General features: G+C 39.8%; 5 protein-coding genes across 5 annotated transcripts; 3 read left to right on the forward strand and 2 right to left on the reverse strand.

Moving 5' to 3' along the window:
* The first annotated feature begins 7,192 nt into the window (after positions 1 to 7,192).
* LOC143532626 (zinc finger BED domain-containing protein RICESLEEPER 3-like) lies at positions 7,193 to 20,360 on the forward strand. Its single transcript, XM_077027628.1, has 3 exons — positions 7,193 to 7,592; positions 19,681 to 20,085; positions 20,170 to 20,360. Exons 1-3 carry the CDS (start codon positions 7,193 to 7,195, stop codon positions 20,358 to 20,360), a joined length of 996 nt encoding a protein of 331 aa, XP_076883743.1.
* Positions 20,361 to 25,035: 4,675 nt separating this feature from the next.
* On the forward strand, positions 25,036 to 25,935 carry LOC143532628 (uncharacterized). The gene has a single exon (XM_077027629.1). It carries the CDS (start codon positions 25,036 to 25,038, stop codon positions 25,933 to 25,935), a length of 900 nt encoding a protein of 299 aa, XP_076883744.1.
* Positions 25,936 to 36,545: 10,610 nt separating this feature from the next.
* Positions 36,546 to 41,238, reverse strand: LOC143532614 (protein YIP4b-like). Its single transcript, XM_077027619.1, has 3 exons — positions 40,756 to 41,238; positions 37,412 to 37,486; positions 36,546 to 36,891 (listed from the first exon to the last, which is right to left on the reverse strand). The coding sequence occupies exons 1-3, from the start codon at positions 41,236 to 41,238 to the stop codon at positions 36,631 to 36,633; spliced, it is 819 nt and encodes a 272-aa protein (XP_076883734.1). The 3' UTR covers positions 36,546 to 36,630.
* Positions 41,239 to 48,508: 7,270 nt separating this feature from the next.
* LOC143532629 (uncharacterized) lies at positions 48,509 to 48,946 on the forward strand. Its single transcript, XM_077027630.1, has one exon. It carries the CDS (start codon positions 48,509 to 48,511, stop codon positions 48,944 to 48,946), a length of 438 nt encoding a protein of 145 aa, XP_076883745.1.
* Positions 48,947 to 51,991: 3,045 nt separating this feature from the next.
* On the reverse strand, positions 51,992 to 54,349 carry LOC143532615 (xyloglucan endotransglucosylase protein 1-like). The gene is made up of 3 exons (XM_077027620.1): positions 54,062 to 54,349; positions 52,513 to 52,706; positions 51,992 to 52,336 (listed from the first exon to the last, which is right to left on the reverse strand). The coding sequence occupies exons 1-3, from the start codon at positions 54,347 to 54,349 to the stop codon at positions 52,006 to 52,008; spliced, it is 813 nt and encodes a 270-aa protein (XP_076883735.1). The 3' UTR covers positions 51,992 to 52,005.
* Between the last annotated feature and the right edge of the window lie 17,740 nt (positions 54,350 to 72,089).

A 72,089-nucleotide genomic window follows, 5' to 3' on the forward strand; every position in this document is an offset into this window, starting at 1 on the left:
AGGGTCATTTGTTTCATCTTCTGGACCCATTGGTCCTTTTTGTTTCGCGCCGGCAAGATTTTGTAACGTGAGATCGTCTGGAGGAGTTTCAGTCTGGCCATGAGGAGTTGTGATGAAGGGACGGTTACTGGTGGTGCGCGTAGAATCACGCGGCATCCTCAAAAACTGCTGTCCCTCATTAACATCCTCACGTTCAATATCCTCCAGAACTTGATCAACGTTACGAACGCCAGAAACCATGGTGAAAAAAAAAATTTTTTTTTATAGATCTGATGAGATCTTGTTGCCGTTGTAACAGCGGATGGCGCCAATGAAGAAGCGTGGATCGACTCACTGGTAGACGATCTACTTTCCTCGGGTGTGATTATGCTATTTCACCGATGGTTCTCTTGGATCTGGGTTCTTCCACCTACAAAATGAACAGCACCGTAAACTTACCCCTCAGAAAGGGACAGAGGGGTCCTCTTTGGGGTAACCCTCCGGTGTGAGAATAAGTGTTTGTAGGAGAAGATAATGATATGAGAGTAAGGAAATGGAATGTATTGCTTAATAGCTGAATACTCTGTAATTGGATGTGATTGTGTGTGTTACTGACTGTAACTGTCTGTGATTGAATGTAATTGAATGTCCTTTCCTTGTGGAGTTGATGTGGTATTTATAGTGCTAGGGTTTCCACTGATTGGGCTCAGCCTTGTTGGCCTCCTCCAATTGATTTGCGCCACGTGTCCTTGGGGACACCTGGTGCTTTTTCATTGGTTATAATCACGTGGTAGCACATGGGTTATGCTGAGTTGTCCACCTTTCATTTGGCAGCTGTCAACATCAGCATATTCTTATTCCTTAAAAAGATACCTTCTGGAAGGTCGTCTGACGTGCACAATCAAGGTTGCCCTAATCCTGATTTGGATAAGGACGAGGTTGATTATGTGCATGTGTGATACGCGCCTATCCTGAGGATGCGCGAGGTCTTCTCTTTATTCTCACGCGCAGATGTTTCATGCGCAGATGTGATATGCACAAGCATGTGATATGCGCCACGCGCGGATGCGCCACGCGCAGATGTGATATGCGTGAGCATATGTGATGCCTGAGCATATGTGATATGCGTGAGCATATGTGATGCCTGAGCATGTGATATGCGTGAGCATATGTGATGCCTGAGCATGTGATGCATGAGCATATGTTATATGCGCCATGCGCATAGGTTTTGGCTTTGTGCCTTCATAATGTCTTGATTTCAAGACTCTTGTCTATATCTTGTGGGTTGACCCGCCTCGCTCGGTGTTGAGGCGGGTACATACCTCTTCACTACCCTAACCACCAAAACCATACAAAGTACGTCCTTGTCGCTTCAAAGCATAAAGCACATCCATAGCCGTAACAGTTTTCCTTCGAGCATGCTTTGTGTACGTAACCGCCCATCTCGTATAACATTTTCTAGAAAGATCTTAAGCACGCCACGTGTCTCCTCGTAAATAAGCCCGCTGATACGCTTAACGCTGCCACTTTAGTTAAACATATTGAAGTTAAAACAATAAATGAATTAGTCACTATTAATAGTTTTTATAAAATTATAGAAACCTCAATATTTATTAGTGGTAAACAAAGAGCATGGCATTGACAACGTGTCCATGTGGCAACTTCTCTTCTCTCCCACTTGCATAACGCAATTTTAGCCGTTCTTTAATAAGAGTCTCTCCGATAAAGGTGTTTTGCTAATATTTTAGTGTCATGAAAGAGAGAGAAGAGGGTTAGTTCTTATATAAGCATAAGAACATAAAAAACTGGCATATTTGGCAAATGCTGCGTAGCAAACCCATAAACACCTACAAACACATATATTGACCATGCTCTAAAAACTTCTCCACCCTCTCTCAATCCACCTCACCCACTCTTTACTCACCTCACACTCTGCTATAAGAATACTCAAAATTTAACAATTAAAGATAATCTAAGTAAAATAATTTGCCATGTTCCAAAGGAGTACTCAATCCACCTCAACAACTATCTAGTCAACTCACACTCTCTCTTATCAGAATACCCAAAATTTAACCACCAAAGATAATTTTAGTAAAATAATTGGCCATAGTTAAAAGACTCAAAACTAAGGAGTACTGATTAACTTATGAAGACTTATTAACTCTGGTAATGTAATACATATACCCCACACGCTGCACGCCCTGCAGCCCCATGGATGGGGCATGATGTTCTCACAACCCAATCAGAAAGACTAAATATGTTTCATACCACTTAGTTCCGGTCTAGACATGATACGACCAGTGCGATATGACCATATATATACTCATTCGGCATTAAATCTATCAAGTAATGTTGAATCAGGGCTTAATTAAGGTTGGTTTTTAATTATTGACTTGGTCACTTGGCAATTAAAAAACATGTGCATATGTTGTTGTGAAGTGATATGTTCATAACTAAGCAATCAATGATAGAAGAAGACGATAATTTCCATTCAATATTCAGAACCGATTAACAAAACACTAGATAAGGGAGATGGGAAATCAGAAACTTAGAGTCGAGGAGGAGGCACCATTCATTATATTCGTTATTCTTTGTATCGTTTCTCGCTCGCTTATATTATGATCATTCATGGTTTGAACACTAACCAGGCCTGCTGGGCTTCTTGAATTGGGCTGTTGGGTTGGGTCCAAAATATTCATAATATTACCCCCCCCCCCCCCCCTTCAATTTTAAACACACCTTGTCCTCAAGGTGTAAAGTCGTAAAGAAAATGACACGGTTAAGCAATTTAACTACATGCATTACACTCATTCGGGCTAGGAATAGAACTTTAGTTCGCTCCAACAACTGGGCTTCCAAAAGTTCAAGTGGCTTATGTCCATATAAGGCTGCAAATGGTGTTAGTGCGTGAACCATACATTCACTATCAATTCGAAGAACCACTCTTGGTTCCCACATGGCTTGTGTTACCCAACTTGTATCGTGTAAAATATTTTGTTTTTTCTTCCTTTTCAAATATGAGTTATCTACATCAACATCATTTCCGATCGAGTAAACAGCACTACTAGCATGACTAGCTCGTCGTAGAGTAGTTGACCAAGTACGAATTCCAAAAATACCACATCGAATGATCATCCCCTGGTGTTGACTATTATTTTTATTAAAAGTTGGAATGCTCATAAAATCTAATAATGAGTCCACTATTTGAAAAATTTGCACCATGAATTCTTGGTTCTTGAAATTATCCCTCACCACTCTGGAAGAATGAAATACCATCAGGTTATGGTTACGTGCAACTGCCACTATCAGTTCATCACCGATTGCAAAATGTTGAATGAAAGTGATGCAAGAGCATCCGGTCCATTATGTCAGCCCGGCCCGGCCCAATGCTTGTTTTTATTTATAAATAGAGTTGTTAAGCCTTTTGTTTAGTCAGTTGATTGTTTTTTGAATAAAGAATTTGTAAGCTTTGTTAACTGAATCATTCGCTTCAAATCGGTTGAATGAAATCATTGTGTTATTGAGCCATTTGATTACTAGTCAAAATGCATCAGTTGGTATCAGAGCTTTTGGTTCTCAAATGGCTCGACGTGAAGGTCAATACTTGTTTGCTCGTAGATTCGCCGATAGAGGCAATAGCACGAGTGTTTTCTATTTACGTGCTCGTGGAGAAGATCGACGCCTGACTCGCAGATCCGCCGACCGAGGCAGCGATGGAGTCTATGCTGACCCACTAGATCTCGAAGATATCAAACGACTGATGTTCGGTTTATTTGTACATATATTAGTATGTTAACTTAGTCGTTTTACTCGTTTAGTTTAGGAACTTTGGTACTTCATACGTGTTTATTGTGTTTCAGGTCACAGGTGCTTAATGCGCTTAATTTGGACCTGTACGAGCATGGAATGAAGACCCGGGATGTCCAGCACGCTTACCAAGGCAGTTATTTGGAGTTGCTGAGGGAAGCCACCCATCGCGTAGCGCGATGGGCGTGGAAGACAGGGCATCGCGCTACGCACGCGATGCCCTACAATTATTGATATGTTGACTTTTGGTCCATCGCGTAGCGCGATGGACTAGAGTAGGGGACCATCGCGCTACACGATGGTCCGCACAAACGAGAAATTTATGGTTTTATGTTATATTACGTTTTGATGACCCTAGACGCCATTATTCACTATCCAGACGATTATTAGAGCAGCAAGGAGGAGAACCATTGATCCCAATCATCTCAAGGACCCGTACATGATCTTATCCATCATAACCGAAGCCCGAGAGATGCCGAGACGCGGCTAGACCCTTCGAGTCATACCCGGGATGTATAGTTTGTAATCTTTCAGTTATTTTCTCATCTACTAGAACGATTGATAGTAATTATCTTGATGTTAATATATGAGTATTGATGTCTAGTATTATTGTGCACAACGTCAGTTTAGGTTTAATTCGATCAGAACGATTAGTGTGCCAGTTGCTATGATAATTGTTTATAGGATTGTTCTGACCTGTTAATTGTGAGAAAGCATATGTTTGCCCTTAGTTGAGTCTCACTGGCAGGGACCGTTTGATAACCAGTGCCATGTGTTAGCGAGCATGGATGCCTAAGGTTTAACCGGTTAGTCAGTCCGTAGTTGACACAGGATAGTTTATCTGTTATGTGCATGAGTTGATGTTAGTTTGCTTACTTGAATTTCCGGGTGTGATTTGTCTTTGTTAATCAATTGAATACGTGATTACTTGTTTGCTTATTATAAAATATAAACTGTTCGCTAGTGTGATCAGCACTTTAATTGAACTACTTCATAATGTTAGGAATTGATTTCACTTTACACTGACCACATACTCCTCGTGGTTCGACACCCTACTTACCCTGACTAGCTTAAGGTGATTAAGACACTAGATTTAATTGATTTTAACTAGATAGCGACAGTCTAGCATCAAAATGGCGCCGTTTCCGGGGAGTTAGTGCGCTTAGTGTTTTTGTGTTAATTGATTTTTTAGATTAAATTAGTTTAATTTAGTTGTTATTTTTATTTTTAGTTTAGTTTTGTTTTACCATTTTACGCGGGATGTGTTATTTGTGCAGGTAACAGGTTTATGCACCCTCGCCACTCAGGAAGAAATTCTCCGCTGATTTACAAGCCAGAAATCGAACTTTTAGCTCGGCAGTACTGAGCTCAGATCAGACAGTCAGACATGGAAGGTCAGAACCAGAATCAGAATCAAAACCAAAACCCATCGCCTGAGATCAATGTTTTCCAACCCGAACCGAATCCACCAAATAATCAAAATCCACCAAATAATGACCTACCACCACCAATAAACACCAACCAACAACCCCAAAATTCAGCCCGACAATCCAAAAACCAAACCGAAACTTTGACAGACCCGAGCATCAGTCCAGAACAATACCCCTTGTCACCGACAGCCGATTATTCAAGCTTATGACCATGTCAGTATTCACACTAAAGACGAAGAAGAAGGAGATGAGGAGGAACAGGAACCGAGGAATGATGGTAGTAACGGGGATGATTGGAGAGTTAGAGGGAATGACGGGTTTGAGCCGAGAAATAATGATGCGGGTTTGCGTGTTGAAGAGATTGAAGAGGTAGATGAACTGGTTAGGGTGAGAGGTAACAGGTGGAGGAACAGAAATCCTGATCGAGGAGGTATTGGAAGATATCGAGAGGAACGAAGACAGCCGACCCAGGTTAACCGAGGAGGTTTTGAGGAACCGAGGGCCAGACGAAGGAATTATGTGCTCCCGGCTCAGGGTGTTAACAGTCGGTTCAGACAGGCTATTTCAGATGGTGCCTCACCGATTGTCACACAGGTTCATGTACAGGGACAACCGACATTTAAATCCCGTCCGTCCTACATCAACATAGTTCCCCATTTTCACGGACTGGGATTTGAAGACCCGTATTCACCCTTGTCAGATTTTTTAGCTGTTTGCGGGTCTATCGGTGACGGTACGTATGATCAGGATGAGGTTCGGTTGCGGTTGTTCCAGATTTCACTAAAAGACAAAGCCAAACACTGGTTCAACTCGCTACCGATGCACAATATTGAGAACTGGGGTGAGATGCAGCAGGTGTTCCTTAACGAGTATTATTCACAGTCGAAGACCATCGAGGCCCGAATAGAGATTAAACATTTTTCAGAGCTACCGGATGAGTTATTCCATGAGGCCTTTACTCGTTACAAGGAAATGATTCGGAAGTGCCCGCACCATCAGATTTAGTTGTGGGAGTTGGTTAAGTGTTTCGTTGACGGGTTAACAGAAATCTGTTTGTCACTACTTTGAAAGATCCAACGACGACGACGGGAACGTAAAAGGTAAGTGCAACCACTGCTCTCAAGTGCATGACACAGACCCGAGTGTTGGTGGAACATCAACAAAAAAACACTCAAAGGCATGCATGCAAAACCCAAATAATTCGAAAGATGGTAATGATGATATGGAAGAAATTATGCAACATTTAAGGAACTCGGTAACGACAATGATATTATACGACACACTTCCTTTCTCATTTTTGAAAGCGAGGGATTTCAACGGTTTATTATAGCTCTTACTGGTGCCAAGGATGGTAGTTTGAAACCGGATACAACAAAAGTAAGAAAAGCCTTAGCGAAACTGATAATCATCAACGAACTTCGTTTCTCGTTTGTTAACAACATGGGATTTAAAGAGTTAGTGGAAGCTTCGCTCCGTGATTTTAGCATGCCTTCACCGTCTGCAGTAGCAAAGGATTGCTGTGATTACTTTTTGAAAAAGAAGATGAAGTTAAGAAAGTTGTTTAAGAACAATAAGCAAAAAGTTTGTCTTGCCACTAATATATGGACTTCAGAGGAAATGGTCGATTACATGTGTTTAACAGCACAGTATATCGACAATGATTGGACTTTGCAAAATAAAATAATCAACTTCAGGGGTCTTTTTAGTGGTGACGGTGAGGATATCGGAAGCACAATTGTTGAATGTTTGGAAGAATGGGGAGTTGAGAACGTTGTGACGATAACTATGGATAAAGCATCGTATAGTGACGAAGCAGTTTCGTATTTGAAGAGTAATTTGCCAAACTTTATGTCTAATGGTAAATATCTTCCTATTAGGTGTATGACGAGTGTTATAGGTTCGGTTGTGAAAGAGGGGTTCAAATCACTAAATGTTTCAATTGAGCGTGTTCGTAGTGTAGTTAGATATGTTAGATAATGTATCCCGACAGGTTCAAATCTTGCGTTGTTGAGAAAAAACTGGAGCCGAAAAGAGTGTTTCTTGATTTCCCTTTTAGATGGGACACAACATATGATATGTTGAAAATGGCACCCGAATTTGAGGAGGCGTTTGATTTATGTGAAACTAAAGATCCAGATTTCAAAGAAGTTTGTGAAAATGGTGTTCCAAGTCGTATCAATTGGGTTTACGCAAGAAAATTGGCGTCGTTGTTGGAATTCTTTAAATGTAAAACTATGGAAATGTCTAGTACTACATACGTGGTAGCTAATCAGTTTTTCAGTGAAGATATGGATGTCGATACTCATTTACATGAACTGAAAGATGAACTCGGCCCACGCTTTAAGCTTATGACAAATACAATGGCAGAAATGTTTGGTAAGAGTTGGGATGATCGAAAGAAGAACAATACTGAAGAAACACTAAGTGACCCGGGGCAGATTACGGATAATCTGGGGGTTAAGTAATGTTTCCCACGAGGATGAGGTCCAGCAGAGAAGGTTTGTTCTTCAAGGGACCTGCAAAACAGACACCGTAAGCTCGTCACTGAGAAGGGGGGGTTCCTCCTTGTGACCACCCTCCGGCGTGAGAATCAGACTAGATTGCTCTGAATATAAGTGTATATTAAGAGATTGCTAGATAAGATTGAGATATCAGATGATGTCCTTACCATTCCAAGGTGTTGGAGTATTTATAGCCGAAGGTAGGTTTCCTAGAAGGTACAGCCGGCTGAATAGTATTCCTGTTCCACCAACAGTGGACTACGCATAGGCCATGCTGGTTGGTGGATAGGCTACGGCCAACAGTAAAGGTCGGCTGTACACTGTTCCTTTACTGCCGGCTACGCACTGTTCCACCAACTGTAGGCTGCGCACGTCCCATCGTAAGGGTTGGTGAGTAGGCAGCGGCTAATAGTGACAAACAGTACTAGAGGGTGCTCCTCCTCGTATTGTTGTCGGTGAGCTGTCACCCTGTGATTGGTTCATGGGCTGTTCTGGTCAAATTGTCTGTTCCGCCCATACCTTAGTAGGTATAGTACGAAAGATCTTCCAGAAGCATACGGACTGGCTCATTTAGGCGGGAGTATTCCTGCCTTGCTCATTCCTTCATGTGACTACTGAAGTAGCTAATGCCTTATGCGTGTAGCCTTGCTGTTAGTGCGGGTAGCCTTCCCTGATGGCTTGTATCCGCAGCTGCGGGAACAGGCGGGGTACTTCACCATTGGGAGGCTTTCCCTGCGGGTACAGCTGGCGTACTGCGCGTAAGGCTCTCTGAGCATGGTGGGTCCTGCTGGAGCAGTTGGTCGTTGCGCAGACGTCCCTGTTCAAGGTGAGTCTTGCGGGTCCAACTGGGCTCTGCTGGGACCTACCTCTTCAAGTCCCCCCAGTCCAATGTTCTTCTCATGAATTATTAATAAGTGAGGTGAACTTTTGGACTTAGCAAGGGGTTTTAAAAAGGGTTTAGTTTTTAGGTTTTCCGTGGTGATTCTTCCCGCGGTTTTCCTGGTGTCACGCAGAAATTCCCGACTTTTCTGCTTGATCTTAGGGTATGAAGCGGGTAGGTTTGTAACCTTCTCGCAAGTCAGGAGCGTTGAGTCCCACTTGTGTGGATTCTCCATGGGGTTTTGATAGTTTTCAACATAGTGATCAATTATGCTAAAACCACCAATTCCATCTTGGAGTTTCAAACAATATAGTTCTCGACGTTCCCGTCATGCGGGGATGTTATTCCCGTTTCCGCAAGCATGGCCCAGAAGATCCTTCTTGGTTTGAATTCCCTGCAGAGTGCTAAGTATGTGAAGGGTTTTGCCTTGACACTGTACCCGCACTCGTCTTACGGTTACTTTATTCCCAAGGTATTCCTGGTGTCAATTCCCTGCGGGTGCTAAGTATGTGAAGGGTTTTGCCTTGACACTGTACCCGCACCCGTCTTATGGTTACTTGGTTACCAAGGTAAGGGGTATTTTCCCGCCTACTTTTGAATCTTTTTTTGAATTTTTTTGAAATTCGAAGAGTTGGTGAAAGGATAAGAACAGTCCAAACCTCTGAAACGTCGTGCGACGGTTTCTTCTGACTGTGTCAGGACGTGCAGGAAGTTATGGTGACGTGACAGTACATGGTCATTCCAGACGCTTTTTCAGGCGCGTGGGCGCGATTTTTCGGGCGCGTGGCCGCGAAATTAATGGTACGCGTCCTTTCAACAGCTGTTGCCAGCTTGCTTTTTGCCACGTGTCATAGTTTCATTGCACCTTCGATTTCTCTCTCCTCCGCATTAAATTCATCGCATTAATTGCGATTAGTATATAAAGGGGGAGAGGGTTCTTTGTAATTCACACTTTCACTTTTCTCTTCATCTTCAGAACGATTTCCGGTGAATACTCAACTTTTCAGTCGAGCCTTTTCTCGAAATCGTTTTCTTTCATCTGCAAGATGTCGTCTCGTGATCTCGAATCTACAGCCGACGACAAGAGTACTGCTGGTGAGTGCCAGTGTGCTTTGCCTGTCGATCTGTACCAGTACGTCGTCAGGAAGTTCATGCTCGAGTCTCTCGAGCCTGAGTTTCCTGAACCCCATCAGACAGTGTACGATGCCCCCAGAGACAAGATCGGGGTATATGCTGCATTCTTTGATTATGGGAATCTTAGGTTCCCATTGACAAAGTTTGTGTACCGTGTCCTGGAGAGGCACGGTGTGCACCTGACCGAGGTGCATCCGATGGCGATTGCCAAGATCCGGCACTTCGAGTGGGTGTGCCGGATTCTGGGCATTGAGCCCTATGTTGACCGCCTGATGACCTTCTACTCCTGGAGGTGCATCCAGGGGTGGTATACGTTGATAACCCGGATTAAGGGTTTGAAGATTTGCGCAACCGAGCGCAGTCTTCGCTTGTGGAAGCGGGAGTTCTTCTACATCTCCGCTCGCGCCATCCCCCTTGCCATGAAGTTCAAAAATGGGCAAGCACTTCCCAGCCTTCACGCCTCCAACTACGAGGAGGCGGAATGGTTTTCGAAGATATCCCGGGTCCAATCTCCGGTTTACCGGTTTGCGGAGTCCGGGATGGTAATGCTCGGGATGAGCCGGGTGTGGAAGAATGCGGATGCGCGAAAGATCCCGATCGTCCTCGAATACGGTTCGAACTCTGTTCCTTACGGTATGCTTTGTTTCTTTTTGTTGATTTAGAATCTCTTATAACTTTTTTCCTGTTTATTTCAGAGGGGAACGACTTGCAGTCGCTCCTGCATCCGCGGGAGGCTGACAGTCCCGCTCGGATGGGTACTCGCGCTCTAGACGAGAACGAGTTGCCCATCCTAGAACAAACGGCGGATCGGTTCGTGGAGGTCTACCCGCTAGGCCACGAGATCCTGAGCGCCAGGCGGCCAGGTAAGGCGCTATTCGACCCTCGACCCCTCAATGTTGAAACCTCTGCTGGAATTCCTCTAATCTTATGTTCTGATGAGGAATCCGCAGATGGTCCTCCGTTGGTGCAGAAGAAGAAGGCTGCCGGCGGGAAGGGGAAGGAGAAGGTGGCCTCCACTGCCGATCCGGTGCCTCGGTCTGACTCCGAGGCCGAGAGCGAAGAGGTGGCGGGGAACCCCGGTGGTGAGAAGACCACCGCTCCGGAGGCTGTGACGACTGTCACCTCCGGAGAGCCCCGGATGACGACGGTGAGCGGCGCAAAGAGGCCGGCTCCATCGGGTTCATCCCCGCCTGTCCGTACTTTCAGGCTCAAGAAAACCCGTGAGTACAAACTTCCTTTAACTTTAACTTCATAGTTTTTCCATCTTTAATACTTATCTTCTTTTTGCAGGCGTGGATGTTGACGCATTCCAGGGTGGAGCGCAGAGGAGTACCTCCCCGCCAATGACGGTAGGCTTGGTCAGCCTACCTGAGGCGACGACCCAGGCGCCTGCGCCTGCTTCCGCTGGTTCAGTTGCTCACTCCTTTGAGCCGACTGTTCCAGCTGTGATGACGTCACCGCCGGCTGTGAGTGCTATTTTTACAGCATCTTTCACAGAGCCGGCGGTTACTTTTGCTGCGGACTCCGCAACGGCGACCGCGGCGGCTGTTACCATGCCGCCTCCGTCATCGGCCACGACGGCCGATCCTTCAGGTATGCCCGGGGCTTATCGCCAACCTCTGCCTCCTTCCATCTGCCTGACCTCTTGGATGGATTTCCGTTGGGTTCAGGTGATGGGTTTGGCGGCTATCGGCCTGTTATTGACCCTACAGGTGCGTAGGGTTCTTTTGGCCTATTTTATATATTTTTATCATCTTTTCCTAACTGCCTTATGTTTTTTTTTGCAGTGTCGGATTCCAATGAAGTGTATGTTCCACGCTGGAACATCCGCCGAGGAACAACCCTTCGCACACCTATGGAGTGCGTGGAGTGGGCTCGTCACGCTGCTCCCAGTGGTGCGTTGGGGGAAGCCATGGCTAGCTACCAGGAGGGTAGGCTAAGCAATGAGCTTCGGGTTCTCCTGGCCAGGATGCAGCCGCACGTCGAGCTGCTTTGTCGTGAAAACGACAAGTTAAAAGCAGCTCGCCTTCAGGAAGTAGCTCAGGCGCGGGCTGTCCGGGAGGAGAATAGGAGGCTTTCCGCCGCGGCGGCGGAGAAGGAGAAGGCGTTCAAGGCCCTTGAAGTTGAGGTTCAGGCCCGTCTCGAGGCTCGCTCCAAGGCTACCCAAGCTGTTAATGAACAGCTTCGGCTGGCTAAGGAAACTGCCAGGAACGCAACTGAAAGGGCCACCAAGGCTGAAGCTGTTGCTGAGCCTCTACGCGTGGAGAATGAATAGCTTAAAGCCAAATTAGAGGCTCTCCAGCAGGCTCATGATGCCTTGGCGATGGAGGATGCGAAGAAGCTCCAAGAGATCCTGGACCAGAGGGGCGTGCTTGACCACGCTGAGCGGAAGCTAAAGGGCGTCGAAGAGGCTGCTGCAAAGGAAGTGTTGCTTGCCAACCTTAATAAAAGTGAAGCCGAACGCGCCTGTACCCAAGCTCAAGCCGCCCTCCAAGAAGCTCTGGTTGCCAAGGAATGGCTTCTTCGAGAAGCGTTGTCTCAGGTAAGCTTTTCATGTCTTTACGCTTTTCTTTGTAAATAGAAAAGGTTCTGATACTTGTATTTTTTCTTTGTAGGTTGTGCATCGGGTCTTCTCAGAGACGTCTTATGACGATGCTATGAGCGCAGCCCTCAACGCTTCTCATGAGGATGGGGAAAAGGCCGGCTTCCTGCTTGGTCTAGGGTTCGTTGAGAACGGCATCCCGCCTTCCAACTTCCCTTTGTACAATGTTGATACTGAAGCTATTTACGACCAAGCAGTGAATCAGTATGCCGCCTTCCCGCATCCGGTGGTGGAGAAGGTGAACGAAGTCGCTGCTGCTGATGATGGGCTAGCTATCCTTAAAGCTTTCCTTGAACCACCACGCTCTACTGATGGAGCGGGTCCAAGTGGAAGTGGTCCTGAAGCTTGATTCTGAAGATCCCTTTCCACCATTAGCGTAGATTTTTGCTTTTGTATAGCTATCTTTGTAATATTTGAATTTGATGGAATAAAGATTGTGTTAGTTCTTTGCCTTGTTTATTTTACGCCTGTTTTGATCTAACTTAGCAACTTCTTTAGTACTTAGATAAGTTAACTTTTTAACGTGGTAAATTATAAGTTTGTTTCGCTTCCTCTTTTATGATTGTGCGGGTATGACCGTCACTTACACTTAGTAGGATGGCTTAACTTTACTTATATCTGACCTGCGTGGAAGTTTTCCTCATCTTTTCCTTTGAAATTTTCTAAGTGTTCAGAATAAGTTAACCTTTGAACGTGGTAGATGATAGGTTGAAGTTTTGCTTCCTTGTTCGTGATTGTGCGGGTAAGACCGTCACTTGCACTTACAAGGATGGCTAAACTTTACTTACATCTGACCTGCGTGTAGGTTTTCCTTAAAACTTGAGATTTTTAGCGTTGTGTTTATGCGGGTTTTGCCGCCTTCCACACGTAACGACTTACTTCTTCCCCCATTTATGCGGTGAATACCGGCACATCAGTGTGGGAAGTTCATAAGTATAAAGGTAAGGCTATCAACACATTGTGAAAGGAGAATCATTTCCATTAGAAGTGGCTCTAGGCCTTTTCTTTACAAGTTTGGAATTGATCTACATATAACATTTGCGTAATTGAGCTCCATTCCATGTTCTTGGGATGGGAGTGCCATCGAGCCTTTCGAGCCGGTATGCGCCCTTTCCCAGGACTTCTTTGATAATGTATGGCCCTTCCCAGACCGGGGCCAGCTTTCCTGGGCGTTCTTGGTTCGAAGCCTCGTTGTTACGCAGTATGTAGTCTCCTACATTGAAGTTGCAGAGTTTTACCCGCGTGTTGTAGTACTTTTGCATTTGTCGCTTGTAGTTCTCTTCACGCACTGCGGCTAAGTCTCTGCGTTCCTCGGTTAGCATAAGGTCCAACCGTCTTTCCGCATCATTGTCTTCTGGCTGAATCAAGACTCTTGGTGAGGGTAAACCAATTTCGACCGGGACCATGGCCTCAGTGCCATAAGTGAGGCTGAACGGGGTTTCTCCCGTACTGGCCTTCTTCAGTGTTCTGTTTGCCCAAAGGACGTGCGGAAGCTCGTCCACCCAGCTGGATCTGTGTTCCAAGAGTCTTTTCTTTATGCCTTCGACGATGCTCTTATTTGCTCTTTCCACCTCACCATTACCTTGCGGGTGTGCCACTGAGGTAAAGGTGTGGGTGATTTGAAGTTCTTTCAGCCACTGTTGTAGCTTCTTGTCAGCAAAGTTGGTGCCGTTATCGCTCACCAAATTCTGTGGAAGTCCAAAACGACAAATAATAAATTCCCAAATAAATTTTTTGATATGTTTCGCGGTTGTTTGGGCTAAGGGTTTTGCTTCTATCCACTTGGTGAAGTAGTCGATGGCTACCACTAGGAACTGAACATTTCCTGCTGCTGTAGGAAATGGGCCTGTCACATCGATGGCCCACTTCTGAAATGGCCATGAAGAGGTGACTGGAACAAGTTCATTCTTCGGGCGGTGCGTGTTGGGTGCGTAAAGCTGGCAAGACCTGCATTTTCTGATGTATGCCAGCGCATCCGTATGCATCCCCGGCCAAAAGTATCCCGCGTTGTTTAGCTTAGCTACAACAGCGCGGGGACCTGCGTGTACTCCACAGATGCCTTCGTGTACTTCCCTTAAGAGGTAGTCAGCATCTTGGTTGTCCACGCATCTTAAGAGTGGGCCAAGAAAGTTACGTCTGTAAAGGATGTCATCGATGAGTTGATAATTTAGTGCTTTACAGCGTAGTTTTCTTGCCTGTGTTTTTGACTCTGGTAGTGTACCTGCCGCAAGGTATTTTATTATTGGTGTCATCCATGTTTCTGTACCGGTTTGGATGACACAAATTTCCTTGTGCGGGACCGAAGGTGTCTCGAGGAGTTCAATGCGGATATCCTTTCCTAAGTGGGTGAAGGCTAATGATGCAAGCTTGCTTAACGCATCCGCAGATTTGTTTTCACTTCGCTTGACGTGTATGACTTTGCAGTCGTTGAAATCGCGCATAAGGGATTTTGCTTGTGCGAGGTACAGGGCCATTGTGTCGTTCACGGCCGTGTACGTCCCGTTGATTTGATTGGCTACTAACATGGAATCCACGTGGGCTTCCAAGTTTTTCACTCCCATCTTACGCGCAATTCTCAACCCAGCCAAGAATGCCTCATACTCGGCTTCGTTATTCGTACTTGGAAAGTACAGTCGAATAGCGTAAGTGCATTCTTGGCCTGCTGGGTTGGTTAGTTTCAGCCCTGCGCCTGAACCCTCGTTACTGGCTGCTCCATCAGTGTAGAGTCGCCAGACATCATTGATGTCTTGTGCTGGAGAGGGTTGAGCCTCTTCCTGGCACTCTTTTTCCCGCGATGCAGGCACTTCTGCAATAAAGTCGGCCAAAACCTGGCCTTTTATGGCTGGTCTTGGCTTATACTTTATCGCGTACTCCCCTAACTCAATTGCCCATTTGGCTAGGCGTCCCGATAACTCGGGTTTGCCTAGAACGTTTGCAAGTTTGAAGTTGGAGAGAATGGTGATTGGGTGACCCTGGAAATATCGTCTTAACCTGCGTGAAGCGTGTATAAGTGCTAAGACTAATTTTTCGAGGGTAGAGTACCGGGTTTCTATGTCTGTTAAGATACGACTGACATAATAGATTGGCATCTGGATGCCTTTTCGCTCTACTAGCAGGACTGCCCCGGTTGCTCTATCTGTTGCGGAAAGGTATAGGATTAACTCCTCTCCCGCTTTTGGTGCTGTGAGCGTTGGGAGTTCGATCAAGCGTGACCGAATCTCCTGAAAAGCTGCTTCAGCTTCTGGTGTCCAGCGGAAGTGCGTTTTCTTTAAACAGTTTCTCAACGTTGACACGAAGGGAAACGACTTATCCGCGTGGTTTGCCAAAAAGCGATTAAGTGCCACTAGTCGTCCATTCAGTGTCTGAGCCTGTTTGATGGTAGTAGGTGATTCCATTTTGATAATGGCTTCGACCTTTTCAGGGTTCGCTCTGAAGCCATCTTTAGTGACGATGACCCCCAAGAACTTCCCTTCTTCCATTCCAAAGGCACACTTGCTCGGGTTGAGCTTCATGTTTATCTTCCTGAGCGTGTTGAAAGTTTCTTCGATGTCTTTCAACATCGCTTCTGGGTCAGGGCTTTTGATGACCAAGTCATCCATGTAGACTTCCAAGTTCCTCCCAATTTGGGCATGAAACTGGTTGTCCATCAGGCGTTGGTATGTGGACCCGGCATTCTTAAGTCCGAATGGCATCATTTGATAACAAAATGTGCCATCGGGCGTCCGAAAAGCGGTTTTGTCCTGATCATCAACGGCCATGTGGATTTGATGGTACCCCTTATACTCGTCCAGGAAGCATTTAAGGCGGAACGGTGCCAACGAATCCACCTTAAGATCAATTTCAGGTAACGGATAACAATCTTTGGGGCATGCTTTGTTCAAGTCCTTGAAATCTATGCACATGCGCCATTGTTTGTTATTCTTCGGTACCATAACGGGATTTGCAACCCAAGTTTGATATCTACTAACGCGTACGATGCCTGCGTCAAGGAGTTCCTTGACTTGGGTTCTACACGCGTTAGTTTGTTCTGGCCCCATTACTCTGCGCTTTTGTACGATTGGCGTAACAGCCGGATCGCATTTGAGCTTATGCTCTGCCTTACTTCGGGGTACACCAGTCATGTCAGCTGGTGTCCACGCGAAGATGTCAGCGTTTTTCTGTAATAAGCGCTTGAGTAAGGTGCGTGTGGGATCAACAACTGTTGGGCCAATGGAAACGGCCTGGTCAGGGTACTTGCCGTTGAAGGCCCATCTTTCTGGCTCGGTGATGGTTGGTTTAGCCATCTTTGGTTTGGGTTTAGATGAGACAGATGCGATGCATACCTGGGGAATGCCGGTGATCATCGCTACACCCTCAGCTGTTGGCCATCCCATCATGCCGTGGACTGAGGATACCACGGCGTTGAATCTTGCCATCCCGTCTCTTCCGAAGAGAATGTCGTATGTGTGGTGTGGCTTCCTCATTACGACAAAATCCACGTCTTCTGTGCGTGAGTGATTCCCGTCCGTAAGAGTGACGGGGAAAGATAGGATGCCCAGGGGGGTGTTTGTGCTGCCATCGAACCCTTCCATCGAGGCGCAGATCGTTTCCAGGCGCTCTTTGTCTTCGTCATCTAGCTTGTCGAAGAACTGCCTGTACATCACCGTTGACGAGGCGCCGTTGTCAGCAAGAGTGCGAGAAGTGATGTAGTGTCCCAGCTGGCTTTTGATGACGATAGGGCCTTCTTTGCTGGGTCCTCCTGGCACTCGCGGGAAGCGCACCTCAGCTTCCTTCCACGCACATGGTTCTGTCGTTCGCCTTTTTCTTCCTCTGATCTTGCCATGAACCATGTTGATGCTGATGTCAACGGGCTTTCGTCCGTTGCCTCGGTACCGGTTGTCGTTCCTTCCTCTCTTCTTGATTGATGCCACCAGGTGTGCCAGTCTTCCATCCTTGACGAATGCTTCAACAATATCCTTCAAGGATGTACACTCTTCCGTACTATGACCTTTGGTCCTGTGGAAGTCACAGGATTTGCTCTGATCCGCATTAGGACGCTGCCGGATCATTGGAGCTTTTGGCCATGGTAGCTTTTCAGTGGCAAATATCTCCGTGACGCTTTTGGTGAGTGGCGTCCACCGGTGTTTTTGGCTTGAAGGGTGTGTGTGATTTCTTCCGCCAACAAGAGGGTGAGAGCTGGATGAGGTGTCAAAGTTTACCCTTGACTGCCAGATACCTAGCTTCCTCTTTTTGTTCTGCCGGGCGATCCGAACATTGTTTTCTCTAGTCCTCTGCGTGTAGAGGTGTGTACTCTGGGGAAGATCCCTTCCCAGCTGCTTCTCCGTCTCGGCAAAGCGCTTGGCCGCCGTCATGATGGCATCCCATGTTGATGGCATGCCATCCTTACCCGTCAATGTGCGGATAAGCTCTGGGTATTCGGCGCCCTGGATGAAAGCGGCGCGAACAAGATCTTCACTTATGTTGCCGAGACTTAGCTTTTTGGAGTTGAAGCGAGTGATGAAGCCTAGTAAAGATTCATCCTCCTCTCTAACGCAGTTGAGGATCGTCCACTGTTCTTCAGTATATTTCCTCTGCTGGCTGAAGTGCTGGCTGAACTTGTTCTGAAAGTCCGCCCAATCATAAATGTGGTGGACCGGTAAACGGTCGAACCATGCCCTGGCCGCTCCAACCAGAGTCATCTGGAACATATAACACCACGTGGGTTCCGTCCAGTTACTGACGGTTGCCCCCGCAATGAATCTGTTCAAGTGGTCGTCTGGGTCGGATAGACCATCGTAAGTGCCAATGTTGGACATTTGTTTGGCACTTCTCGGGGCGATTGCTTCCGCAATGTCCCTTGCGAACTTCGACTTTCCTGCATTTGTAGCAGTTGGTCTAAAGGTTTTGGAGAAGTCACGCGGGTTTCTCTCCGCATTCGTTGGTTTAAAGGCTTCCCCAAAATTCCTTTTTGGTTGGAAGTCCGTTTCCTTACGCTTCCCTTTCGCCTTATAGCGAGGGTTTGCGTCGGTATCGGATTCTTCCCTCTCATCGTCTGAGTACTCGCACTCACTGTTCATATTGAGATGTTGGCGAGTACTGCCGAATTCGTCAGCCTGTTGAACTGAACGCAAGCGTTCATCCAATTCAGCTTGGAACTCTTTCTAACGTGCCTCGGCCCACGCCTTAACTTGATCTAGTGTTTGGCGAGGGACCCTCGTTCGTTTTTCCAACTGGGCATCAGTGAACCCCAGTGGAATATTTACTGCACTTGCCCCGGCTTGGGTAACCGGGGTAGTGTTCGTAAGATTTGTATAACCGCCGGTGTTCTCCCCAGTTGCTGGGGTTGTGGTTACCGGGGTTTCTTGGTCGATTACTGGCCTTTGGACCGGAGTAACGTTAACCATTTCTTCAGAAATTTTGAAAAAACTAAGGATTAGTTCTAGCTTTTATGCACGGATGGCGCCAATGAAGAAACACTAAGTGACCCGGGGCAGATTACGGATAATCTGGGGGTTAAGTAATGTTTCCCACGAGGATGAGGTCCAGCAGAGAAGGTTTGTTCTTCAGGGGACCTGCAAAACAGACACCGTAAGCTCGTCACTGAGAAGGGGGGGTTCCTCCTTGTGACCACCCTCCGGCGTGAGAATCAGACTAGATTGCTCTGAATATAAGTGTATATTAAGAGATTGCTATATAAGATTGAGATATCAGATGATGTCCTTACCAATCCAAGGTGTTGGAGTATTTATAGCCGAAGGTAGGTTTCCTAGAAGGTACAGCCGGCTGAATAGTATTCCTGTTCCACCAACAGTGGACTACGCACAGGCCATGTTGGTTGGTGGATAGGCTACGGCCAACAGTAAAGGTCGGCTGTACACTGTTCCTTTACTGCCGGCTACGCACTGTTCCACCAACTGTAGGCTGCGCACGTCCCATCGTAAGGGTTGGTGAGTAGGCAGCGGCTAATAGTGACAAACAGTACTAGAGGGTGCTCCTCCTCGTATTGTTGTCGGTGAGCTGTCACCCTGTGATTGGTTCATGGGCTGTTCTGGTCAAATTGTCTGTTCCGCCCATACCTTAGTAGGTATAGTACGAAAGATCTTCCAGAAGCATACGGACTGGCTCATTTAGGCGGGAGTATTCCTGCCTTGCTCATTCCTTCATGTGACTACTGAAGTAGCTAATGCCTTATGCGTGTAGCCTTGCTGTTAGTGCGGGTAGCCTTCCCTGATGGCTTGTATCCGCAGCTGCGGGAACAGGCGGGGTACTTCACCATTGGGAGGCTTTCCCTGCGGGTACAGCTGGCGTACTGCGCGTAAGGCTCTCTGAGCATGGTGGGTCCTGCTGGAGCAGTTGGTCGTTGCGCAGACGTCCCTGTTCAAGGTGAGTCTTGCGGGTCCAACTGGGCTCTGCTGGGACCTACCTCTTCAAATACATTGCTGTATTTTGCTGTTATATTGGATCCGCGCATGAAGGTTGAGGTTATCAAGTATGGTTTTACAACAATTTGTAACATGAAAAAAGAGCCAAATACCGAACAAGAAGTTGTGGATACGATGGTTGAAGAAATGGTTAAAGATGTCACGGATGAGTTCGGGTTATTGTTCAATGAATACGAGTTGTTGTATCAAACAACAAATTCAAATGATGATATAACTGAATTACAAAAGTACCTTAAAGATGCCACTATGCAGAATACAGAGGACTTTGATATACTACAACGGTGGAAACTAAATACTTCAAAGTATCCAACTTTATCCAAAATGGCAAAAGGTATTATACTTTCATTATAAATATTTTATTATTAGTTAATTAGTTATAAGATACTTAATTTTTTTTTAATGTATTTTGTTTTAGAACTTTTGGCAATTCCGCTTTCGACTCTTCCCACAGAGTCTGCTTTCTATATAGAAAAGCGAGTGTTAGATCCGTATAGAAGTGTGTTACCTGTTACTATCATTGAAGCATTAGTCTGTACACGGGACTGGGTTCGAAAGTCGAGGAAAGACGTCATTATCGAAGATTTCGATGATCCAGATGTTTTCTGATTTAGATTTTTGTTAAGGTAATTTCATTTTGTTATGTAATTTATAAATGTTTTAGTGTATCTTATCGGTATCTGTATTTGTAGATGTTTCTGAACAACCTGGATGCGGATCAAGTTCTCAGCAGTGATGGAATATGTGTTTTTCTTTTTTGTTGAATTGTGGTTTCTTTATGCAATTTCGTAAACTGTTTCGTTCGTGCGACTTTGGTTGAATATTGGTATTGTTTAGTTTTCATGTTCTTCTGTTTACCGTATTAAATTTATCATGTAATGTCGGATTTGGGCTTAATTAACAGTTGATCTTTAATTATTTTTTTTAAACGGTTATTCAAAAACTGGTTAATTTAATAACCGGTTATTGATCAACAATCAATTAACCGGTTAATCGGGTTGGTTAGTAACCGGTTTTCAAGCACAAACAACCTAACCGGTATAACCGGTTTCGGTTATAACCAAACCGGTTAATCTGTTTAAAAAAAATGATTTAAAAACATAAAGCCGGTTTCGGTTAACCGGTTTTGTAACGTGAACTCAAGGTTACGAGCCTTGCGAGCGACAAAATTGCTCTAACAATGATTATTAGGAATGGCCAAATAGGCGTAATCAAACATGCTTTTTTACATATCTTTCGTTATTTGGGACCCTATTTACTTCTTTGAGGTCTTGGGTTCAATCCAAACGACAGGAAAATTTGGTGTAGTTTAAGAAGTAGGGATAGAAGTAGCATTTGCCGTTATAAAAAATAAATGTAAATTAGAAGTTTGGAAGTTTATTTAAGTACGACTTCTATTGAAATGTGTGGCTCTAAGCATTTTTGTTATATGAGAATACAAAACTTACACGTCCGTAGTTATATTAAATATATGAAATACGTTATATTTTCTATCAAACTTGCAGTTAATGCGATCATGATTCATGGACTATGTAATTTCTCAAGTCACCGATGATGCATGTATGATTTGGTCAATTTTGTATTTAATTGGTCAAAAACGTAGAAAACTTTTTGATGTTTTTTTTCTTTTTAACAATTAAATTTTTATACTCTATATTTTAACCACCTTAGACCATGCGTAGTCAAAACTAGAAACACCCAGATATTTTACATAATATGGCTCCTAGTCAGCATTTTAATGGGAAAATGCCCCTAAAATGACTCTCTCTCCTCCCTATCTCTCTACCTCTCTCTCTCACAAAAGCCTCAAAAATCAAGCTAACCTAGCTTTTCGTACACAAAATTCACCCAAAATGCCACACCCAAAACGCCGGGGCGGTGTTTCTCAACTTTCTAGGCCAAAACATCGCCCCAAAATGTCCGACTACGGATGGTCTTACCCCTCATCATCAAAATGAGAATGGTGCATAAAGTTTCAAATAAAAAGTGTAATTAAATAAATTTAATCTACTTATTTTTTATTATTAATATTCTGTATTTTTATTGATAATGATGGATTGTTTTATAAATTTATATTATTATAAACCGGCTAAGCTACTGGCAATTACAAAAAATAATAATAATAATAATAATAATAATAATAATAAATAAAATAAAAAATTCTCTTTGACTTATTATAATAATTAATATGTTTGACTTAGGTGTAGAGATGGCAAAATCCGAGTCCGATGGATATACCTGAAACCTGAAGCATCGGAGACGGGTATACTCAAAGTCCTACGGGTATTGGGCCGGGTATGAGATTAGTTTAGAAATTTTTTTCATGGATACAGGCCGGACATGGGATTTGGTGATACCTGAAACTATTACCGAAAACACATATCCGTTTACCCAAAATATATACCCGAATTGTATATCCGCATAGTTTTCTTTTTTAATTTTATTTCTTCTTTAACCTTTGTCTAATAACACTTCATTTTTGTAGATGCATTTGAAAAGAATATTTGTATTTAAGATATGTATTTAAAAAATATTATTTATATTTTTCATGTTATCGAGTTTATACGTAAAGTTATATAAAAATATAGTAGATTATTTATCTACTAACGGGTATACCCGATACCTGACGGTTAATTACCCAACACATATCCGATTGGTAATATGCTGAGTTTGGGACTGAATTTTACAATCGGGTATGGGTATGAGATCAGCAATACCCGGCCCATTGCTAGGGGTGTTCTTCGGGTTCATTTTTCGGGTTCCGGGTTTTTAGGGTCAGGTTCTTCGGGTTTCAAAGTTTTAAATCTTAACCCGAAACCCAACTAAAAACTCTCACGGGTTTTTCGGGTTCGGATTTTTTCAGTTGGGTTAATCGGGTTTCGAGTATCCTAGAAAATGAAACAAAAAAAAATTAAAAAAACTTCAATGCTAAAATTAAAACAGCATATTCTTCTTTGCTCGTAACGCAAATTATCAAATAATAAACCATCATAACTTGATAAGTCATAAAACAATTCAAAAGAAGAGTAAAACTAAGTAACTAACTCAAACCATAATCGTCTTCAATCAGACGTGATTTGGTTGTTCGATTATGGTTGCTATTAGTAATAAACGGAAAACATAATTAACAATAAACAATCGATCCATAATAGTTGGGATGACAACAGTCGATTAGGCTCAGATTATGATAACTTTAGTGACTAAGACTAAGCCTATTATACCAAAAAAATATATTTAATTTCAAAACTAAAAGTTTATTCGGGTTAACCCGAAACTTATAAATCAAACCCAAGAACCAACCCGAATTACTTTGGTTCGGGTTCGGGTTAGTCTTTTCTCGGGTTCGGGTTTTCGAGTTCGGGTTCGGGTACAGGTTTTTTCGGGGTAGGTTTCGGGTTTCGGGTAAAAGTGACAGCCCTACCCATTGCCATTCCTACTTATGTATTCAAGTAATAACATATTGACACACATGAGTTTTGATCCTAAAGGGTTACACAATGAATAATGATAAGGGAGGAAGGGGCACTAATGAGTACTACTCATGCACCGGTCAATCTCATATTGTCACCTCATTTTTACCTTTAAGTACCCGCAAACTACAAAACTTGGTAGCACCTACCGCAAGTACCCTAGAACTTTATTGATTCATTTTTATTCTTCAATTGTCAAAATGAATTAAATTTATGTGGCAAACATTTGTCATGAAATGAAGCCATGCATCCTACCCACATAAGATGACGACAGTGTTGCCATATGATTTGAAAGTCATACACCCTAAACATATGAGTGCTCCGTCCTCTCTAATATACAAATACATTTAAAAAAGTTTAAACACATTAATGGTCTACATAAGATGTGTATTGATGAAAAAACTATTGCAATGTTATTTATCTTACTTTTGTAAACGATCAATCCATTTTGTAAACCACATTTAATTTCTACATTTTAAAATCTGTACCAACAATGACACAATCTATAAATTTATTAAGGCTCGATGAGTCTCATCCTCATTTCAATATCTAGTGACAAGTGAAAGAGTGATGGAGAACCTTATCATGTACACCAATGTTTATTTACTCACAAAGTAACACAAAGATGAAAAAGTGAAGTGGGTCTTGTGAGTCGTACCTTACAAATTAAGTTGTATGCATATGTATGAATTTTTTAATATTTGAAATCAATGTACATAGAAATAATAAAAAAAAAATCCACTTTTACTATTATTTAAACAATATTTTCAAATTCTAGCATGTGTCATTGAACTTGTTGGTATTTCTTTTCTTTTCATTATTTTTTTAGCCATTCTAATATGTTGTGTTATCTGGACGGAGTGGATGATGAATCCCTTGATATACTTGTAAAGATGTTTTTGTATTTTGTTCGTATAGTTTCTTGTTAGTTGTGTCATGTTCTTTTTCCTTTAATATAATTTTGCCTTTAAAGAAAAAGAAAAAAAGTGGTGGGGTGAGCAAGGACCTATTCTTGTGAAGTCGTGGCTTACAAATTAAGTTGTAAATTTGTAATACATAAATTTTAATTTTAATATTTGAAATAATTAAACATAAAAAATATAGAAAATTCCACTTTTACTATTATTTAAACATTATTGATAATTTATATTGCAAGCTAAACTTGTTTTCATTTACTTTATTTCGAAGAGTGACAAATAAATACTTCTTTTCAAATTCTTGTTTGTGTCATTGCACATGAAAATTATCAAGAAAAATATTACTAAACTTGTGTCCAAATTAGTTGCCATTCCTTGTAATGTGGAGTATGATAATAAATAAAAGAAATTACAATTTATGTAATTAAGTACTCTATTTTTTTAAAAGTTTTATATTTGAGTAAAGTTTTTTTTCTTTTTTTTACATTGTAATCAATGAATGGATGCATTTTGTAATTCAGCTTTCAAATTTAAGTCACTTACACCCCGACGTGTTAATGAAATATAGTGTGAGCCCCGACCGTCATCTCTACTAACAACCAAACATTAAGTTATTAATGAAAAAGATTCCATCAATTATATAAAACAACTGAACATTCTATTTAGATGAAAACAAAATGTAGAACAATTTTTATCCAAAATAAAAAAACTATAAAAATTAAAAAGAAAGTAAATAATTCAACTCTGAATTTTTGAAAAGAACCCTCATTGATTCTTTTCCTCCATTCATACCCTTAATATTTCAATCATTTTCTTTTTACTAATTCTATATATCTTTAATCAGCCTCCATAAATATTCTCACAAGAACACACACAAACACCAAAACATTTTGTGAAATGAGTGACAATATTATTAACAACAATCTTCAAGATGATGATCAAGAAACCGAAACTGAAGCCGTAGAAACAATTTCCCTAAACGATTTCCCGACAGCTGAAGACCACGATGGTTCCACCGTTCAAGATCACCGAAATTCGCCACCATCAACCGCCACCGAAGACTTTTTCGAGTTTTTTAGGGGAGGATTGAGCGAAAACTCCAACGACAAATCAATGTCGCACGCAGAAGACATAATATTCTGCGGCAAACTCGTACCCGTCAATGATCAAATCCTTCGTAATGAGTCACCATCACAAACAAAAACAAAAGTAACCAACAAAATCTCACTAATAACAGCAGAGCTATTGGAAGAGTCTGAAAATGAAAACACTGAAAACAGTGTAAACTTTTCCTCAATTCCAAGAAACAGAGACACTCCCACTGGTTACCACAGACTGCGACACAACCAATCGGTTGGTTGCCAGCGGTCTTGGTCGGACTCAATGGCGGGAGTCAAACTCGCCACAACAAGCCCACCGGTTCGAACCAGCCGGTCACTTGACTACAAAAAACTAAACCAGATGTCAAGCATGAGCTCCGAACCCACGACCGACATTAGTAGTGACGGTTCGGGTAAAAAAACACCATCATCATCTTCACGCTGGTATGTTCTTTTATTCGGGTTAGTGAAAGTGCCACCTTCGGAGATGGATATTAAGGATATAAAGAACCGGCAGGTCCGCCAAACTGGTTCGAAGACACCGGTTTTTGGTCCTTCTGAGTCGTTTAAAGTGGTTCCGGTTAGCCAAAGTGTTGATCACCGGAAGTGTTCATGGAGGATATTAGGGTTTTTGAGTTGTAAGTCTTCAAGTAGTGCTGACGTGGCAAATCCGGTAGGTTACATGCCCAAAGTTTAAGGGAATGGTGATTGACATTTGACAATGCTCTTTCCTTTTCGTAATAACATTTTTGTGCATTGAATATAAAACTATATATTTTATATATAATCTAGCGGTATCCCAGTTACTTTCTCTAGAGAAAGTGTCGGTTCAAGTGAGCAATGAAGGGGTTTTACACTTTTACCATAATATGTTTTCGGACGGTGGGTTTCTCCTGAAATTGTTGACAGGCCGGGTCATCAGCGTTGTCTGCGATCACAAACGTGAGTGACCATTTTGCTAGTGAAAGACTAAAGGTACGCGAAAGACTGGGTTTTGTTGGTCATTTAGAAAACGTACACTTTTTTATCTTGTATAATAAAAATATAATCTATAAACTAATTAGAAGTTTTATAGCATTAACATTAATTTTAGTTTAATATTTCGTTAATGATTACAATGGATACCGTCTAATTTGTTGTTGGTGTACATCTTGGCAATACTTGTACAATACAGTTTTCTCTTTTCTTATTTTTTAGGATAATTAGTTGCTAATTTACTTTATATATTTCAAACCAAAACAGTTCAATTACAATAAAGAGACATATAAGCGTGTAACAAATTGCGTTGTAATTCAATTTATGATGTAGGGGTTCTTAAACTATTGTAACATTACTATTTGAATTGGGACACTATAATTTGAATTGGAATTATTAATTTATTTTGTAATCTAATTTTCATTTTTTGGAGAAACTTTACTTTGGGAAAAAAAAATCTTGTGCTTGAAGGAAGGGTTTTAAAAAGAAAAGTATAGTGGGGTGGGCATAAAAATATAATCAATAAATATATATATATATATATATATATATATATATATATATATAAATAAATAAAAAGGAGAATACGTAGAAGGGAGGGTATTATGTGAGATCAAAATAATGAATTATGATGTCTTGTGTCCCATCTTCTATTCTAGAATCGGAAAGTAAAAGATAGTTTTGTCCTTATTTGTTGGGAAGAACGACAATAAATGAACATCACGAGGTTCATGGCGAATATATCATCAAGGACTATCTTGTAATCAACGAAAGGATTTTGTCTTAAATTATGTATCTACTTTCTTATAACATTTGTTTTGTCGATCATACCTGTTTGATCCATTCGAATTTGTTAATTTTAGCTGTTTTTGGTTCAATTAACAAACTTTTACAATTTAAGTAACTAAAGTTTCAAATTGTAACACTTTCACTCTGTCTCTAATTGATTAACAAAATCATCCTTCTTCGTTAAACCCCATCCAGATGAGAGGAATTTTTTTAATTCATAATTCTTTTAAATCTTTTTTTTATCTCCTTTCCCTTTCAATATGATAAAAACTATAATAATTGTTAATTAATACTATAATGTTATATATTATAATTTTGGGCTCGGCTAATTTAACTTACACAGGGCTCGAGCTCAAACTCAGCTCATTTGATCTTATTTCTAAAACTCGAGCTCGGCTCGTGAGTAGTTTTTCAAGCTCGAGCTTGACTTGGGCTTGGCTCGTGTACTATTTGTTAACATTATTATAAGATTTAACATAATGTATAACAATTATTAACATTATATATAATAAATATTATTATGTGTTTACTATCTGTTAACAATATATATATATAAAAGGAAAATTGGAAATAAATAATCCCAACCTTTGTCTATTGTCCGATAATAATCTTAACTTTAAAAACAACTACCAGCGGTCCCAACTTTCAACTATTTTTGTCTCAATGGACCTCCGTAAAAAACACATAACGCCGTTAGGTTTTTTTCTGAGTTTCAAACCGATGTTTTAGGGCTTTTGATCAGAAGAACGATGTGATTCAACTGATATAAAACTTATTACGAAACGGTGATTCAAATGACTTAATTTTTGTTAGTTGGAAATTCAAACACCCGAATTGAAACACTTGACCTTATGAAACCAGATCAGACTGAAAATATTGAATGCATTTTAATTTTTTTATTATATAATATTAGATATGTTTTGTAATATATATTAGATATAGTTAAGTGTCATTTTAGTACCTGTGGTTTGACTAACTATTCAACTTTAGTACCTACAATTTATTTTATGCAAATGACTACCCTAGTTTCAAAGAAAACTTGCATTTTTAGTACTTTTTTTAACCCCGACAATTTTCATCCGTTAAGTCTGGGGTAGTTACATAATTTCATTATTTAAATGAGGGGCATTTGGGTAATTTCACTATTATTTTTTTGTTTTTCTTTTTCTTTTCTTCTTTCCTCTCTCCCCGTCTAACCAAGGAAGCCACTGGTTCCATAATAGAGACCACCAAGGACTTTTCTGGCCATGAATTCTGGGAAAATGTCAATAGGAAGCAGAGGAGAAAAGACCTGAAGGGGAATGATGCCAAACTAGTCTATCTGGGATGTCAGAATCTAGAGAGATATCTCTTCCATCGCGGCCTCGCTCCTTGTCACTTATGTTGAAGAAAGGTTTGGGACCCTGTAGAGAATGAAGAGGGGCCAAAGATCTTCCTCTCAAAAAAATTTGCTTGCCTTGAGTGGACTAGGTCAGACAGTACGCTCACTAGATCCAACTATTACACACACGGAACACTAACCCTTTCTCGACACCGAAGTCTTTGGCCTTTCCTTCTCCGCGCACGCTAACGCTTCGCTGACCTATCGCGTGGTAAAGAGAAAAAAGTACGAAAGAATAGTAAACGGAGCACACCGCAGAAAGATTCTAAATATGAGAAATCCCCCTTTTTTCGATAAGAAGGAAATGAAGAACAGGAACGAAACGAAATAAGGCCTTTCTAGCTCTAGTTTTGGATGAGCTTCTCCCAAGGATGTCTGGTAATAGAATAGGTTGGCTCGCTATAATTAAGACTCCGCTTTTTGCTCTGTCAGTGGAGCGTATGAATTTCCTGGAATGTAGATAGACCAAAAGAAAGACTGAAGGGATAAGAATAGGAATTATGGAGATTCCCCTTGGTCTAATTCCACGCCTTATGACGAAAGGGGAGTCGGCGTGGCGAATGAAGGCTACGCACCAACGCTCTCTTTTCTATTAGCCTAAGCGTCTTCGCTAACTCGCTCGCCTACTATACCTACTTTACCACTTTTAGGGTAGGCTAGGCTAACTCAGCCGGGCCCTTCGCCCCTCTTTTTTTTCTTAGAAAGAGCGGGGCCTTACTTATTCAGGGGGTGGGGGAACCCGTAGGAAGTAAACCCTTTCCCCCAAATCATATCTTATAAACCCTAATTCCATAAAATCTCAACAAATCTTTCCAGACATCATAACTTTTCCGGCGCCACCGACCACAACCACCTGCCATCACGCCATATAATTTGAAGAACAACAGCCGGAGCTCAAACTCCTCATCTCCGCCCTTCTCATATTCTGCTCCCTCATTATACACTCTGTCGCCGGAACTTGCTCTGTCGGCAACAACGATTGTAGGCCGGAACCTGCTCTGTCGCCGTCACATAACTCAAACTCTCTCTTCACCGCCTATAATTGCATACCGTCGCTACCTTCCCTGGTCTTTGTTTTTACGCTAGCCACCACAGCGGAACTACAGATATGATCCCTACTCTCTCGGCGACCACCGTGATCACCGTTCCCCTCTCCTCCAGGTCATCGGCATCGTACCCGCAGGCTCCGACGACCTCTGGCCAAACCACGGCTTATACGTTTCTCTCTCCGACTCTGTTAACTCCACCTAGGTCTCTCTCTCCGACAAAGACGCGGATCTTATTCTCACTTATCGCTTACAGTTGGGGCAGTTTGTGTATGTGGATAAGTTTTAGTTTGATTCTCCGGTCCCGCTTGCGACTGGTGTGCGTCCCATTGCTGGGCGCTGTCCGTTTGTTGGAACTCCTCAACAGCTTATTGCGAGGGGTTCGAGTATTAAGAGAAAGTTTGTTATTCATACGGCTTCAGATTCGGATGCTTCTGCTGCGTGACGGTGATGGGTTGGTGGTGGTGCGTGGTGGCAGAAAAGAGGAAGAAGATGGTGGTGGTTGCAGGTTGCAGGTTATAAAACGAGGAGAGATCGAAATAAAAGAAGAAAGCAAATAATAATGAAATTACGTAAATACCCCGGACTTAACGGATGAAAATTGACGGGGTTAAAAAGGTACTAAAATGCAAGTTTTTTTAAACTGGGGTAGTCATTTACATAAAATAAATTATAGGTACTAAAGTTGCTTAATTGGTCAAACTATAGGTACTAAAATGGCACTTAACTCTATAGTTAAAATATAATCAAACAAAGTCTTTTCTAATACAAGTAAATCTAGATATTACAACATTAGATTAACCTAATTCCAAGATGATTTTTTGAAATATTCGATCTTGTTCTTGTTTCGCCTCTTAGGTCTTCAACCAATGATTACCATTTATGTTGCTAAAGTGATCATTATTCATGTTATGATTCTTTCAAATATCATATTTTGTTGATACTGAGTTAGAATTGATAATACAGCTAAATTAATAATCATTTTAAACAAAATTTATTATCAAAGCTTAAACTATGAAACCAAACCGTTAATAACAGTTCGGTTTCAATTTTCAACGGTTTAGTTTTGGTTTTGGATGACAAAAAAAATTGTTACTAACTATTGAGCTCACAAGTTTAACTTAAAAACCAGCATCGAACACCCTATGTAGCATATTAATTGAAAATTTTATAGCAGTACCATACTCAAATTAAAGAAAATAAAATGCTTATTTTTAAGGTCCAATTTTACAAAAACATTAGCGTATGAAAAAATTATTAATATTTAAAAATCATAGGTGAGAAGTTGGTTTAAAACTAAAACTAAAAACATAACATGGCTAAAGATGATGAGCAAACTTGTAAGTTGAGTGAATTGGCATTAATTAAATAAGTTTACCACTTTTTTTTCATATATTATTTATGTATTAGCATTTATAAAACTATTAAAAATCAAGTATATTACTTTGTATTTGGCTAATGTGTTATATATAGTACTAGATTTTATCCCCCGTATTAACGGGGTTGTTTTACATTATTCGTTTTTAATATTTATATATGTATATTTGGATTTTAATTTTATATATTGTAATAAAGTTAATAATTAATGTACTTGATGTTTGATGATGAAATGGTTTCACAAATAAATAATATGTTATAATCCGGTTTAAAAACTATCTGGGTTTGGTGATACTCATTACCCATTTATTTTCTTTATTATAAAATTGTTTCTTAATTATAAACAATATCTTTTTTTAAATAAAATAGGATATTAATTTTTAGTATATCCCTATTTTATAAGATTTTTATATCAAATATTTGATTAGATTAATTTTTAATATAATGAGATGTTATAACCCGTTTAAGAGCTATCTGAGTTTGGTGAGACATTTACCCATGAATTCGGGTCAAACGCGTGAGAAGCATTCATTTACAAATAAAGCAATCTGATAGCTTGAGAGAATGGTTGTTTTACATTTTTCGTTTTTAATATTTATTTTTTGGATTTTAATTTTCTTTATTGTAAGAAAGTTAATAATATACTTAGGGTTTTATAATGAAAAGGTTTCATAAATAAATGATATGCTATAACTCGTTTAAAAGTTATCTGGATTTGTTGACCCATGACCAGCTTATGTTTTTTACTATAAAATTGTTTATTAATTATAAATATCGTTTTTTTTTAAATTTGATATTAAATTTTAGTATATCCCTATTTTATAGAATTTTCATATCAAATAATTGGTAAGATTAGTTTTTAATTTAATGAGATTTTATAACCCGTTTAACAGCTATCTAGTTTTGGTAAGATCCATACCCATGAATTTGGGTTAAATCAATGAGAGCCCTCCATTTAAAAATCAAACAATCTGGTGGCTTCCATAAAAAAGGTTTTCGTTTAACATGGCACAAGGCTATCAAAAGTAGTCCAACCACCCTTAAACGAATCACACGATTAATAACAAATTAAATCTACGCTTGCAAGTTAAACCCCCACGAGGCCACGACAGATTCCTTAATTTGGATTGATCCTTTACCCATAGGAATCCAGGAGCTTAATATCACCCACCAACTCACCAAGTTACTAAACATCGTGCACAATTTGGATTGATACTTTACTCATAGATTCCTTAATTTGGATTGACGAGCCGGTTTATTATTAAACATCAAACCGTTCCTCGGTTTCCACAAACACCACAACGTGATAAGGCAAATGACATAAAATACTTTAGCCTTTTCCTTTATAAAAGTTGGGAATTGATATAGTTCCAACACGTCCCTTAAGCAAAATGCATACGAGCATTCCCAGCCTATTTTCTATCCAAATTCATCCAAGTCATCTAATTCCCACGATAACCGATATGTCCCCAATCCAATCATCCGTTAAGCTGTCTCACCCAATCCTCACATACCACAAATCACCTTGTTGTACATGACTAACATGTCTGCCTCGTTGAACAAGATTAACTTGATTTTAAAGTTTATTCATTGAAATTTTGTTGTGTAATATGATTCCTATTTATATATTGTAACTAGTTTTTGTGGCCCGCGTGTTGCGACATGACTAAAAACCAAACAAAAAAGTATACCCAAAAACAACAAACTACGCAGTTTACATATAAAAATTAGATCTGAAACATAAAACATAAATTAGGAGTGTGTATTTTGATCTTTACCAATTCATTCGATCTATTTAATTATATAAATTATGTAAATTAACATAAAATCGGTATTTCTAGAAATATAATAAAGATCAATGTTCAACATTAGAATTTTTAGTTCCAGATTAAGTTATTTTCATGTAAATGTTTACTCAAATGTAAAAAAATAAAAAAAAGTTGAATAATGTAACTTTATATTCTTAGAGGGGAAGGGGTACATGCATAGGTAGGCTTTATGGGTTCCAGGCCACAAAGCAAGTCCACCCCTACCTATGTGGGGTAGATTGTCAAATTGCAATTCATGGCAAACCTTTGCCATAAAGAATATACAACAATTGAAAAAAATAAATGAGTAATTAATTATTATTATAAAAAACAAAAACACAAAAAGTTCTAGGGTACTTGTGGGTAGGTGTCGCCGATGAATTTGTGGTTTAGGGTATACGAGGATAGAAATGAAATGACAGCACGGGATTAACCGATGCATGGGTAATACCCATAAGTGCCTCTTCCCCTCTCATAAGCAGCACAATGCAAAAGCCTCACGCAGCTCCACTTTCCAACTTCTGGAAACCTCCCATGATTAGATTTTAAAGCAATACACTCTCATTAATCCGTTTCAAACACACCAGTCCATGTTTTTCCAGCACCTCTCTCAACTCTCTGTGTCTCCCTCTCCCTCTCTCTACTCTCTCTCCACCACACCACCACCAACATTGCTTTCTCACTTCTACTTGTAGTGTCATGGTGTGGTGCTTTTTCATTGGTACCAAACCAAATACGGTAATGATGGTTAGGGAAAGTTATACCGTATGCATTATTCCTTGTAACTAGAGGTGCACAAAACAACCGGGTTCAAACCCGACCTGGCGGTTCCTACACGAAACCAGACCCGACCCGACCCTACCCGTGGGTATGGACCGGGTCTTGGGTTTCCCTCTGAAAGTGGAACTGGAACCGGAACCGGTTCCACCAATACCCAGTCAAAACCCGGCTTTACCCTACCCGAAATCCGAAAAAAAACCCAATGGAACCGGTTCCGCCAATACCCAGTCAAAACCCGGCTTTACCCTATCCGAAATCCAAAAAAAACCCAATGAAACCGGTCAAATACCCGACTATACCCGAAATCGGTCCCTACCCGGACCCGATTTTGACTTTTGTTGACTATACCTAGTTTCAATTCTTGAGAATAGCCGGTTTGTGCACCTCTACTTGTACCTTGACAGAAGAATAATAAAACTTTTTTTTTGCTTATTTACTTATTTTTTTTTTGTACAGCGAGTATCGACGCTGAAATCTTATAACTTAATTTATTTTAATCATCAAAACCACTAAATATTATAAAATATTTAAACAAATTAAGACAGCTGAATCAACCCTACATGCATAAACCAACTAAATTCACATTAAAAGATTAAATCATCATTCATCAAGTAACAAGCCAAATAACTAACATAAACCCTAAGCTCTTTCTCCCCAAATCCTCCTAGCCAACTGCATATCCTTAGGCATAATAGTAACAATGATTCGTATCTTCAAACAAGCCGCCTCCGCCACCGCACTGCTTTGAAACCTCAGATCCGTCTTGAAGTCCTGAGCGATCTCTCTCACCTGTGCGGCTTCTTCACTCCTCCCGTCGCCGGAGCTGATTTCCGGGCGGCTTTTGCTTCCGAGGAGCCTTTCCGCCGGCGGATTTGCGGGCGGTTTGCTTGGTTCTTGCCATATTTTTGTTTGATTGTTTGGAATTGGATGATGTTAGATTTGGTATTTATTAGGGTTTTGTGAATGTGAAGGTGTTTGAATATTTGGGGGGAAATGAGCGGTAAAAGGAGATGGATCGTTGGATTACGAAGTGAGAAATGGACGGTTAAGATTGCATGTTAGGAGGGTATTCGGATGGCTATCCGTGTTGTTTATTCCTGGACCAACTACATGCTTAGAGAGATTTTGACCATAGTGTTATTCTTTTATATGTTTATAATACTAGCTTATTAACACGTGTATTACACTAGTTAAAAAATTATATAATATCAATAAAAAAATTTTAATATTTGATATAAGCTATATTTGAAATCAAACATAAAGTATATGTCATGTCATAGAATATAAAACGATTAAAATATGGAAAATTGAAAATAAATAATCTCATCTTTTGTGTATTGGCCAATAATAATCCCACCTTTAAAAATCACTAGCAACGGTCCCACCTTTTAACTATTTTTGTCTCACCGGTTTTCCGTTAAAAAATACTTAACGTCGTTATATTTTTTTCCTAATTTCAAACCGATGTTTTATGGCTTTTGATCGGAAGAACGATATGAGTCGACTGATGTAAAACTTATCTCGAAACGGTGATTCAAATGGCTTAATTTTTGTTAATTAGAAATTCAAGCACCCGAATTGAAACATTGTTTCGTCGTTTGGATCACCATTTCGAGATAAGTTTTACATCGGTCGACTCGTATCCTTCTTCCGATCAAAAGCCCTAAAACTTCGGTTTGAAAATAGGGAAAAAAACATAACGATGTTAAGTATTTTTTAACGGATGACCAGTGAGACAAAAATAGTTAAAAGGTGGGACCGTTGCTAGTGATTTTTAAAGGTCTGATTATTATCGGCCAACTAATAAAATGTGTGATTATTTATTTCTAATTTTTCTTAAAATATTATAATATATACACATAAAGCAAACACATGTTTTTCACATGGTCTTGCATCCACATTGTGGTAATTAGAAATTATTAATAATATAATTTTAATAAAGTCATAATTGATTTAATTGAGATAATTAATAAATACTAATAATAATATAAATACATTCATTGTTATATCATATAACATAAAAATATGTTAAATTGAAGAAATCGTAATTAAAATATTAGTTAATTAGATGGAATATGTACAAATAAAAATTGATTAGTTGGCATTTCATGTGATGTCATATTTGAAGTCCATGTAAAAACATACTTTGCTTTAATACATTAGTTAGATTTTGTTTAAAAATAATCAAATTTTACGTTTGCCGTAGGATTTAATAAAAATATGAAAATGGTTAATTATAGTGGCATTGAATTTTGGAACTATATAAAAATAAGATTAAATTTTAAAAACTTTTGTGGCTAAAATAACTTTTATAATTCTTCATTATGACCTTTTAAAGTACTAGTTGGGTGCGACGGGTATGCACACAAATATGGCATCGAACGCGTAACCGCTATTATTGTTTCAATATGTGTGTGACTCCACAGCAGTACGTGCGTAACCCAACGATAGTATGCGGCATTGGAAGCTTAACTGGTATAAACACGTCACACAACTGTACGTGCACAATCAGGTGTCAGTGTGTGCATAACGCTGCATTGAACGCGTCTTGACCCTTCTACCCGACATCGTTCTAATTCGAAATCCGTTCTGACTTGACCCCTTTGGACCCAAACCCGTCCCAACCCAAACTAAATTAACCTTTTTGGAATCGACCCATTTCAATCTTAATCTTTTAGACCCATGACCCGAACAACCGAACTCGCTCGACCCGTTTACCAGTCCTTAATGGTAATCACGTAACACGGTATGTTTTTAAAATGAAAAAAAGTACAACAATAACATACTCAAAATAAAGAGAAAATAAAATATTTGTTTTTTATGGTATATGTTTTTTTAAAAAATTTTAACGTGTTAAACGTCATGGTGGTAGTTGGTTTAAAATAAGAGGTATATATTTAACTATTCTATAAATTAACAAAATATGATTAAAGTTATCATGCTTTTTATATATAGTATAGATATCTTTTTATATATAGTATAGATATGTAAACCATTTTGTATAAAAACATATACACATTAAGCTAAAAAGAATTTGCTCACCACAAAAGTTCTAGTAAAAGGGCACAACCAATTAACTAACCATATATCAAACCTCCAAGCATTACAACAAGTTAGAAGCAGAACCAAACTCAAAGTTAACCAACCCATATCAAAATCAAACATATATCATGTTACCAATTATTCATCAAAAGGTTATAAACGAATTCTGTATAACACATCGTGATTACCGAATACTAATCGATGGCGATGATAAGGAAACCAACAGATACGTACATGAGAAACACCGGATAGAGGGCGAGGGCTTTTCTTCTAGGGTTAACCGCCATGCTTATAAATGGATACGCGGCCCACGAGCTCCAAGCCAATGTCACACACACCACCACAAGCTTTAGCACCACATTGTCCTTCAACATGCAGATCAGGGCTCCTACATCGAGCGGGAATAGACAGTAGCCCAGTAGACTCAAACTTTGGAAGAAGATTATGTGACCACCCTACAAACAACATTACATATTATCTTTTGATGTATATATCTAATTCTATGAACAAGTTATGTGATTCAGATTATTTTATCACATACATAAGCGTTATCAAAATGTGTATGTAAAAAACCCCTAATCACTTCTAAATACATACATAGTCAAGTGGTCGAATAGAAAGGCATGGACCTAGTACACAATTGCGGGTTTGTTTTTGCTTAAACAGGTTAGACGCGGCTTCGGGTTGAACCCGCAAACACTTTGAGCTGTGTCCGGGTTGACCTAAAAGTTCACTCGTATATTTTTAAAAATTATTTAATTTGTTTGATCTCATAAGTTATAAAAGATAAACCGAGTGTTTAGACCTCATAGATAGAGTATTTTATATACGTTTGTACTTTTTTCATAATTTGAGAGTTCGGATATGCAAAATATAATGATACAGAATATCTGAGTTAACGGGTCAGGTGGGTCCATGCCAATTTTCAGGTTCCCGACAAACACACGTAAAGAGAGATGGAGCAGAGTAGATTACCAGAAGGAGAACATTCAGCGTGAGAATGACGGCACCTGTTGCAAGTAGCGCGAACGCAACAGCAAAGACTTCAGACTGCAAAGATAACGGTGACAAAAATTAGTAGCAAGTTGAAAAGGCCAAGAAAATGCATGTTCAACAGAAAAACAGTGTACTAGCAAGTTCTGATGACACAAATCCTTTTAAGGTATCAACATACCTGATCCTAGATTTTGTGATACCATTTCAACAATTATTAAAAAAATATCCAATTTTATCAACGCTTGAAAGTAAGGTATAAACACCACTATCACGGTGCACAATTAATAGTTATCAGGAACAATACACACGCATGCGCCAAGACATTAAGCATGGGCTAGGGTGTAAAGTCGTATATAATTAACATAAGCACAAAGTGTGTTTATCTAGCAATGTATTACTTAACTATTTTTGAAGTAAATTTGCAGGTATGGTACCATAATCATGACTGCAATTCACAAATCATATAACAAGCCATAAGCACAATGCAATTCACAAATCTTCCCTCTAACCATCAACTGCAATCCAATTGGAATCAATTATAAAAATCTATGGATTGGGTAACTGCTGCAAGGTATCTGCAGTTACCAAATTGTTTAGTAACAACTCACAAGGTATAACAAGCTCCAGCACAATTAGGAGTGGAAATGAGCCGAGCTACTCACGAGCTACATGAGATTGAATCAATAAAAAGCTCGAAACGAGCCAATCTTTTTCAAGCTCGAGCCTAGTCCGAGCCTGAACTCGAGCCTTGTATCGGAAGCTAGTTAGGCTAGTCAAGCGTAAGCGAGCGTCGTGCATTTTTTAACTTTTACCTTTTTTAAATTTTGTATTAATTTCACACCGCACAACCCAGCTCGAGCCGAGTTTTGGCTAGTTTAAGGTATCACACGAGCTTGATCCGAGCTATGGCTCGTTTAAGATTTCTCAAAATAATTATAGACGTATATACATTAATTAATAAATAATAAAAAACCCGATCCCAGGCTTAAGAAAACGACTCATTGGCTCGTTTACACCCCTAACTACACAATGCAATTCACAAATCATCACTTTAATATCAACTAACTACAATTCCAATCTAATTAAAATCAATAATAAACATCTACAATTCTAGATCTACATTTGCCCTAACAAATCATAACCTAATATATAAACATCATTACTTTGAGGCAAGTTTTGGCTCGTTTAAGGTACCACACGAGCTCGATTCGCGCTCAGGCTGGTTAAAGTTTTTTCTCAAAATATACAAAAAACAAAAATAAAAACGTATATACATGTCATTAATTAATAAATAATAAACGAGACGAGCCCAAGCTTGAGAAAAACGACTCACAAACCGACCCGCGGCTCAGCTCGTTTACACCCTAATCATAGTTACCGAAATCTCTGTACGAGCCACGAATTTCGTATTGGCACGCTTTGTAGTGGAGCGAAATCATAGACGTCCCAATCACCGCCAAAAACGTGAATTCAATCGGCGAGTGCATCGATCGAAATCGCCCCTGGATCCGATACCGATCAACTGGTACAGCGGTCCCAATTGAAATTTAAATCAATCCTTTCGTTATAGAATACGAATTACGAATTCCGAATCAACTGGCTCAGCTCGACTCGTACACAACCCTAACTGATTATAATCATCACTTCAATCATCAACTAACTACATCTACAATTCATGATCTACATTCACCCTAACAAATGATAACCAAAATAACAACCGAAAACCCAATGGGTATCCTCGAAACCCGACAGATTTGAGACAGTTTAGGACGAACTTTAATAATCAGGTATGGTTTGGGAATACCTAAGCCCGCCCCAAATCCAACCCATTGCCATTCCCCTATCATCAACTAACTATAATTACAATCCTAATATAAACACCTACAATTCCAGATCTACATTTTCCCTACAAACCTACCCGAAACAACACCCAAAACCCGAAAACTCACCTTCTTCTTAACCAATAAAGAAGAAATTATGAACGAACAGCAATCTTATTCTCACCTATTCACTCAACCTCCATGGATCTATGGAGTTTTCATCCATCTCTTTCAAAAATGTTATACAAAAGCATGTTTTATTCATGTTAAATTATATAGGATTGCTCTTTTATATGTCATTCGTAATAAAATATCTTATCATCTTTTGTTAGAATTTGTTATTCCATTAAAAAATATAATTACAACTTATAAAATCAGTAGGTGCATCTTTCGTGATTATGAAGAAACTGCGTGAGAATACACCACGTATTCATATGAATATTTCATTAGAAAACATAATTTGAACTTATAAAACCATTTAATTTGATAAAATATAGGCTTTTTTTAAATCATTTAGTTTCTATAACTTAATTGTATTTGTTTTAAGCATTATGTGTATCACACGTGTTCTAAAGCTAGTTAATTAATAAACAATAAACTAGCAGAGCCTGAGCCTAAAATATGAGTCACTAACTACGATTACGACCCAATTAACCGATAATAAACACCTACAATTCCAGATCCACATTTGCCCTAACAAACCGAAACCCAAAAATAACTGAAAACTCACCTTCTTAACCGAAGCCGATACAAAACCCAATGAGTATCCCCGACACCTGACAAGGAATTACTCGTAAAATACCCGACGGGTTTGAGACTGACTTTAATAACCAGGTAGTCAGGTACGGATAATTGCATATGGTAATACCTAAACCCGTTCGTAACCCGACCCATATCCCTAGGCTAACATACATCAACCAACTACAATTACAACCCGATTACAATCAATTATAAACACCTACAACTCCAGATCTACATTTGCCCTAACAAACCGAACCCGAAAATTACCAAAAACTCACCTTCTTAACCGAAGCGGATAGAAAACCTAATGAACATCCCCGAAACCTGATAGGGGATTACTCAAAAAAATACCCAACGGGTTTGAGACTGACTTTAATAATCAGGTATGTGTTTCGTAATACCTAAACCCGTCCCGAACCTAACCCATTCCCATCCCTAGGCTAATATACATCAACCAACTGCAATTCCAGATCTACATTTACCTTAACAAACCGAAACACAAAACAAAACCAAACCCGAAAGGCCCGATGGGTATCCCCGAAACCCGATAGATACCCGACGGGGTTCAAACGGGGTCTAACAATCAGGTATGGTTTTAGGAATACCTAATCCCGTCCCAAACCCGACCCATAGTCATCCCTAACCGACTACGATCACAATCCAATTAAGCGAATATAAACACCTACAATTCCAAATCTACATTTACCCTACCAAATCACAACCAAAACAATACCCGAAACCCGAAAACAACCGAAAACTGACCTTCTTGACCGAAGCCAACCACGACAGCACCAGCCCAAGAAACACAATAAAGAAAAACGGACCCCACAGATCCCAATCTCTCAACGCCTTACCCGGATCCTCACGAAACGGGTTCGGAAACACAACCAGCTTCAAATTACTCACAATCCGCGACAGATCTCGTTTCACCGTATCCCACACCGGCTCCGTCAGCGTGTTCGGCGGCGACCCGAACCCGGTCATGGTCGTTGACTGGTTCGGTGGTTGTGGTTGACTGGTGGAGTTGCGGTTGGACGGCGGCGGAGGTCCGACGGCGGAGGGTTTTGGTGGCGGCGGAGGGAGGTTGGAGGGGATGAAGGGCGTGGAGGAGATGGGGATGGTGGCCGGAATGGATGGGACGGTGGGGTTGATGGTGGTGGAGTGGATTAGGGTTTCGATCTCGTCGATGTCGGATTGGGAGGATTGGTTTAAGGGAACGGTGTCTCGTTCGTTGTTGTACGACATTTTTGGTGGAGGAATATTCCGGTGGATCGGAGGAATATTCCGGTGGGGAATTGGGAGTGGATCTGGTGTGGGATAGCGGACTCCGTTTACTGTATGGCGTGTTTTTTATTTTGATTCATAGATCTAGTGTATCAATTAATGGCACCTTGGGTGGTCGCCTAAATGATTTGTTGATGAAACCGAAACCGAAACCGAAAAGTCGGTTTTTCAGATACACAAACTGATTTGTTTTTGGTTTTTCGGTTTTTTTTCTGTTTCAGATCGGTTATAATTGATTTTTTTTTTTTGTTTAGACATTGCAAAAAAATTCCAAAAAAATAAAAATGCATATTAGATCCAAAAAACAAAATTAGGCATTTGTTACGTGGAACCAAACGAATACAAACCTGCAAGAGTACTAGAGATTAAGATTCAACAAAGTTCTTAATCAAAAAACACTAAAAGTTAAGTTCAATCTTCGTTCTTCATCTTCAAAGTTTACTCCCAATCTTCATCATCTTCGTAATCTTCATCACCATCAAAGGTAGATCCCTTTGGTGTTTTGTTTCTAGTCATAACATCACATATAATATTTAAGTAAAAACACATATTGGTTTGGTTCAGTTTATTTTGGTTTTTTTAAAATGAAAATCCGAACAGAAACCGAAAATTCAGTTTTTCAAAAAACAAAAAAATAACCATCGGTTAATGCTTCGGTTCGGTTTTTTCGGTTCGGGTTTTTTGGTTAATTCGGTTTCCTGCTCACCCGTACCAAAAACTGATAAGAGGAATGTCTTAGATTCAAGTCTCACTTAAGACAAAAAAAAATGGATTTCAAGTAGGTTAGGGGTTTTCTCATGTATAGGTGGGTTTCCTCCTGAAGGTAAGAGATGTTCGGGTGGGTCAGTGGCCCGTCAGTGATCCAAATTGGCCGTTAAAAAAAATATTGGGTGGTCGTAGATTAGTTAATGGCCGATCCCAGTTTGGAACCCAGAGGGTTTCTCTCGAAGCGAATAACCTCTGTTCCTTGGTCTCTCCATGTCTTAAGAGAAATCTTCTCCCCTGGTGTCAACATGAGTCAAAACCCTCTGGCGTAACGCAGCTGTGAATTTTTTTATTAAACAATGTAAACACGTAAAATCAAACAACAAAAAGAAATCACCCTGAGAAACCAACCAACAAACGAAACGAGAGTACAACAAAAACATAACATGATACACCCTACAAGTTACAACCACTCAACCGTCACCTTTACATCCTAAACTCCGCCAATCCTCCTAAGACAACTCGCATGTTGAAGACCTATTCTTAATTCAAAGAAACCCCATCACCTTGATCTTCTACTAGGCTCACGACTTGTGTCACACCCCGACCAATGAAGGCGGAAACGTCTAGGCGCGACATGATTGCTCATTGCACAATGACACTATAAAGTTACAATATTTAAACAACTCATTTAAATCCATATCATCCTAAATAACACAACAATTGTTCATACAAAATGCCAAATAGATAGATAAACAAATAACTTGTTCTTTTATTTTCTAATATCCTAAAGCCAAGATAATAAGTTTCTTCAAGTAATCCAATCAAGCTAACATCAAACCTGTAACATTGCATAAAATAGAGTTTGTCAACACGAAGGTTGGTGAGCAATTTTCATAGTTTTGGACAATAAGTATATAGTATGAAATCCACAACTAGTATATGAAAACAATAAATAATAGCAACAATTTAGATAATAAAACCGTCAATAAGAATACATTGACGAACCGTCAATAAGAATACATCGAGGACAATAATGAAATCGTCAATAAGAATACATTAACGACACCTTTCTATATGGGGATACCATATATACTCGGAATTAACGTATGATCATACTTTGATGAGGCTACCCGCCTTAGCATTCAAGAGGCTACCCGCCTTAGCATTCAAGAATTTGCACATAATCATGTAAAGCATATAACACCAAATTGAGCATTTATTTAAGTAAACATATACAATACGTGTTGTGGTTTAAGACTCAAGTATAAATCATTTGAATTTGAATAAGCATGCAATGCCACCCCCAAAACGAAAGATGGAAAACGGGGGATGAAAAAGTACTCACATTAACAAGTAACTTGAAAGATAGTGTCGTGAATAATCGGAGAGATCGGTTTAACGAGCAAGACCTATATTAAGCGGGTCTTGTGTTAGTAGGTAGTCTTGGAAGGATTTAAAATAAAATACATGACAAATAAAGTAAATAAATAAAGTTTAGGATTTAAAATGTAAATATTTGAGAAATTAAAGAAACGAGTTTTGTAAAATAAGTTTACTCGAAACCGGGTCTCGGTATTCTATTCATTAGTTTTTTTCTTTTTTTTTTCTCAACCTAAGTTAAGTAATAATGTGGGTTAAAATGCGATATTGCAAAACCCTTGGTTATAAGAATACCAAAACGATGTTTAAACGAGTGTTCGGGTTTGTCGGTTCGAGACTTGATAATTGACCAAGCTCACAGTTAACTTCCCAAAATAATAAATGTTATGAGATAACTCAATAAAATCAAAATAGACTTAACCAAGTATGTAGTTCTATTGTGAAGAACCTTAACGTTCGTTAAGCGAGTATACGACCTTATCGGTTCGAACTTGTTATAAGATCAAGTTGGTTACCGACATGCCAAGTATGTTTAGAAATTAACTAAAATTGATTTAAAATATAATCTTGATGAAAAATATGAGTTTTGGTGGCTAAAAACACACTTGTGTGTCTTAAGCGAGTGAACTCGGTTTAGTTCGGTTTTTGGTTCGGTCCTTGACTCGGAATGAGACCGAGGATGGCTACCACATACCCAATTACCATGGAACTTGTAAAATAACTTATAAATAATTATACTCAAGTTTTACATTCAAAAAGTTAACACTAATGCTTTTAAACAAAAGTTCGGTTTTTGGTTCGGTTCTCAACTCGGGATGAAACCGAGGCTAGTCACCACATACTCAATACCATGGAACTTGACAAATATGAACAATAAACTAAAATATGTAGAAGTTAAGCAAGTATAAAAAGTTATATGGTTAGATTTGTTAAATATATAAACAAGGACTACAAAGTCCTCCATGTAACCTTGCCTTACTAGCCCGACATTTCAACCGGCCGAGACCGAAGAAATGAAAGACCGAAGGTAAACAAGGAGTGTATATTATATATATGTTGTAACATCAAGCTTTAAGTATTGAGAAGTTAGTTAAAATGAAAGATTAGCTTATAAAGAACAACCTTAGAATTCAAGAATTTGAGAGAGAAATGAAGAAATGAGCAAACACAAATGAAGAAGATGGGTGTGTATATATAGGGTAAGTTGAATGGGTCTTTCATAAAGGGTGTTTCATGAAAATGGGTTGGTTATAGACCCAAGAAAGCACAAACTACAAATGGGTCCTTCAAGTCTCCATTTTGGTAGTTTTAGTCCCTGAAGTTCGTTTTGAGCGTTTTCGGGGAATTTTAAGAACCGAAAAAGGTGTTTTTTTTATCCAACAACTATAAAACAAAAATTTAACATACAATTCATCATTTTGATAATATCGAAAGGTTCGGGATACAAAACAGGTCGGGTTTACATTAAGAATACAAGTATAAAATAACCCGAAATTGACAAATGTCACAACTTGAATCAATGTGAGTGTGGATCTGTTTGGGATAGTGGACTACTTTTAAAGGGTGTTTGGGATTCCTTATGAAAACTCCATATAACTTTTCAATAAATTAATAAGTTACAAAAGTAATTCCAAATACCTTATTACTTTTTAAAAATTAATAAGTTATAAATCGGTGAAAATAAGCAAATCTCAAACACCCCCTTACTACTAACACCAATCTTTAAGTCATATTTATTTTGGGATAATTATAGTTGTGCAAATGGGTTAAACCCACAAGATCTAACCCGGAACTGTTTAATGGTGTTTTTGAGACTCAGAAACCGATCTTATTATAAATAATTGTGTATGATCCGAGTTGGTCTTTTGGGTCTCGCGAATCTAACTTGGGTTATGCTAAGCTCTAAATTATATTGTCAATGATAAAGTTAAGGTTTAAAGTTAACTATCATTTTCGTCTATGTGTTTGATTACTTTTACCATTTCCATCCAACTTGTTTTCTGCAAGTTGTCATTTTCGTCTAATTACCTAGGTTCGTCCGTTTTGTTCTGTTAAATCAGGAGTATTTTTTTTTTCTTTTTGCGGATTTTCTCTATCTCATAGTATAAAGAGGTTGCTCTAACAGATATCTCCAACTCCAAAACATTTTTCTTAAATGTGCAAAATATAGTGTTTTAGATAATATAAAATGTGGCTAAGATAATCAAAGCCGGGGCGAAGCTTTCTTAGGACCTGGAGTGGCCCCGCCCCCCCCCCCCCCCTCCCTTATTTTTTTCTGTAGTAGTGTAAATTGACCCTTTCCATCCGAAAATTTGTATACATAGTGTATTTTACGTGTTTTTGACCGCAAATTTGAGCCCGGACCCCTCATTGATGATTTTTTTAATGCATTTTTAGTTCGCCCCCCTGACAAACTCGTCAAAGCTTCGCTACTATTCAAAGCAACCAAATAATCCTACCAAAGTTCTAGTAGAATGAAGTGGTGAGTGAACTTTAGTGGCAACCGATAGAAGAGCAAGCATGCAATAAAAAGTAGCCCAACCTCCATACAAGTACCTATACACTCTTAAAAAAGAAAAAAAGTTTATATGATAGTCCCAGACAAAACAAAATATAAGAAAAGCTAAAGTCCTGACACAAATCTTAACACTATAATTCAAGAGCCATAAACTACTTCGAGTGACAGTGACGTTGCAGTAGTGAGTAGTGAATGCCTCTCCACTGCACTTTGCCTAATAAATTTATTTTAAACTAATACATACCAAGAGATATGGTACGTTATTGATTTATGAACAATAATAACTGATTACTACGGTATATAATTAAGGACTTTGGTGTCGCAAGTGCCCTATTGGGTCATTTTGCGGCACCATATTTGTTCGTGATTTTTTTTTCTCTTTGTTTTTTTAGTACGGGTACTGTAACGAATGTAATGGAAATTAGCCAAACATTTTTTTTAGTTCCGATAGCATAACAAATCTCATTGAAACCGACCAAATTACGGAGACTCGTCGCCTCAATGCCCGTGACTTACAATGTTCGGATTTTACTAACACACAAGTTTACCGACCGACCCCCCCCCCAAATTGCGATTGGTCCACCTCAAGTTATACACACACACACACATATAGCTCCGGTACCGTAACGCACGTAATCAAAACCGACCGAATTCGTGTTGAGCTACCGCCTCAATGCCGGGGACCGACAACACTTGGGTTTTACCATTGTCCGGGTTTGCTGACCAAATATGTATCGTATTAAATATTTTGTTATTTATATATTATTTGATGAATAATATTTTTTTGGTTTAAATGCTCAAATTTTACCAATGATGTGTATACCGTAACGAGTACCGATACATGGATTTCAACGCCGGTAAAACAAAACAACTAGTTTATAATAAATCTTAATACTATAATCGAGTATTACAAGACAATTTCATACCATTAGCCAAATTAGCTGTATGTTAGTTGCCGCGTTGTTTCCAAAACTTAGGCCCCAAGTTGGTTGTGGTTTTCAACTTTAGTAATTTACGTATCATGGAATTCTCTTTTGATTTTTTATTCTTTTATTTTTTTTATTTGACAGAAATACATCGGGTATGTTTGGCAAAAAACTTTTAAGAGTTTCAAGCTTTTAAGTAAAAACTCATACTCAATAAAAAGCTTTGTTTAATTGAAAAAGCTTCAGGCTTTAAGTTTAGAGAAAAAACTTCATATTTGAACGCTACTAACTAGCGTTTAAGAAAAAGCTAGAAGCTTTACATTTGAATTTACAAGTTTGATACTTGAACTTTCATCAACTTTTGTTAATTTATATAATAGTTACATATTTTACCCTTATTCAAAACTAACTACCCCCGTGACTCTTTAAAAGACCATAACTTTTTCACATGTTAATATTTTTTTTAAACAAATTACATCATAAAAAAGAACATTTTATTCTCTTTAATTTGAATATGATATTGCTATACTTTTTTAACATTAAAATATTAGTATACTACGTGATTACCGGTTATGATTGGCAACAAGTCGAGTCAGAGCTCAGGTCATGTGTAAGACCAAAGTAGCGTCGAAATGAGTCGATACAAAAAAGGTTAATTTAGTTCGGTTCGTGTCAGTACGGTTTTGAGTCGAAAGGGGCCAGGTCAGAACATGCTTCAGATTAAAACGGTGCGAAGTCGGAAAGGGTTTCAGATCAAAATATGTTGGTTTAAAAAATTATCTATTTGAAATTACTGTATATTTCAGCTTTGTTTCTTGATTTTTACCATCGGTTACACACCTACTGCCATTACACGATGTACACGTCTGCATTCGGGTTATGTGTGCACTATTATCAAGTGAATCACGTACCGACACTGATTATGCGGTTGCTGTCAGGTTGCACGCGCCCTCCGTCGCACCGCGCGGGCACCCAATTAGTATTATTAAAAGCTCCAGCTACTCTGCTAAACACCTAAATATATCTAAAAAGCTACAGCTTTCAGCTTCCAGCCACCAGCTAGTTTTACCAAACATACATATACATCGTCTTTTTAGGGTATGTTTGGCAAGGAGCTTTTAGGCGTTTCAAGCTTCAAGCTTTTAAGAAAAAACTCATACTTAATTAAAAGCCTTATTTGTTTGAAGAAGCTTGAAGCTTTTAGGTCATGAGAAAAAGCTTAAAGCTTGAAACTCAACTAGTAACGTTTAGAAAAAACTACAAGCTTTAGTATTTTAATTACTTAATATTATTTCCATTTTGGTCATTTTATATATTTTATTAAAAGCTCCAGCTATTTTACCAAACATCTAAATATATCTAAAAAGTTACACCTACTAGCCACCAGCTTAAAGCCACTAGCCACCAGCTTCCAGCTACACCTACCAGCTATTTTAGCCAAACATACCCTTAACAAAACATAAACCTTAAATTGTTATTTTTACCTTTTCTTTTGGAGAAAATGCATCGTCTTTTGTCATTCTAGTAGCTAGCTTATTTAGTATTAACTTATATAATAAACAAGTTTTCAACATGCATTAACCCGCGTCTCTTGTTCTACACGTTACCTGGTTCCCTTCCTTTCCTCCCACGCTTTCTTCATATCCATTATATTATCAGCCTACAACCTTAAACTCTTACTTTAACTCATCTCAATACAATGGCAGAACACAACAACAAATGGCACTTACTAAGAACCTTAAAAACCGTCATAAACAAGGTCACTTTCTTCGTAAACTCCAATGTAAACCAGTGGCAGCCTGTCTCCGCCTACACTCGTGGCAATCATAGGCGGCTAAGCTTCGGCGAACGATTAGGGTTGACCGCAATCGTGTCGTCCTCAGATGACGATGAAGATAATGATAATTCGGAGTTTTGTGACTCGGGTTCTTCTTCTCGAGGGTTGAAGAAGACTAAAAGCTTTCATGTACAAAGAACTACGAGTTTTCCTGAAGAAGATGATGTTGATAAGAGAGCAGAGATGTTTATCAAGAATTTTTATCGACAGTTACGATATGAAAGACAAGTTTCGTTACAACTTAGGTATAAGAGAGACACTAGTTTTGGATCATCTGATTCTAATTCGTGTTCGCCGTGAAGAATAAATACGAAAACAGCTTAATTGAAGAGATGTTATCTACTAGAAATGTATTAGAAATTCTTATTAATATTGTTGTTCCATGAACTTCAAGTCTTCTTGCTTCTAGTATAGTCATAGCTCATGCACTTAGAAAACCTTGATTTTCTGTACCTAATATACATCATATAAGTAATTCTTAATTATTTATACCATATTAAATATTAATGCATATGTTAAGACTAATTAAGAGCTTTCGGTGGCCCCTTAATGAGAATGGTAGCTGTCGGTGACGGTCCGTGAAGAAAAGGCCTATTAGGTCATAAGAAGTCATTTTAACGTTAATGATAGTGTGTCATGATGAAAGATGCACTAATGAGTCATTAATGGTCTTTGTTATGTGTTTGGATTGTTATACAAGGTTACACAAAATCATATTTGGTAATAGCAAATCATTTTTTGTGTTGATGGCATGTGTGATGTGTATGATGATAAGTATAAAATGAGTTTTTTTTTTATTTTTTTATTTATATGTACGTTGTTTTAGGTTGCACAAAGATACATTATTCCATAATAAGTCAAAAGTCATGTTGATGTCTATGACCTATGTATGATGATTAGTACAAACCCATATAAATATCTTTTTGTACTATACATTACGTTTTCAAATCTTTCAAATAAGGGAAAAAAAACAACAAAACTTCTGTACTACACTACATTATAGATACTTTGTGATGTGACAATGATAAGGTAATGAGTGTATTACATTATTTTAAATTCTTATTGGAGACACCCATATACCCCTCAATACGTCTCGTATAAAGCTATACGGGAGGTTATACGGGGCCCAATATGCCTCGTATAGCCCTCGTATAGCTCTATACGGACGTATTGGTGGGTGTTTCTAGCAAAAGTGAAGTGTCTCTAGAAAACCCCTTATTTTAACAACATGATGACAAGTATGATATTATTTCCTATATAGTAAGATTCGAATTTCGTGTTGAGATGAACTACGACTTTTGGGTTGTAGGAAATGATCACAACATGTGGAACACGAATAAACTATACTAACATGGTTTTATTGTTTCACTATTTAGGGCTCTTGAGCTTTCTTGATTATCATATCATAAACCTCCTAATGCTCTAGAGCTTTTTTGATTATCATAATTCATGGACCTCCTAACTAACCAGGTATAATTTTCATATGACGGAGTTCTGTATATTTATTGTTTCTGGAATTTTTTTAGAAATGGTGTATATATGAGATTCCTAATCACTTGGGGGGGGGGGGGGGGTTGATTTTTAGTCACAAATAAGGTAGTAGTTTTTAATAGTGACGAATAAGAAATTTGGTATAGATGTATAAGAGAATGTAAGATGGTTGTCAGGTGAGAGAATCTTATTTGTATTTGATAGTGACGAATAAGGTTAATTTCTTTTGATAGTGACGAGTAAGGTTAATTTCGTTTAATAGTGACGAGCAAGAGTGAGGTCATGTGACTAGGTATCATTAGCACTTAGTATTGGCGAATAACCTTAATATCTCTTGATATTGACGAGTAAGAGGCTAGGCTCTGCTTGTATTCTACTACAGATTGTTTATATTTCATAAAATATTTTAAAAATTTATTTTTTAATATTGTTATACAAAAGTAGAAATATTAGAAGATAATGTTAAGTTCTTACGCATATATTCTTTTTTGTAAATAAAAATTAATATATCTTGTAGTTGCTTTGATTTTGGATTGACAAAAATCACATATAATCATTTCTAAGTTAAAAAATATTATTGGATGTATGTGTTATATTAACGAAATTTATTATAATTATATGCGATATATTTAAAAGTTCTTAGCCTAAAAACATGGGACAAGCCCTTCCTCAGTTCCTTGTCCCTAAGAGTTTCGCACACGAGTATAAATGTATACCAAATTACCAACCATACTAGCGTCTTTTGGATGAAAGAGATATATAATGAAATATAAACAACATTAAAAAATAAATTTCTATTTGGTTGGTATAACAGTATTGTTAACCCCTCGAGATATATACTTAACATTATCTTCTGATATAAATATTAAAAATAAAATTTTAAAATATTTTATGAGATATAAACAATATGTAGAATACAAGCCCTAGCCTCTTACTCACCAATATCAAGAGATGTTAAGGTTATTCGCCGATACTAAGTACTAATGATACCTAGTCAAATGACCTCACTCTTACTCGTTACTATCAAACGAAATTAACCTTACTCGCCACTATCAAAAGAAATTAACCTTATTCGCCATTATCAAATACAAATAAGATTCTCTCACCTGACAACCCTTTTACATTCTCTTACACACTTGTACCAAATTTCTTATTCGCCACTATTAAAAACTACTACCCTATTTGTGATTAAAAATCAAAGTCTCCCCCCCCCCCACCCCACCCCCAAGTGATTAGGAAAGTCATATATACCTAGTTTATAAAAAAAAATCCAGTTTCTGAATCGAGTTTCTGAGTAAAATATGTCAGTTTTGACTTTTACACAAAGTTTACTGCCATGGCAGTTTTGGCAATTTCAAAATGTTGAGAATACATGTTGATTTTTTTTTTAGGTATACAAGAAATACAGGTTAATTGATTGTGTACACATGGATATACATTTGACAGTTTGACTATGTTTGACTTTTAAAAGTCAAAACGTACACAAAAAAGTTTGAATGTACTATAAAGTCATCACTTAATTTTCGGTTTGATTACTTTTGCTCGTGAACAAAATAAGGGGGCTACATTGGCGTTCAAGAACAATAATGGTAAATGTTGGTATTCAAGATTTTTTTTACAAGAATGGGAAACGAATTTCCAATTAATCATCCAATTAATCATCGAGTTACAGATTTGATAGTTAATAATATAATATTAATTTACTAAATTATTAAAGCCAATATTTATAGACCTAGACAATGACCAACTACTTACACAAACCCTTTATTCGTACAATTTGCATAACACAATATTTAATAAAGTATATAAGGGCATTTTTATCTATGTATACATGTACAACAAGCTATGGTACTAACCTAGTTGAGAACCTAAACTGTGCATTCGGCAGGAAACCCTCGCGGGAACCTCTTATTATCGGTGCAATAGTTGTAGATCATATGGTTCTTCTGAACCCATCTTATTTTTTCCTTACGAGTCATATTCGAGTGTGATTTGACACTAGGTTTAACTTTAAAATTACGGTACGAAGCCACGAAAGGGGCATGGGTCCAATCGGTCTTGACTAGCCCGCCTCTCGTTGCCCACTCGTCCGCACTCCACAAGCTTGAATATAGCCTCATCGGTTGGTTTTTCGGAAAAGGAACACCAATTGCTTCTCGGTTCTTAAATTCTCTTATTGGTGTATTGTCTACAAGAAAACTAGTGAAAAATAATGCAAGGAGATTAGAAGACGTAACAAAAGCCACCAATCCAAGCTTATCAAAAGTGGCAAACTGTTACTTTTTAAAAACCACAAGCACTAACGGCTTAATTAACGCTATCTACACAAACGGAAAATCTTTTGTAAGGAGTGTTAAAAATTTGAATGCGCTTACACTATTGTTCGGGGAGTCCAATGGATGGAGTAAGTGTGGAAATTCGAAGTAGGGTCGAACCACATTTGAAATTGTTGCTCTCTTTCGCCTTTGCCTTGGGTGTAAACATTGGTGTGAAGCGTGTATGGGTCGCCGGTCAAATTACCTAGGAACTCGAAATCTATCTCGTCATGGTTTATACCTTGTGATGACAACTGTTTTTCACATTAAACACCAAATTAGTTAATATACAATGAACTTCATACATTTATTATCTAAACCAACAATCTGCATTTTAAGCGTTAATGTTAATGGCACAAAACTAAGGGAATGGGTGATCATGTATTGAATCATACAGACAAAGAAAGGAAAAAAGAAAAAGAAAGAAAGAAGAAAGACAAATAAAACCATAATTAATTAAAAAAATTTTAAACATCAAAATTTCAATTAAACAAAAGTAAATTTATTTTTGGTTCTATAATACAATTGGGGAGTCCATGCCATCTCCAAGAACCCCTTAAAATTTTGATACATGTGACGAGTAAAAAACGGGCCTCTAAAATCGCGTTCTCAATTATGTAACAGATAATTTTACAAGTTTACCAATAAGATTGCCTTTCAAAAACCCAAAACAAATAAATAATAATATAATGTTACTAAAATAACATATAAAATGAAGATTTTTTATATAAAAAAAGAATACTAATTGTGGGAATCAAACCCATAACCTTTTGTATTAATTTTGTATGCTTTTGGGTTAAAAACAAAATTATATATAAAATATAAATATTACAATTATGGGCCTCTCGGAAGAGTTGCCCTCATCGCCCTCCCCTTAGGCCGGGTCTGGGGTGAGTCCTTTCTAATGTGGTGTCGTGGTTGGAAGCATGAATTTTTCAATAGAGAACCAGATACAATCCTCACAGACAACACTTTCGAGATGACATAGGAAGACCAAAATCTTTGTAAACTCCGGTTTGATCATGAGGGTTTTACCACAGTAGGCCTTTGAGCGAGTGGGTTTTCCCGGAGCTGGAGATAACTTGGAGGAGCTTAAGCTCTCCGTACAGCGGGGTTGGGCTAGCTGATAGCAGCCTTTTGCCACTGAATCACCCCGTATGGAATACCTAGACAATTCTCTGTTCATTGACCCTTAAAAAATACAAACGGTGAAAACGATATATGAAATGACAACCTTAGAATATTTTAAAATGCATTATACATTTTGTATTTTGTATTAAAAACATGTATTTTAAAAAAATATGTAATTTCAAACGTTAGAAAGAGGAAATATGTAAAAAAAACCTATATTTTACCCTAACTATACTAAATGTGTCTTTTGTCTAGACTTGAATCAACAATCTCTCATCCAAAAGTAAAGTGCCTTTATCAAGTGTGCTATCTCACACTAGCTATGAAACAATATATGAAATGACAACCTTTATATCTAAAAACCTATACGAATCGAGAACGATATATATTTATGCAGCCAAAAACATAAACTTGAAATAAACTACAACATTTTATGTGACCAAAAACATAACCTTTAGATATTCGAAGTTAAACTTACATAATATGCCGTGACAGTTCCAGCCGAGTTCCCTGGCACGAGCTTAAGTTCCATGTCAATTCTCCCAAACAGATATTCCTTCTTCGACTGAAAACCCGAGCCAGAGACTCGGTCTAGAGAGAGTGTAAGCATGTCGCCGGTGCCCGCGATCTTACCACGGCCACCGCCCCAAGTTATGTCAAATTCATTGTAGAAGTTTGTAGCACCGGTTGTGTAAGCAACTAGCAAGAAGCTAATAGAGAATATAATAAGAGAAGTTGTGTAGCTTGAGTACAAAGAAGACAACATCTTGTAACTTGATTGTTGGCTTCATATGTGAGGTGTGTTTGTGTATATAGACTCACCGTTTGAGGACTAGATGTTGAAGCTTATCATTAAAATATTTTTATTATTTTAAATCAGGTGTCATTACCAGTGCGTTATGACGGGGAAGTTAAACGTAAAAAAAGACGATAAAATGTTGAATGTGCACTGGCATTGTGGCATGCTAACTCACGTGTTACGACACGTTAAAACTTGAAATAACAAAATTTTGACCAAAACGTAAAACAATGATGTGAAAAATGATGACCTAGTCGTAAAAGTAAAAACTCACGTAAAAAAATGTGAGAAAAATAACTTAAAAACTTTATTGTTTGTCTATTCATAAATATCTAGTATATTGTATGTGCTCCTTTGTTTAAAACAAAATTAAATCGATATGTAGATAAAAATAAACAATGAATGAATATTATTAATTTTTAATACAATATAAATTGTTATCAACAAATGAGTATTATTAATATTCATTTGTATTTGAGAAAGTATTTGGAGTTGGTCGAATACTTTTCTTATTTAACATAAAAGTTTTCCATTTAAATTCCTCTAAACTGTGTGATGAATTGCACCCTTGACGTTATATTTGTGGGAAAGAAACACAACACCACTAGACCAATAGGTCATGGATCGTTGTAGAATACAATGAAAATAAAATTTACATTCTAATGCCTATAATATAATTAGCTAAAAGCCTAACTTTTTTAGAATAACCATCTTGTTAATTACTAGTTTATAAAAGTATAAAAAAGGTTATATCATTCTGTGTTTACTATAAGTTTTACATGCTAAAGACCTAAGGTAATATTAATCCCTAAATAATTAAACAATTAAACTAGGATTCAGTGCTACATTATCCAGTTGATTAACTTTTTAAAACTATTATATGAATATATGAAAGTCTCGGATAACGATCATAATAAAATTTTAAATTAAATGACCTAAAGATACAACAATATTACACATAGCAAAGGTGATAGATATGAACAAAGGAATGAATGTTTTTGTTGGTTGTATATGATATTTGTTTGGTGGTATGTGATATTCTGTTCAGGAGGAGGCTGGCAGATGGATGAGGATCCCTTTGAGTGTCATTAAAACCTCATTTGATTGTTCAACAGTGGCGGCCACCTCTTTTCAATGCATCTTTATATCCTTTGAATTGTTGTGTGCAATTAAGCTATGAGGTATTGCCACGTGGAGAGAAGAGTGGGCTTATGTGGCATGAAGAGGGACATGGAGGTGTTTTATAAGACTAGTCTCTATGGTGGGGCATCGAAGCCCTCCACAATGTCATGTCAGCATTACGTTACCACTAGGGGCTTCGATGCCTTTCTTCATAATGTACGGTTATGGTTTAAAGTTCCTTTGGGAGTCCCATTATATATATATAAATACATATGTATGTGTGTATATATGAGAGAGAGAAGACGCCAATTGTTGCTTCGGCCTCCCCCCCCCCCCCCCCGCGGGGATGTATGTGTGTATGTGTATATATGAGAGAGAGAGAGAAGACGCCAATTGTTGCTTCGGCCTCCCCCCCCCCCCCCCCGCTCCCCGCGGTGGTGTTTCGGTGCCCACTACGCCCCAAGGCTGTCCTAAAGGGCGCCCATAGCAACCAGTCTAAAGGGTACTAAAATTCTCTCTTTCAAGACTTAAACCCGACCTCCTAAATAAAGGAAATCCTTAGAAAAAACCTTCATTATTACCCCCACCAAAATGATATGGCGGGGTTGTAAAGATTCATTGAAACACTAAAAAGTTAAAAAACAGAAAAAATTTTTGATTGGGCAAAATCAAGATGTCTGAGGTGCGATAAGCGCCTAGGCGCCGATTAGTCGACCGCCAAGGCCGATTATGGCAACAATGATTATACATAGGAACTAGGGTTTTACCCACGCATTGCGCCGGGGCACACGGGTAAACCAAGACGGTGGTAAAACCCAAGTGTTGTCAGTCCCAAATGTTATTCAGTAACGACACAAGTCCGGCCGGTTTTGGTTGCGTGCGTTATTGTACCGGAACAAAACAAAAAAATAAGATAAAAAATCATAAAAACTGAGGTAGATCAATGGGGTAGTGTCGATCGGTAAAACCCGACCGTTGTCAATTCCGGGCATTGAATCTACGCAAATTCAGTTGACTTTTGTCATGTTTGTTACAGTACCAGAACTAAAAAAATTATCTTTCGCTCGGTTCTATTTGTTACGGCAGTTGAACTAAAACAAAGCGCGTTGAGTTTGCGCGAATTCGGTCGATTTTCGTCATGTTTGTTGCGATACCGGGACTAAAACAAAAAAAATGGTATTCGGTCAGTTTTTGTACAGTTCATTACGAACCATAACTAAAACAAAAACAAAATTAAAAACAAAGCGTTGCTCCAATAAGGTGTCGTTAAGTGACCTAACAAAAAACTTACTGAAGAGGTAGGTCCCAGCAGAGCCCAGTTGGACCCGCAAGACTCACCTTGAAAAGAGACGTTTGTTCAGAAACCAACTGGATCCGCAGGATCCACCATGCTCAGAGACGTGACGTCCTTACGCGCAGTACGCAAGCTGTTCCCGCAGGAAATGCCTCCCAATGGTGAAGTACTCTGCCTGTTCCCGCAGTTGCGGATACAAGCCATCAGGGAAGGCCACCCGCGCAGCAAGGCTACACGCACAAGGCATTTAGCTCTCAATAATTCAGTTGTCACCTGAAGGAATGAGCAAAGCCGGGAACAATCCCGCACAAAGGTGGGAGGGGGAATACTCCCGCCCAAATAAGTCAGTCCGTACGATACGGGAAGATCTTTTGTACTGTACCTGACGAGGTATGGGCAAAAGATCTGACCAAAGATACGACAGCTCATTGACAACAGTATGGCGAGCAGCATGCTCTTGTACTGTATGTCACTATTAGCCGCTGCCTACTCACCAACTCCTGTCATACCACGTGCATAGCCGGCAGTTGGTGGAAAAGGAATAGTACACAGCAGGCCTGGTCACTGTCAGCCGCTGCCTACCCACCAACTACCAGCATGGCACGTGCGTAGGCCACAGTTGGTAGAACAGGAATACTATTCAGCCGGCTAAACCTTCTTGGAAACCTACCTTCGGCTATAAATACCCCAAATGGTATGATCTTATCATCATATACTATCTCGTATTACATATTATACCTGATATCTGCTCTAGCAATCTCTTAATATACATTTATATTCAAGAGCAATCTAGTCTGATTCTCACGCCGGAGGGTGGTCACAAGGAGGAACCCCCCCCCCCTTCTCAGTGACGAGCTCACGGTGTCTGTTTTGCAGGTTATCAGAAGAACCATCTTTGCCTGGTCTAACCCCTCGTGGGAAACATCTATCCAACCCCCAGGTTATCTGTAATCTGCCCGGGGTCGATTAGTGTTTCTTCATTGGCGTCATCCGTGCATAAAAGCTAGAACTTCATTTCTTTTCAGTTTTTTCAAACTTCTGGAAAGATGGTTAAAGAAACTCCGGTAACCACAACCCCACCTACTGGGAGGAATACCGGCGACTACACAGTTTTTACGAACACTACCCCGGTTACCCAAGCCGGGGCAAGTGCAGTAAATTTTACGAACACTACCCCAGTTACCCAAGCTGGGGCAAGTGCAGTAAACAACCATCCCCTGGGATTCAATAATTCCCAGGCGGAAAGACAACAGACGAGACTCCCCCGCCAAACACTTGAACAAGTTAAAGCGTGGGCGGAGGCACGTCAGAAGGAATTCCAAGCTGAGTTGGACGAACGCTTGCGTTCCGTCCAACAGGCTGACGAATTTGGAGAGTACTGGGACAATGATTCGGAGGAATCCGATAGTGACGCAAACCCTCGTCATAGGGCGAAAGGGAAGCGTAAGGAAACGGACTCCCAACCGAGAAGGCATTTTGAAGAAACCTTCAAACCAACAAACACAGGTGGAAATCCACGTGACTTCTCGAAAACATTTACACCAACTGCTGCAAAGGCGGGAACGTCCAAATTTGCAAGGGACATTGCGGAAGCAATCGTCCCGAAAAGTGCCAAACAGATGTCCAACATCGGCACTTACGATGGTATATCTGATCCAGACGATCATTTGAACTGGTTCATAGCGGGGGCAACCGTCAGTAGTTGGACGGAACCTACGTGGTGTTACATGTTCCAAATGACGCTTGTTGGGGCAGCTATAGCGTGGTTCGATCGTCTACCGGTCAACCACATCTACGACTGGGCAGACTTCCAACAGAAGTTTAGCCAACACTTCAGCCAACAAAGAAAGTATACCGAAGAGCAATGGACAATCCTCAAATGCATTCGAGAGGAAGATGAATCTTTGCCAAACTTCATCACTTGCTTCAACTCAAAGAAGCTAAGTCTGGGTAATATCAGCGAAGATCTTGTTCGCGCTGCTTTCATCCAGGGCGCGAACGACCCAGAGCTCATCCGCACCTTAACGGGTAAAGATGGCATGCCATCCACATGGGATGCCATCATGACAGCAGCAAAACGCTTTGCGGAAACGGAGAAGCAACTGGGTAAAGATCTCCCCCAGAGCACAAACCTCTACACCCAGAAAACAAGAGAAGACAACGTCCTTACCGCCCGACTAAACAAAAAGCGGAAGCTAGGCATTTGGCAGTCAAGGGTAAACTTTGACACCTCGTCCGGCTTGCAACATCGGTTAGGCGGAAGGGATAACGTACAGTCAAACCAGAACTCCAGATGGACGCCACTCACCAAAAGCATCACCGAGATATTCGCCACTGAGGAGCTCCCATGGCCAAAGGCTCCAATAATCCGACATCGTCACAATGCTGATCGGAGCAAATACTGTGACTTTCACAGGACAAAAGGCCACAACACTGAAGAATGCATAGACGTAAAGGACATGGTCGAAGCATTTGTCAGAGATGGGACGCTCGCGCACCTCGTGGCGCAATGAACGCTGAGCAAGCTGATGCGTGTAGAACCCCAGTTGGGGAAAACACGAATAAAATTGCAGCTTCAATGTTGGAGACTACATACTGCGCAAACAACGAGATCCCGAACCAGGTGCATATCGGCTCGATGGTACTCCCATCCCAACAACATGGAAGGGAGCTCAATTACACAGTTTGCATGTAGATCAATTCCAAATTTGTAAAGAAAAGGCCCAGAGCCACTTCTAATGGAAATGATTCTCCTTAGAACATCGACGCTGATGATTTTACATTTATACTTTATGAACTTTCAACACTGACGCCGGTTTTCACCGCATAATTACGTGGAAAGTCGTTGCGTGGGGAAGGCGGCAAAACCCGCATAAACCCAAAAAACGGCAAACCTTCACGCAGGTCAGTTAAAGGTAAAGTTCAGTCATCCCACTAAATGAAAGTGCCGGTCTATCCGCATGAATCATGATAGAGGAAACTGAACACTAACCTATTAACAACCGCGCGTCGAACGGTTAATTTATTTAACACGGATATGCCGGTTTTCACCGCATAATTACGTGGAAAGTCGTTGCGTGGGGAAGGCGGCAAAACCCGCATAAACCCAAAAAACGGCAAACCTTCACGCAGGTCAGTCATAGGTAAACTTTGGTCATCCAACTAAATGAAAGTGCCGGTCCTAACCGCACAAATCATGAGAGGAAACCGAACCTATTGACAACCGCGCGTCGAATGGTTAACTTATTCAAAATACAGAGAATTTCAAAGGATGAGGAAAACCTCCACGCAGGTTAGATGTAGGTAAAGTTTAGCCATCCCACTAAGTGCAAGTGACGGTCCTAACCGCACAATCACGAAAGAGGAAGCAAAACTTCAACCTATTATCTACCACGTTCAAAGGTTAACTTATCCTAAACACTTAGAAATTTCTAAAAAGATGAGGAAAACCTCCACGCAGGTCAGATATAGGTAAAGTTTAGCCATCCTACTAAGTGCAAGTGACGGTCCTACCCGCACAATCACGAAAGAGGAAGCAAAACTTCAACCTATTATCTACCACGTTCAAAGGTTAACTTATTCTAAACACTAGGAAAATTGCTAATTTAAACTAAAGTATGCAAGTCAAATAACGTTTATAAAGCAAGTAATCCAGTGAAAATAGCGGTCTTACCCGCACAAAGATTTATATTTCATAATATTCATTACAAGAATGGCCGGGTAACTACCCGCCTACAAGAATATAAATCTATACAAGCTAAACCTATCCTAGCAGTGGGAAGGGATCTTCAGGATCAAGCTTCAGGACCACTTCCACTTGGACCCGCACCATCAGTAGAGCGTGGCGGTTCAAGGAAAGCTTTAAGGATAGCTAGCCCATCATCAGCAGCGGCAACTTCGTTTACCTTCTCCACCACCGGATGCGGGAAGGCGGCATACTGATTCACTGCTTGGTCGTATACAGCTTCAGTATCTACATCAAATAAAGGGAAGTTGGAAGGCGGGATGCCTTTCTCAACGAACCCTAGACCAAGCAGGAAGCCGGCCTTTTCCCCATCCTCATGAGAAGCATTGAGGGCTGCGCTCATAGCATCGTCATAAGACGTCTCCGTGAAGACCCGATGCACAACCTACAAAAAGAAAAAAAAATACAAGTATCAAAACCTTTTCTATTTACAAAGAAAAGCGTAAAGAAATGAAAAGCTTACCTGAGACAACGCTTCTCGAAGAAGCCATTCCTTGGCAACCAGAGCTTCTTGGAGGGCGGCTTGTGCTTGGTTACAGGCGCGTTCGGCTTCACTTTTATTGAGGTTGGCAAGCAACACTTCCTTTGCAGCAGCCTCTTCAACGCCCTTTAGCTTCCGCTCAGTGTGGTCAAGCACGCCCCTCTGGTCCAGGATCTCTTGGAGCTTCTTCGCGTCCTCCATCGCCAAGGCATCATGAGCCTGTTGGAGCGCCTTTAATTTAGCTTTAAGTTCCTCATTCTCGAGGCGTAGAGGCTCAACAACAGCTTCAGCCTTGGTGGCCCTTTCAGTTGCGTTCCTAGCAGTTTCCTTAGCCTGCCGAAGCTGTTCGTTAACAGCTTGGGCAGCCTTGGAACGGGCCTCGAGACGGGCCTGAACTTCAACTTCAAGGGCCTTGAACGCCTTCTCTTTCTCCGCAGCAGCCGCGGAGAGCCTCCTATTCTCCTCCCAGACAGCCCGCGCCTGAGCTACTTCTTTAATGCGAGCTGCTTTTAACTTGTCGTTTTCACGACAAAGCAGCTCGACGCGCGGCTGCATCCGGGCCAGGAGAACCCGAAGCTCATTGGTTAGCCTACCCTCCTGGTAGCTAGCCATGGCTTCCCCCAACGCACCACTGGGAGCTGCGTGACGAGCCCACTCCACGCACTCCACAGGTGTGCGAAGGGTTGTTCCTCGGCGGATGTTCCATCGTGGAACATACACTTCATTGGAATCTGACACTGCAAAAAACAAAAAGCAGTTAGGAAAAGATGATATAAAAAAAAAATAGGCCAAAAGAACCCTACGCACCTGTAGGGTCAATAACAGGCCGATAGCCGCCAAACCCATCACCTGAACCCAAGGGAAATCCGTCCAAGAGGTCAGGTACATGGGAAGGAGGCAGAGGTTGGCGAGAAGCCCCATGCATACCTGAAGGATCGGCCGTCGTTGCCGATGACGGAGGAGGCATGGTAAAAGCCGCCGCGGTCGCCGCTGCGGAATCCGCAGCAAAAGTAACCGCCGGCTCAGTGAAAGATGCGGTAAAAATGGCACTGACAGCCGGCGGTGATGTCATCACAGCTGGAACAGTTGGCTCAATGGAATGAGCAACTGAACCAGCGGAAGCAGGCGCAGCCGCCTGGGTCGTCGCCTCAGGTAGGCTGACCAAGCCTACCGTCATGGGCGGGGGGGGTACTTCTCCCCGCTCCACCCTGGAATGCGTCAACATCCACGCCTGCACAAAGAAGATAAGTATTAATGATGGAAAGCTATGAAGTTAAAAATAAAGTTTGTACTTACGGGTTTTCTTGAGCCTAAAAGTGCGGACAGGCGGGGATGAACCCGATGGAGCCGGCCTCTTCACGCCGCTCTCCGTTGTCATCCTGGGCTCTCCGGAGGTGACAGTCGTCGCAGCCTCCGGAGCAGTGGTCTTATCACCACCGGGGTTCCCCGCCACCTCCTCGCTCTCGGCCTCTGAATCAGACCGAGGCACCCGATCGGCAGTGGAGGCCACCTTCTCCTTCCCCTTCCCGCCGGCAGCCTTCTTCTTCTGCACCAACGGAGGACCATCTGCGGATTCCTCATCAGAACATGCCGGCCTCTTCACGCCGCTCTCCGTTGTCATCCTGGGCTCTCCGGAGGTGACAGTCGTCGCAGCCTCCGGAGCAGTGGTCTTATCACCACCGGGGTTCCCCGCCACCTCCTCGCTCTCGGCCTCTGAATCAGACCGAGGCACCCGATCGGCAGTGGAGGCCACCTTCTCCTTCCCCTTCCCGCCGGCAGCCTTCTTCTTCTGCACCAACGGAGGACCATCTGCGGATTCCTCATCAGAACATAAGATTAGAGGAATTCCAGCAGAGGTTTCAGCATTGAGGGGTCGAGGGTTGAATAACGCCTTACCTGGCCGCCTGGCGCTCAGGATCTCGTGGCCTGACGGGTAGACCTCCACGAACCGATCCGCCGTCTGTTCAAGGATGGGCAACTCGTTCTCATCTAGAGCGCGAGTACCCATCCGAGCGGGACTGTCAGCCTCCCGCGGGTACAGGAGCGACTGCAAGTCGTTCCCCTCTGAAATAAACAGGAAAGAAGTTAGAAGAGATTCTAAATCAACAAAAAGAAACAGAGCATACCGTAAGGAACAGAGTTCAAACCGTATTCGAGGACGATCGGGATCTTTTGCGCCTCCGCATCCTTCCACACCCGGCTCATCCCGAGCATCACCATCCCGGACTCCGCAAACCGGTAAACCGGAGATTGGACTCGGGAAATCTTTGAAAACCATTCCGCCTCCTGGTAGTTGGAGGCGTGAAGGCTGGGGAGAGCTTGCCCATTCTTAAATTTCATGGCAAGGGGGATGGCGCGAGCGGAGATATAGAAGAACTCCCGCTTCCACGAACGAAGACTGCGCTCGGTTGCGCAAATCTTCAAACCCTTGATCCGGGTTATCAGAGTATACCACCCTGGATGCACCTCCAAGAGTAGAAGGTCATCAGGCGGTCGACAAAGGGCTCAATGCCCAGAATCCGGCACACCCACTCGAAGTGGCGAATCTTCGCGATCGCCATCGGGTGCACCTCGGTCAGGTGTACACCGTGCCTCTCTAGGACACGGTACAGAAACTTTGTCAAAGGGAACCTAAGATTCCCATAGACAAAGAATGCAGCATATACCCCGATCTTGCCTCTGGGGGCATCATACACCGTCTGATGGGGTTCAGGAAACTCAGGCTCGAGAGACTCGAGCATGAACTTCCTGACGTTGTACTGATATAGATCGACAGGCAGAGCACACTGGCACTCGCCAGCAGTACTCTTGTCATCGGCGTACACCCCAGCCTCCTGGGCTGTAGCTTCGAGATCGTGAGAAGACATCTTGCAGATGAAAGAAGAAAACGATTTCAAGAGAATGCTCGACTGAAAAGGTGAGTATTCGCCGGAAATCGTTTTGAAGATGAAAAGTGAAAGTGTGGATTACAAAGAACCCTCTCCCCCTTTATATACTAATCGCAATTAATGCGATGAATTTAATGCGGAAGAGAGAGAAATCGAAGGTGCAATGAAACTATGACACGTGGCAAAAAGCAAGCTGGCAACAGCTGTTGAAAGGACGCGTACCATTAATTTCGCGGCCACGCGCCCGAAAAATCGCGCCCACGCGCCTGAAAAAGCGTCTGGAATGACCATGTACTGTCACGTCACCATAACTTCCTGCACGTCCTGACACAGTCAGAAGAAACCGTCGCACGACGTTTCAGCAGTTTGGACTGTTCTTATCCTTTCACCAACTCTTCGAATTTCAAAAAAAATTCAAAAAGATTCAAAAGTAAGCGGGAAAATACTCCTTACCTTGGCAACCAAGTAACTGTAAGACAGGTGCGGGTACAGTGTTAAGGCAAAACCCTTCACATACTTAGCACCTGCAGGGAATTGAAGCCAAGAATACCTCGGCAACCAAGTAACTATAAGACGGGTGCGGGTACAGTGTAAAGGCAAAACCCTTCACATACTTAGCACCCGCAGGGAATTGACGCCAGGAATACCTTGGAAGTAAAGTAACCGTAAGACGAGTGCAGGTACAGTGTTAAGGCAAAACCCTTCACATACCTAGCGCCCCGCAGGGAATTGAAACCAAGAAGGATCTTCTGGGCAATGCTTGCGGAAACGGGAATAACATCCCCGCATAGCGGGAACGTCGAGAACTACATTGTTTGAAGCTCCAAGATGGAATTGGTGGTTTTAACATAATTGATCACTATGTTCAAAACTACCAAAACCTCATGGAGAATCCACACAAGTGGGACTCAACGCTCCTGACTTGCGAGGAGGTTACAGACCTACCCGCATCATACCCAAAGATCAAGCAGGAAAGTCGGGAATTTCTGCAAGTGACATAAGGACTTCCGCGGGAAGAATCCCCATGGAAAACCTTAAAACTAAACCCTTTTCAAAACCCTTTGCTTAAGTCCAAAAGTTCACCTCACTTTATTAAACATTCATGAGAAGAACATTGGACTGGGGGGACTTGAAGAGGTAGGTCCCAGCAGAGCCCAGTTGGACCCGCAAGACTCACCTTGAAAAGAGACGTCTGCGCAGAAACCAACTGGATCCGCAGGACCCACCATGCTCAGAGACGTGACGTCCTTACGCGCAGTACGCAAGCTGTTCCCGCAGGAAATGCCTCCCAATGGTGAAGTACTCTGCGTGTTCCCGCAGTTGCGGATACAAGCCATCAGGGAAGGCCACCCGTGCAGCAAGGCTACACGCACAAGGCACTTAGCTCTCAATAATTCAGTTGTCACCTGAAGGAATGAGCAAAGCCGGGAACAATCCCGCACAAAGGCGGGAGGGGGAATACTCCCGCCCAAATAAGCCAGTCCGTACGATACGGGAAGATCTTTTGTACTGTACCTGACGAGGTATGGGCAAAAGATCTGACCAAAGATACGACAGCTCATTGACAACAGTATGGCGAGCAACATGCTCTTGTACTGTATGTCACTATTAGCCGCTGCCTACTCACCAACTCCTGTCATACCACGTGCATAGCCGGCAGTTGGTGGAAAAGGAATAGTACACAGCAGGCCTGGTCACTGTCAGCCGCTGCCTACCCACCAACTACCAGCATGGCACGTGCGTAGGCCACAGTTGGTAGAACAGGAATACTATTCAGCCGGCTACACCTTCTTGGAAACCTACCTTCGGTTATAAATACCCCAAATGGTATGATCTTATCATCATATACTATCTCGTATTACATATTATACCTGATATCTGCTCTAGCAATCTCTTAATATACATTTATATTCAAGAGCAATCTAGTCTGATTCTTCACGCCGGAGGGTGGTCACAAGGAGGAACCCCCCCCCCCCCTTCTCAGTGACGAGCTCACGGTGTCTGTTTTGCAGGTTATCAGAAGAACCATCTTTGCCGGGTCTAACCCCTCGTGGGAAACATCTATCCAACCCCCAGGTTATCCGTAATCTGCCCGGGGTCGATTAGTGTTTCTTCACTTACTAATTACTAATTTATCTATATAAATTAGTACATATTTTATAAATTATATTTTATAAATATACCACATAAATAGATACTTATTGATTATATTAATATATAAAATATACTAAGGCTAAATAGTACCGAAGTATATGAACCTTATTATACCACCTCAGTATTTAAATATCGATATTATACCTTAAAACAATTAAGGGTGGCCCACTAAACTAAAATGAAGTTGACAAAATAAGTCTACATATTAACCACCAAGAATTGAACCCGGGTTGAGAAGAGATATGATATAGAATCAAACCTATAATTAGGGATGAGCAAAAATCGGTACGGTATCGATTGGTAATGGTACCGATTGGTAACGGTATCGAACCGGTACCGGTACCGAAATCGGTACCGATTTGGTACCGTCGGTACCGAATCGGTACCAAGGTTTTGAGTTTTCGGGACTGGTACGGTACGGTACTGGTATTTCCCGAATTTTACCTTAAATACCGATACCAAGATTTGGCGATTTTCGGGATCGGTATTTTCGGTACCGGTACGGTACCGAGCTCATCCCTACCTATAATAACCATCCTTTCATACCTTCATTTATGTCTGTTTCGGAATGCTATCTTTATATACTAAAAAAAAAACTTTATCAAAAGCAAGTTTGTGACACCAATTTTCTACTTTACTATACTATACATAGATAAAGATAATGCCTTGAAATAAGATTGAATAAGCTTTAGCTTTATTCATATTGGAACTATGATTAATGGTGAAGGTATCTACCTATACTAATAAAAGAAAATAATTCTGGACACATGACATTTTGAGGTTAATTCTCACTATCAAATTCCCGTCCAAATCACTTCTCTTTTATTGATTGAAAAGAAAAAAAAATGTTTGTTCTAAATATAGTATTAATTATAAATTCAACATACCGTATTAATTGGTCAATTTCCATTGATTGAATTATTAATGCTATAAATTATATTGTAAACATACTTCATATAATAAAAAATATTAATATAATAATTATGTGTCATAAATATATTTTCTTTAAAATTAAAAAATATATAAAAAAGTTTATGTTTAAAGAGTACACTAACATTTAATTTTTGAGACATCTCCATATCGAAGAAAACTATAATAATTTTGTTTGCTTTTTACAAATATTCAATGTTTAATAAGTCTTAAAAATCATAAACAAATATTCCATTTTTTATATTTAGTATAAGAGACATCATGAAAGCTGTTAAAAAGGAAAATCTTGTGTCTTTTTTTGTTTATGGTTTAGTGTTTAGGGTTTAGGGTATGGAGTGAAAAACATTTTTGTGAAAGACTTTAACTACCTCTTTCAGATCTATAGGCCTCATTGTTTTAAATGTTACTTTTAGTGACATCACTTCATTATTGTATACCGATGGTAGAATAACTCATTCTCGATTTAAAATTCAAATGCATTTAATGATATAAAGCAACTATATTTTTAATAATTCTTTTTACATATAGACTTAATTATCTTTTATGTATTAAATTATTCATTGTAATGATTAATTTATACCGTGTAATACACATGTTTCTAAAGCTAGTTACTTAATATTTTGTAATTTTTCACATGTTTCATCAATCAAAAAGATTTAACCAAACTAAACTAGGCATTTGAAAATCAAGGTGTTTGTTGGTTAAGCTGAGTCTAATCATATGCAACTGTTCAAAACATGTCCGATCTTATAAAGTTTGTTATTTTAAAATGAGTTCAAACGGATGAGCAGCACCCACCGCCAGTGATGTCACCACCACCTACTAGTCACTACACCACCACCGCCACCGCCACGACCATCACTTCCACCTCGGTTGTCACCATTTTCTATACACCCACCTTCAGCACTGCCACTGGTTCACATTAAAACAAATATCACGAGTGAGTCTATTTTAAAACTTTTCTTTTCAATGCAAACTGATTTTGATCATAACCCGTTTTGACCTGAAACAAAATTAATATTTAATAACGAACCAGTTTGACCCCAACTAATCCGTTTTGACCCTTTACCCAACCCAACCGACCCACTTGTTTTCGGGCCTTAGTTCTAAAATGGTTAGCGAATACACAAACATAGCATGTTTTAACGATTAAAATCGAGTCTTGTTAAGAATCAGCAGCCATACTAAATACAATTTTGTTATCAAACAAGCCAAAGTGATGTCTTGATTACTTCAACTTGTTATAGTAATTGCTGCTGCAAATTCAATAGTGACAATTATGCATCAGCAATTCCACTGTAAATATATAGCTAAACTTTATTCAAAGTAAAGACCAATAGAACATATGCAATTACGAGCCGAGCTTTTTTGAGTTCGAGTTTCAAAAAAAGCTTGTTTATTTATCGAGCTTGAGCCTTGTACGGGAAGCTTGTTTAGGCTCGCCGAGCCTTAACGAACCTAGTGTATTTTTAAGTTTACCCTTTTGGGACTTTCATGTATTTGTTTTTACACTGCACATCTGAGCTCGAGCCAAGCTTTGGCTATTTTAAGGTACTACACGAACTCAAGCAGAATGTAGGCTCGTTTAATGTTTTGATCATAATATATAAAAAAAATTAAAAAACATATATAAATTAATTAAAAAACTAATACACGAGCCAAGCTCTAGCTTTAAAAAAAGCTCAAAACGAGCCTAGTCGAGCTCAAGCTCGGCTCGTTTACCCACCTAATTTACATGAGGCTCAGATCTGTAAACAACAGAACAAAGAAGGATAAATCGGCCATGGCTGCAAATGTATCAGTTGCAGCCAGATTAATTGCCACGCCAAGATGCGGATAATCTCAACTTTGCTCCGATCCACTCGGACATATGGAGACTAATCATCACAGCCTCTTTAATAAGTTAAAAACATAAGCAGCTTTTAATCATACAACAACTAAGAGTAGTATGTATTTACATCGAAACAGAAGGCAAACAGGACGGGCAACAAGCCTAACGCTGTGTTCCGGACTTAATGAATCAATGAGAAGTGAAAAAAGAACAATATTTGCAATTCTGTCAGTTCATATCATCAGTAACAAACCGATGGAACATAACAAATTAAGTTAAATTAGAGGTTGTTGAAATATTAACAGAATCATGGGCCAATTTAATTTGACTAAATAAAGTAGTCAAAATCAAACACTTTAAGGAGGGAAACCAACCCCTATAAACCATCTCCTCTCATGTTATTATGGCCTCATCTCTTTCATCGTCCGAGTGGAATTTGTTTACATTATTATGTGTTTTTTACTCATATATTTGTGTGCAGGATGTTTGGGAGTAGGATACAAGTTAGGTCCTTAAAGTATTGTTTAATACACACTTTCATTTTCAAACTTTCACTTGTCTTCAAGTTTAATCAAAATTTTTGACTCCCGTTAGGATGTGTGTATGTGTATAATTGTTTATTTTTATTTGTGTTAAATCCATAAATAATAAATATCCATTACATATTAATTAAACCCAATAGGCAACATTATTGTTTCTTAGCTTATACTAGGGTTGCCACTTTTACCCGAAACCCGAAATTCAACCCGAAAAAACCAGTACCCGAACCCAAACTAACCCGATCCGAGAAACCAAACCCGAGAAAAGGCTAACCCAAACCCGAACCGAAGTAATTCGGGTTGGTTCTCTGGTCCATTCTAGGTTTCGGGTCAACCCGAAAAACTCGAATAAACTTTTAGTTTTAAAACCATATATATTTTTAGTTATTATAGGCTAATCCTTAGCCATTGACGTTATCAGAATTTAGTCTAAATCGACTATTCACATTCCACTTATTATGAATCGATTGTTTATTGTTTATTAATGTTTCAATTTATGACTAAAAGCAACTATAATCCAACATCCAAATCACGCCATATTGAAGACTATCATGCCGGTCTTGTTTATTATGGTTGAACTTTATTAAATTTTACACTTTTTAAGATGTTTTATTGGTTTATTTTTGTTTTTATTTTATTGCTTTATTTACATTATGGGTAAAGAAGAATCTGTTGCATATAAATTTAGCAATGCAGTTTTTTTTCTTATGATACTTGAAACCCGATTAACCCAACCTGAAAAAATCCGAACCTGAAAAAACCGTGAGAGATTTGGGTTGGGTTTCGGGTCTAGATTTAAAACTTTGAAACCCGAAGAACCCGACCCAAAAAACCTGAAACCCGAAAAACTAACCCGAAGAACACCCCTAGCTCATACTAATATGGGTGTTATTGACTTCTCGTTTTGAATATTTTGAATTTTAGACTATTTGTACTTTAGTTTTAAATTTATTATCATGTGGTATTGTATCTATTTTAAATTTATATGTTTATTTTGTAATTATGATTATGGTTTTTGAATTTTTGGCATAGGCAAACTTGAATTAGATCGTTTTTATTTGAATTAAAATCGAACTTATTCGAATTCGAGTTTCAAATACGAATTCGAATCGAATTTCGAATTGGGCATATAATACGAATGTGAATACGAATCGAACAGTTCAACTTTTAATCGAATACGAATTGAATACGAATACTGGCGAAAAAAAACAATTATTCAGATTATTCGATTCGATTTAACTTGAAAATTCATTATTCGATTCGATGAACATCCCTACCCACAATTAGGGGTTCAAACGAGCCGAGTTACTCGAGCTTGGATTGATAAAAAGTTTTAAATGAGTCGAGCTTTTTCGTTCTTAAGCCTCAAATAAAGCTCGTTTAATTACCTAGCCCGAGATTGAGCCTTGTATGGGAGGCTTGTATAGGCTCGTCGAGCGTTAACAAGCCTTGTGTGTTTTTATATTTTACCAATTTTAGACTTTCATGTATTAATTTTGTACTACAAAGGCAAGCTCGAGCCAAGCTTAAGCTCATTTAAAGTTTTTCTCAAAATATATAAAAATAGTTTAAAACTTATGTAAATTAATTAATACAGTCAAGTCTGAGCCGAGTCCGAGCTTGAAAAAAAAAACTAACAGGCCGAGCTCGAGCTTTGGAAAAAGAGCTCGAAACGAACGAAGTTTGAGCTCTCGTAAGTCAAAACGAGCCGAGCTCGAGCTTAGTCCCTCGGCTCGTTACGCCCCTAAGTAGTGGACACAATATCGATATCACCATATTTCTTTTCAAAACGAACCAATTTCTCAATCTTTGTGTAAATATTATTTTTTATGTATGCTGATGGTTTATGGCGGATACTAATTCGTAAGTAGAGTATTATTTGGATCTTTAATTTGTAATCATTCTGATACATTTAATATTTTATAATCAATAAACTAGTAAGATTTAATTAAGCATTCTTCATTGTGGTGACAATACAGTAAATACAAGATTGGTTTATAGATTATTTGGTTGACTCATAGAGAAGTAGAGCTATCAATTACCCAAGTAAGAATATATTAATTGTAAAGAAAAGTTCAAGCTATTTCGGTGATGACGTGTTGGATGCTATGATTTGCAAGGAACGGTTACATTTTTTGTTAATGCTTCTTTAGTGATGACGAAATTAGTGAATGGCATCAAATCAGACTCTTTCTTACGGGTGAAAAAAAGAAGCAAACGGAAGGCTCTTGTTTTGGAGAAGTGATGCATGCTCAGTTTTGTTAATTTCCATTATAAGTAGTTGTATGTTTTGCTTTTGTTCCTTATTTTTCTTTGTCTTTATTTTGTTTGGGTCGCTTGCCTCTTGTAAGTGATTTTCCTTTTCGTTTTAATAATATTTGCCTTTAGAAAAACAAAAGACTCATATAGAGGAGAAGTTGAGCTAACATATAGAGGAGAAGTTGAGCTAACGAGCCTTTGTTTTTCCTACCAACCATCAACAAATCTTTCGTTTACATACAATCAATTTCATATAAATTGATGATTTCCACAAGTATGAAAGCAATCAAATCATAGGTTTATCCGCAATGTCGCCTCACAAGCATCTATCCTTTGTGATACCATTGTTGATCATCGCACTCACGTCAATGAGAAGCACCATTATCTTTGCAGAAGCAAGAAACCTTCTAGACATACCCGAATTCCCTGACTTACCAGAGATTCCCAAACCAGAACTGCCACAC

This window comes from Bidens hawaiensis, unplaced genomic scaffold (assembly GCF_021521415.1).
Source record: "Bidens hawaiensis isolate Kalapana, Puna unplaced genomic scaffold, B.hawaiensis_p1.1 tig00009513_1, whole genome shotgun sequence".
Classification (NCBI taxonomy): domain Eukaryota; kingdom Viridiplantae; phylum Streptophyta; class Magnoliopsida; order Asterales; family Asteraceae; genus Bidens; species Bidens hawaiensis.

Excerpts from the sequence above, each read along its gene's own strand:
- LOC143532626 (XM_077027628.1), top strand. The coding sequence starts at position 7,193 with ATGTATCCCGACAGGTTCAAATCTTGCGTTGTTGAGAAAAAACTGGAG. Across the intron at positions 7,593-19,680 it reads TACAATGGCAGAAATGTTTG|ACGTCCCTGTTCAAGGTGAG; the intron begins GTAAGAGTTGGG and ends GTCGTTGCGCAG. Across the intron at positions 20,086-20,169 it reads TTTATCCAAAATGGCAAAAG|AACTTTTGGCAATTCCGCTT; the intron begins GTATTATACTTT and ends ATTTTGTTTTAG.
- LOC143532628 (XM_077027629.1), top strand. The coding sequence starts at position 25,036 with ATGAGTGACAATATTATTAACAACAATCTTCAAGATGATGATCAAGAA.
- LOC143532614 (XM_077027619.1), bottom strand. The coding sequence starts at position 41,238 with ATGTCGTACAACAACGAACGAGACACCGTTCCCTTAAACCAATCCTCC. Across the intron at positions 37,487-40,755 it reads GGTTGGCTTCGGTCAAGAAG|TCTGAAGTCTTTGCTGTTGC; the intron begins GTCAGTTTTCGG and ends TTATCTTTGCAG. Across the intron at positions 36,892-37,411 it reads CGCTGAATGTTCTCCTTCTG|GGTGGTCACATAATCTTCTT; the intron begins GTAATCTACTCT and ends TGTTGTTTGTAG.
- LOC143532629 (XM_077027630.1), top strand. The coding sequence starts at position 48,509 with ATGGCAGAACACAACAACAAATGGCACTTACTAAGAACCTTAAAAACC.
- LOC143532615 (XM_077027620.1), bottom strand. The coding sequence starts at position 54,349 with ATGTTGTCTTCTTTGTACTCAAGCTACACAACTTCTCTTATTATATTC. Across the intron at positions 52,707-54,061 it reads GAACTGTCACGGCATATTAT|TTGTCATCACAAGGTATAAA; the intron begins GTAAGTTTAACT and ends TGTGAAAAACAG. Across the intron at positions 52,337-52,512 it reads TGGACTCCCCGAACAATAGT|TTTTCTTGTAGACAATACAC; the intron begins GTAAGCGCATTC and ends ATTTTTCACTAG.